At 44.2% G+C, this 71818-nt stretch overlaps 1 protein-coding gene across 2 annotated transcripts; it reads left to right on the top strand.

Moving 5' to 3' along the window:
* The first annotated feature begins 16524 nt into the window (after nt 1–16524).
* On the top strand, nt 16525–48804 carry PMP22 (peripheral myelin protein 22). 2 transcript variants are annotated; one of them, XM_008538455.2, is made up of 5 exons: nt 16525–16774; nt 21076–21187; nt 22329–22425; nt 39388–39528; nt 47519–48804. In XM_008538455.2, the coding sequence occupies exons 2-5, from the start codon at nt 21110–21112 to the stop codon at nt 47680–47682; spliced, it is 480 nt and encodes a 159-aa protein (XP_008536677.1). In that variant the 5' UTR covers nt 16525–16774; nt 21076–21109; the 3' UTR covers nt 47683–48804. The 2 variants fall into 2 exon arrangements, with proteins under 2 accessions (XP_008536677.1, XP_008536676.1); XM_008538454.2 differs by lacking the exon at nt 16525–16774 and adding an exon at nt 19010–19395.
* Nucleotides 48805–71818: the final 23014 nt, after the last annotated feature.

The following is a 71818-nucleotide window of genomic DNA, read 5'->3' as shown; positions in this document are numbered from 1 at the left end:
TGTATTTAAGTTTTCTCCATGTCTTTTTATGGCTTGATAGCTCATTTCTTTTTTGTGCTAAATAATATTCCTCTGTCTGGATATACCATAGTTCATTTATGCATGCAGTGATTTTAATTTTGGTGAGACATGGTATGAACTTGTTGGCTGAGTGCACAGTGTGAAATACATGGGCAGGAGCAAGTCACTTAACTAGTGAGGAGACTGGCTAACTGCCCACTGCCCGAGTCCCAGAGATGCTTGGTTCTCTATGGGGGCCATTAGCACAGACATCTTCGCAATGTGATAAAATCCTATCTCAGTATTATTGTGAAAAACAACCTTGAGACAAAAGCCAGCTGCTGGTGGCAATTATGGAAATGAGGAGAAATTAAAGACCTTTAAGGAAGTAATTGTTCTTATCCAGAAAACAGAGCATTTAGAGAGAACAAGTATACTGTATTGGTGGACCCCAATATGGAAACTCATGAAGTGCTCAGAATGTTTTCCTCATGAATAGGCATGCTTTGTTCCATGTAAAGTGTATAGTGGTAAGGAGAATGTGTCAGGAGAAACTTCAAAAAGGGGGTAATCTTGGAACAGATTCTTAAAAGATAAGTCATGTACTAACCATGCAACTAAGGTCAAGTGTTGAGAAAGACCTAGCCTGTTTGGAAAATTCTGGTCAACAATCAAACAAAGGGACTTCTATTTCTGGCCAAGAAGGAGTGATAGGGACTGGATTTCCCTCTGACCAGAAACAATAAAAAAAAAAAAAGCCAAAATATACAGAAAGTAGACATCAGGCAGCAAAGAACATTGATCCCTGAGAGACAAGAAATAAATAACGAACCTTATGACAGCCCCTGTTTGTAACTCTGAGAGAGTTTCCAGGCCAGGATTAAAGGAGAAACCCAAGAAGAGTCAGAGGAGACAGAACTGAGTTGAGACAGAGCCGATTGTCTGAGGAGACTAAAGCAGCTAAAGTTTGAGGACTAGAAAACTAGAGAGAAGAGAGCTGCAGAGAGAGACAGACAGAGAGAGAGAACCATCAAATAGGAGAGCACTGATCAGCTTATGTGTATGTGTCACTTGAGATCCAGGGAAAGGTCCACTGAAAGAATTAGAAGGTATGATACTCAGTGTTCACCAGGGTTGAGAATAATGCCTGTTCCCACTATCCAAACTGAAAAAAAAATCCATAATTCATGGGGAACTGAGCAGAGTAGTCAGAAGAGCCTTGCCTCAGTAGTGGGCAATAATTAGCCTTTGACTAAACACAGTTCTGGACCTGCCTAATAAATCTTAAAAGCAAAACAATAAAGGATCAAACTGTTTCCAAGTAATTTACCCGCATCCTAGAGCAAAGCTCAAAAATATTTATAGGAAGACAAAAATATCCAGCATCCAACAAAGTAAAAGTTACATTGTCTGGCATCAAACAAATTTACCAGACATTCAAAGAAGTAGGAAAAATGACCCATAATCAGAAGAAAATCAATCAATTGAAACAAACCCAGAACTGACACAGATATTAAAATTAGCAAAGAGGATATTAAAACAGTTACTATAGCTGTATTCCAGATGTTGGAAAAGTTAAATAGAGACAAGGAAGATATTTAAAAGTTAAATTTATAGAAATAGCCACTACAACAGGATGGGATTAATTATGGATTAGACTTTGCAGAAGAAAAGATTGTGAACTAGAAGACATAGCAATAGACTATCCCAAATAAAAAACGCAGAGAATACTTTTAAAAAGGTGAAGAGAATCAGTTAGCTATGGGACAACTTCAAGTTGTATAATATATATATACTTTTCGTCTCTTAAGAAGAGAATGAGATGAAAAGGGGTAAAAGAAAAAATACTTAAAGAACTAATGGCCTAAATTTTTCAAATTTGATGAAGACAGTAAAGTCACAGATCCAGGAAACTTAATGAAACTGAAGTGCAAGAAATGAGAGAAAACTACATTGAGGCATATTATATTCACGCCCCTCAAAATCAGTGATAAAGAGAAAATGTGAAAAACAAACATAAAAAAGACAAGTTACCTTTGGATGTACAAAGAAAAGAATGACTTCAGGGACAGCTTCATGGATCTGCAACCCATGCAATTGCTTAATGCTCTGCTGTTGCCATCTTGAAATTCTCAATAATTTTTGAACAAAGCCTCCTCTGCATTTTTATTTTGCATTAGGCCTCACAAATTATCTTGTGGTCTTGGATGACAGCACATTTTTGATCAGAAACAATGCAAGCAAGAAAACAGTGGAGCAATATCTTTAAAAGACAGAAAGACCAAAAAAAAAAAAAAACAACAACAAAAACCTGTCAGTTATAATTCTTTACACAGCAAAAAATATCTTTCAAAAAAACAAAGGCAAAATGTTTTTCAATTATCCAAAAACTGAAAGAATTTATCACCAGTACACCCACACCATGAGAAATGTTAAAGGAAGTCTTCAGACAGAAGGAAAATGATACCACATGAAAATACGAATGAACAGAAGGAATGAAGAACACTAGAAGCAATAGCTTTCTGGGTAAAAATGTAAGGTTTTGATCATTATATAAATATCTTTGAAATATAATTCCTTGTTTAAGCAAAATAAAAACATGTATCATGGGATTTATAATATAACATATGTAAATGTAGACTGCATATAAACAAGTGCATAATATTCAGGTGGGGATAAATGGAAGCATAAGGATCTTACACTATACATGGAATAGTACAATATCTCTTAAAAGTAAAATGTGAATAAGTTAAAGATGGATACTATAAACTTGAAAGCAATGACTAAAATAACAAAACAATTATAGTTAATAAGCCAACAAAAGAGATAAAAATGAAATCACAAAAAAATACTTAATTACAGGAAGGTAGAAAAAGAGAAAAAAAAAGAAATGGAATACAGATAAGACAAACAGACACCAGATAGTAAGATAATAGACTTAAATCTAACTATGTTAATATTCACATTAAATGTAAATGGTCTAAAATAGCAATTAAAAGGCACAGAATGTTAGGTTGGATAAAAAAGCAAGACCCAACTATGTGCTGACTACAAGAAACCCATTGTATGGATAAATACACAAATAGGTTGAAAGCAAAGAGGTGAAAAAGCTATAATATACTAAAACTAATTTTTAAAAAGCTGGAGAGATTAAGTTAATATCAGATGAAATAGACTTCAGAACAAAGAGATAAAAATTCATTTTATAATAATAAAATAATAAATTTATAAAATAATAAATAATAAAATATATAATATGATATATTATATATAAATATATATGTAATAAAAATAAATATATAATAATAAATAATAAAAATAATCCATTGAGAGGACCTAACAATCCTAAATGTTTATACACATAGTAACAGAGCTCCAAAATAAATTAAGCAAAAACTAATGGAACTGAAAAAGGCATAGCCACGTCCACAATTATAGTTGGATATTACAAACCCTTTTCTCACTATTTGATAGAAAAAAGTAGACAGCAAATCAAGAAGACTATAGAAGAGTTGAACCACACTATCAGCCAAATTAGCTAAATAACATTTGTAGAACTCTGCATCTAGAAACAGCAAAATATATAACATTTTCAAGTGCACATGGCACATTAACCAAAATAGGCCATGTTAGGGCCACAAAACAAATTTCAATAAATTTGAAATGGCTAGTATCATACAAAGTATGTCCTCTTACTACAATTGAATTACACAAAAGTCAATAAGCTATGAAAAATCCTCAAATATTTGTAAAAAAATAATATACTTCTAAATAACTCATAGATCCAAAAATAAATTAAAAGGGAAGTTAGAAAGTATTTGGAACTGAATGAAAATGAACAGTACTGATCTGGACAGTACTGAGTTAGAGGATTCTTTTGCAATTGTAGAAGACAGTAAATGGCTTTCCAATCTTTTGATTGATATTAAGTAGTTATTGAAGGTTTCTTCTATCCTGAGAGTAAGAGGAATTTTAAATCAAATTTTTAATTCAAGGGAAAAAAAAGACCCTTAATAAACCAGTTTCAGATTGTTCAATATAGGTATTCTAGTTTACAAAGTAATAATGGCAAGAAACGTTATAAACATTCATAAGCCAGTTGCTTGCCCTTGAAACATCTCTACCCATAGAATTGGTTTTAAGTGGTAGTTTCATTTCCAGCCAGCTCACAAAAGCCTGTTTCAGCTACATGGGGAAATTTCAATGACATCTGTGTTAAGTAGGTTTTGTGGCCTGATTTGAAGACACAGTCACCATTTTATACTTTGTTTTCCTGGGGGAGATGTTGGGAGACATGTAGAGAGAAGAAACCGTATTTGTTCAAAAAGTCCCTTCACCAGCTGCCAGGTGTGTGTTGAAATGGAAATGAAGAGGTGCTGGATACAGGTCTGGCCTCTGGGTACAGCTGGGCATCCCTTGTGTTTCAGCCAAGGTTGTCTTTTGGCCAGTAGATGAAGGGCTTGTCTTAGGGCTTGTGGGATTTTTCCTCCCTGGGGAGGCCTGTCCAAGCCTCCTGGCTGCTTCAGATGGTGTCAGTCCTGAGCAGGAGCTGGAGTATAATTATGGACCCAGAGGCTCTCCAATTCCATACAGTTCCTTTTAACCAGGGTAATGTAATGAGTGAGGGGAATGGTGTATGGTGATGAGTGGCATATAAATGTCAGTGTCTGGAAAAATATGGTCTGTGGATATTTGACAAAATAAAGAACACATCCATATGTGGTAGAGCCAATTCTCACCAAATTCCATGTGCTGGCCCACATTTCCATGGCTCCTTTGCAGCTAAATTGGATCTGTCTGATAGTTTTGGTCAGTGGACTCTGAAGACACATGTCAAGCTGGGTGGTAAGAGCCACTGTGCCTCTTTCAACCTCTCCTTCCTTCCCACAGTGACCTTGGATGACACATTTACATGATGGATCACGAGAAGGAGGAATCCTGGATCTCTGGGTCACCGCTTGGAGTAGAGCCCTCACCAACTCTCACTGGCCTTAGAATGAATAAGAAACAACCTTTTGTTGGGTTGTGTCACCGAGATTTGGGGCTTTATTTGCTGTTTCATGAGAGCCCATCCTATGTTGACGAATATACTATTTCATTGTGAGCTACTACTTAGCTCCAAACGATTGCTGTTATACAGTAATGTAGGTTGGATGTTGCCAAATATCCCAGTTTTCCAAGAGAAGCTAGAAATAGCAATTTTCATGTGACTCCAGGTTTGAAATGCTGGCAACAAATTCAATTTGAAAATACCATGGCCCTGTGCTGTGTAGACCAAACATGTCAGTGGGCTGATTCAGCCTACTAGCTGCCAATTTCTAATGTCTGAGGTCCCTCTAGTCTAAGTATTTTACAAACTTAACGTCCTATTATCTTTGTAGTTTTCGACATAAAGGCAACAATTATGTGGAACACTGGTGTGGAAATAAATGTCTCAGAAGCTTTAAGCCAAAGTGTTATGAGGCTGTAGCCAAAGAAGGGGAATCTGAAGTGAAGGTATTTCTCTATCTTTTCCATCTTCTCTCCTCTCCTCTTCTCCCCCTCCCCTTCCTCTCCTCTCCTCTTCTCTCCTCCCCTCCCCTCCTCTCCCTTCCTCTCCCCTCCTTTCCTTTCCTGTGGAGATGTGCAGGGCACCGCAGGAATGCACAGGATGGATTCCTAACCAGTCCTTTTAGGGAGTTTGGGAACTTTCCAAAAAATAATAAGCTGGGGACTGGAGAACAAGCACAGTCAGAGAGGTAAAGAGTAGATGGAGGCCACGAGAGAATTCCAGGCAGTGGGAAGGGGCTGAGCAGAAATCTGAAGGCAGGATAGAACCCGGATGTTGGAGAAGCTAGGCAGTGACCCACCTGTTACCCAGAAAGGAAAACATATTGGGGAGCATTTCAAGCACCATCAATGCTACATTTTGTTACAGGAGAAGAAGATTTTAATCAGCCAAGAAACAGGCTATAAACAGGTTTTTGTTTTGTTCTGCTTTGTTTTTTTATTGTAGGACTTCTCAGATCCTTTAGAATTCTTCTATATGCTCATGTCCATAAGAAATCCCCCAATGGACTTTTTTTCCCCAAGAACTATTGAGTGTGTTCCATGGAGCCCTTGGTGGGTCAGGCTGCATTGGTAAAGACACTCAGCTGCTGCACAGAGAAAAAGCTGGGAGGAGAAAGTGAACTCTGAAGTTAGAAAGATCTAGGCTTTTCCACTTTGATACTATGAGCAAATGGTTTAATTTTTCTAAGCATTGTTTTCTTCACTGGTTAAAAGAAAACAATAAAAAATGACAGTCCCAAAAATTGTAGTTGTCGACTGTGGCCACCCTGGAGATTGGGGATTGACTGGGAAGAGGCCTGAAGGAACTTTGTGGGTTGATAAGAATGTTCTGTCTTTACAGGTGAAAGCAATCATCGGATTTCATCAGTGGTACACTGGAGATGTGCACATTTTACTGTATGTAAATTTTATCTTAAAACAGTTAAACATATATTGAGCTTTAGTTAATGATTTCCATGCCAAAATATTTGAATGAGATGTCCTGATATTTGCAACTTACTTTTAAATGAATAAAAACTAAGATGGGTTGGTAGATGGACAGATATGTGATAAAGCAGATACTGCAGAAGAGGTTAGCAATTGTGAAATCTAGGTGGTAGGTATTTGGGTGTTCACTGTGCAGTTCTTTGAACTTTTCTGTATTTTTTTTCATAATAAAATGTTGGGGAAAAATAATAGTACCTATTTCTCAGGTCACAAGTTCAGTACTTAACACAATCTTCAGGACATAGTAAGTTGGTGATGATAGTTATCATTCATGGTAATTAGATAGTGACAGAATGGAGGCAGGGAGAGCATTTGGCTTTTGCAGTAATTCAAATGAAACCGCAGCCTGGAACAGAGCAGTTGCAGTGAGAATGGAGGTAGCAGAAACATTTCGGGGGTAGAGCTGCTAACTCTTGGTGACCAGTAGGGTGACTGGAGTTGAGAGAAGGGGCAGAGTCTGGGATGACGCTCCAGGTTCTGATTTTGACATTGGATTGACGGTGGCACCATTGAGAGGTGACCATCCTCTCCAGATGAAGCAAAAGAGGCTTTAGAATGTCCTGGGCCCCAACAGAATCTTATTGACAAGGAGCTGCGGCAGCCCTGCCTCTTTGACAGGTCGGATGCTGTTCTTCTCATTCTCACGCCTTCTGTAGAACAATGCAAATATGTCAACCTTTGTTCTGGCCTGTGAGGGGAAAATCTTAATGTTGCAAGACCCTCCCTCAGCAAGATACTTTAAGGGACACTCCTTAAAGCACCCCGTAGATTTTTCTGGAAATGATACCTTTCATGCTCCTGGTGTCTGCAGGTTGTTAAAAAAAGTGATGGCTCAGTGGATGGGAATGGCTGCTCAGAGCATGGGGTGCACGGTTCCGCTGGCTGGAGCACCATTCTGTTCCTGTAGACCCTGGAGTAGACTCTCCCACAGCGGGGCTGGCACCAGCATTCAGGGCAGGGCTGACCCTCAGATCAGCGTTGCCATCAAGACCGTGGCTCACGGATATCTGTACAATGCTTCCTAGTGCAATTGCTTCTCCTGGGCAATGAGGCGCTAAATGTTGAGAGTTATGGTTTTCATTATTCAGCGCCCTTCCCAAGTAAGGGTTCTGTTCTTCATAAAAGTTTTCCTGTTATTTGATTTTCCATAGGCTTTGCATTGGAAATTGAAGAAATGCCATTTGGTTTAGTGTTCAAAGAAAAATTTTAATAGTCAAGCTCATGCCACAGATGAAAGTTCATGGTTCTAGGCCAGGGGCTGCATGCACTGTAGGGTCAGCCTCAGCCCTCTCTACAGCTATGCTACTCAAACTGTGATCCACGCATGGGACCAATGCCAGCTCACAAACTGTTACAGGGCTACTGTGATGTAAGTAGAGAAATTGAGGGTAAGAATTTAAAATTTTTATAGCAATTTTACGTTGCATGACATCCAAGTGCATGATCAGTGGACATGTCCATCTTGCATGTTTCCAAGTAGGATCATGTAACTGATTATGATGGATTAGAAATAAAGAACAAACAAAAATGGCACTTCTCCACAGCAAGTTTGAGAAGTGCTGCTCTGCGCTGCATCCTAGAGCACCCCACAGATACACAGACTCTTTACAGGTCCACGGGCTTCTGCGTAGAACCACAAGACCCTCAGAAAATAACTGACAGTCTCCACAGAGTCAAGCGATTCCCACAGAACCTCAGGGATCTCCACCATCTCTCTGGCCTTACCACTCTCCTTCCTCAGAGATGCAGCTGAGCCAACTACTAAAGTCAGTTTTCTAGGCCCCAGAGCACCAAGAGTGAGTGGAAGTCAGTTTGCCAGGGGAATTGCCTCTGCCCTGTTGGCAAAGAGTCCTACTTCTAAATATAACATGTTTGGTACCTAATTCCAACTCTAGGATTCCTAGGTATCAGTTAGCTTTATGCTGTGTAAAAAATCCCCCCAAAATTTCGTGGCTTCCAACAACACATTGTTGGTGTTCATGGTCCAAAGGGCTGGCTGGGCTTCATTTGGCATCCCTTCTGTCTGGTCCAGGATCCGTTGTTTTTCCCTGGGTGGCTCACGTGTCCAGGGTCTTTGCTGGGTTGTCTGGGATGGTTGGGATTGCTCTCCATGTGGTCTCTCAAAATCCAGCAGGCTTCTTGGGCTTGTTCAGATGATGGGAGAATAACCCCCAGCAGTAAGAGGGCACACTCTAAAGAGCAAGTGCTTGTTAAGCCTCTGCTTGTGTCATACTGCTAATGTCCCGTTGGCCAAAGCAGGCCACGTGGCCAGGTCCAGATTCAAAGAGTGGAGGAATAGATCGCACCTTTTCGTGGCGGGAATGGAAAAGCTACGTTGCAAAAAGGCATGTTTGTAGGGATGGGAAGATTTTATGACTGTTTTTACTTCTAATGAAGATTGAAGAGGCAGTGATGTTGTTTCCTCCTGACCCGTAGTAGGTGCTCAATAAATAGCTGTTGAATGAATATTGCTTTAAGAGGCCTTCAGTTTTCCCTCTCCTTACATACTTAAGGCTAAGATGTTCAAAATATACTTCTCCCAGAGTCTGCTTCTGACTGTGGATGGCCCTGGATGGCCCTGGATGCCAAAAACACTTAGTCATCTTTTGTTTACTCTGTCATCATGGAAGAAGCCAGCGAAGTCCAGTGACCTTAGCAAGAGGAACTGTATGGCTTTTGTTTCCTTTATAGAAGCAAACACTGGTGGAGACAGGGAGCTGATGCGTCAGTGTGCAGCTGTTAAGACTACACCAGCCAGTTTCGACTCTACCCAGGTATTCACACATCACATTGTGTATGAGGAGTGAGGGTTAAGGATCAGCCACTGAAATTGTTGGATGAAGAATGGCTCCATCAGTCACCTGAGCGGGAGCACACCCAGTTGTGTGCTGTCTGAGTGAAGGGCTCTCGTGGACTGCCACCAGGCCCATGTACAGATTTATGTACCAGGTCATTATTTTCCATAGCTCCATAGCTGAGTAGTCCACACATTCAGCCTCACAACAGGTCTTTTCTCTCTCAGCTTGATAGTGTGAAGATTCTTTTTCAGGAGGTCTTCCAGTTGGGAGCCCATCACTGGCAATCCGTGTCACCCACTTTCACCCTGGATCCTCTGGAAGAAGTTCTTCAGCTGGGTTATTTGAGGAAGCTGGAATGGCCTGTGTGACAATACCACCAGAATGCTTCTGTTTCTCTGGAAGATTTCCTGCCCTTCTTTGCATGCATGAATCCTAAGGTTATCACTGTGTTTCTGTGCCAGCCCTATCATTCCTCTGTGTCTCACCTCTCTCTATATATGTGAGGGTTTGTTAGAGGGTCTTAGGGCTGATCTAGGAAAAAAGATATGACCACAAGAGGCAGTGACACACAACAAACTTTATTGGGTGGTGATGGAACATGGTTGCATGAGAGGCAAGGTCCTTCACAGCAGGAGACTGACCAGAGGCCACAGCGGGCACATGGGCCACCATCCAGAGGAGTAGGAAAGGGAACTCCTGGGGAAGTGGGGACTTATGTGTCTTCAAAGGGCACTTACGTGTCTAGGTGATGTTGCTCAGCTCCACGGTGTGGAGTCTCTGAGTCAGAGAACTCTGAAGGGCCATAGCAGCTTGGGGTCTTATAACCACGAGGCTCTACCTCATCCTTGGCCGGCAGATGTGGGGTAAGGTTTCCTGGGGCATGCAAAGCAGACAGATTCTACATAGCTAAAAATCTGCTTGTTTGGGCTATTTTTAAAATAATTGGATGTGAAAAACTTTGAGTTAAATGCCAGCGAGCTTTTGAGGTAACAGCTCTCAGCTTTCAGTAAAGAAATAAACAACATAGGGGCCAATACACAGAGGCCACCTTTGGATCATTCATATAATGCTATAACTGGGTTCTTGGGTGTTCTTCAAAAGACCATGATGAGGCCACCCCTAGAGCCCCTGAGTTGAAACACTGTGGTCCCCCTAAAAGGAGAATAAATATACAGCAAAGGAGAACTTGAGTGGCTATTGGGAACGACCTCCACCCAATTCCTAACTCAGGATCACAGCAACAAATCTCTTTGCTGGCTTCTATGGGTGTTTTCTCTTCCCTGACTGGGGAAAGTTAGCTGGCCTGGAGTCCTTAGCGATGCCTCCTGCCTTTAATCTGCCTTTTCATTTCCTGAAATGTCTATAGTCAGTTCGAAGAAATGCCATTTCTTCCATTTGTCTCCTTTGATAGATATTAGAATGTCAGAGCTGGAGTGGACATGTAGCCCAAGGTTTCCAATGTAAGTGCCATGGAACCTAAGTCTTGGAGAGAATCTGGGAACAAAAGTTCCACGGTCCAGTAAATTTAGAAAATACTTCATAATCTAGTCCCCAAGACACAGTTTGGTATTCAACGATCCAAGATTATATAGGAGTGAGCATGCGATGTAAACCGTCTTCTGGGACGGCCCTTGAAAAATGCCTTGCTAGGAAGGAAGACTCAAAATGATCCTGAGGTCTCCCAGTGGTGGAGGCACTCACAAGGCAGTGAAATTCAGATGTTACTGGTATGTTTGTTTCATTATGGTTTCACACCATGATGGGGATGGAAGAGGCGTGAGAGAAAGAAAGAGAGAGAGCCTGAGAAGTGAGACAATGCTGTAAGGGCTTTCCCCCTTGGTCAAATGGACCATAATTTTCAGTGCATTTTTCTCATCTGAGCCATATCCGACCATGCTTTTGCTGTCGGTTGTAGGGATTCTCAGATTCAAAGTCACATACTTAAACCCTGGAGGGTCCCTCAAGATCAATAAAGGTCCAAGCCACTTTTTTTCTTCTTCTGAGTCTTCTGATGTATTTAAATAAGTAGAAAATAAGGTTACCAAGTTCTTGGTCCATATAAATGCTTACATTTTACCATTGAATTGTAAGATGCACAATGTATTTCATTGTGAGTTGCACAACTTAATTCAATTCCGCCATTCTACCTCTGTGCCTGGGTATGTGACCCCATTTGGAGACAGCACAAAAGATGAGGGAATGTCTGGCCCGTGGCCCTCCTGAGCCCTCCCTGGGGTAGGTTCAGTGCCCATTTTCTCCACATAAGCCAGAAAGTCAGAGATTCATCATGATGGAGGCACGAGACTAAGATGTGTGATTATGAATCATAACTAACCCTGTGATATGTTTGGTTTCATGCAAATTTATTTTTCCCATTTTATGGTAGAACTTGGAAATGTAGTGTCGAAAGAATTCTGTTGTACTGAATTTTCCATGCTTCACAGTCTTGCAGGTTTTGCTTTTGTTTTTGTCACTGTGGAATGTGGGGTGTGTCTAAGACTATGCATTTCGTAGAGTTTAGTGGTCTTGGCTCCAGATTGTCAAAGGTTACATTTTGGCTCCACCATTTGCCAGCTGTTTCTAGAATTTTATTTCTAGAGTTTTAATTCTATTTCTAGAATTTTAATTTCTGAGTCAGATTTCTAAGGTCGTTGTCACATGAGGCCCAGGCTTCCCACTGAAGTCGCCTGGACTGGATATTTCCTAGTCTTTAACAATGAAGAGTAAAAATATTTGAAGCCTTGCCCAGTTCTGCCTTGAACCTCTCAAAAGGATCTGACCTTTCTCTGTGAACTTCCCTGGCTTTAGCTGAGGTTTCACACTTGATAAGTGGTTCAGGGACTCCAGATGAAGAAAACATCTGCTCTCAAGTTCATTTTAAGTGCAACCGCTGTTCCTCCAGCTCAGAGGTGCTCACAGACCGGCGCACCACGGGGGACGAAGATTGTTCGCCCAGATTCTCTTCCAGAACTGCTCGTGTGTGTACGCCTTGTTCTTCTCGAGGAAGATTAATGCCCCATGGTTTGGCGTGACCTCGTCTGCCTGAATCAAGCATTGCCTTGGCTTATGGTGGCTTTTCCTGTCCTCCTCCTTCAAAAAGGACAACTCTGACCTCAAGCGTAGGCTGCCTTTCTCTGCATTGCCACACCTTGTCTGCAGGGCCGAGAAAATCTGTCCATTCCTCTCCTGTTCCATCATTGCTGTGTGGCAAAATCGATTGCCTTCCCCACCACACTGAGCCTCTCCCTGGCTGGAGCAGAAACATGTCCGTTAGGAGTAAGAGTCTTAGAAGAGTTTCAGAGTTTTCAATCCAAGTACAAATCAGTTCTTTCAGACCCTTTCTTGCTTAAACTGTTCCCGAATCCTTTCTCTGCCAGCTCATAAGATGTCAGAGAAAAGACCGCTTTCTCCCCTCCACTTGCATCTGTGGAATCTGGCTTTCCTAAGCAACAATGCATTTGGGAACAGAGAAATCTTTGTACTCTATATCATTCCAATAGCACAACATAATCATTCTGTGCTTGGTTTCTCCCACAGGTGAAGGAGCTAAAGAAGCAATTTATCCCAAGATAAATTTGTAAATCTTAAAGATGTAACTTAGGGAATGGCCCCGTGCCAACTTGAGTTTGTGTGTCTTTAGGCTGCTTTCTACCTGCTTCTGGGTTGCTCACAGAGAACGTCTTCTGGGGACTCGGAGATGACGTAATTTCAAACATGTCCATTTATAGAAGGATCTGCTCATGGAAGTCAAACTGGCTCCTTCTGTTCCTTCTTTTCTCCCTTCTCTTCCCCTTCCCTCTCTTTCTCTCCTCCCTCCCTTCCTTCCTTCCCCTTTAATAATAAGCTGCTCAGAAGAGTCTAGATGAGTCTGGATGAGACAGCAACCTGACTTTTGAGGGCCCTTTCAGACCAGCTGTGTCTGGGCCTCGCCAAGAACGCCCACACAGGCTGCTGGCTGTGAGGAAACAGGAAAGGCTTCGTGTGTAGTATAAAGACTCGCCAGATACTGACCGAGTGCCTGGTGAGACAGACGCTCCGACAGCTTCATCCACTGGACAAATGCCCAAGTGAGACTCCCCTCCGTTTTCTCTTGGCGAGTCCGCATAATGGAAAAATCACAGGTTCAGAAATCAGAGGAAGTGCTTTCAAGTTCCAGGCCTGGCATTGACTCGCTGGTCCCCGGAGGAAACACTGTAAATTCTCCAAGCCTCAGTTTCTTCACGCAGAAAATGGTCATAATGATTCCCTGTCAAATAAGATACTACATGGGACAGGATTTTGGTAACTATAAGTGAAGAAAAAAAGGGCCGCCTCCTACTTCCAGAGTCTGCTTAGATTCCACTCCCTGAGGACGACAGTGACGGTCTTATGAAATCGAGCTGTCAGCTATGTGCAGGATCCACCCAGCGCTGGACTGCATGGGTGTGTGACACCAGGGCCCCATCGGCAGGATAGGGCAGGACGCTTGAAAGGGAGACTCACAATGGTGCAATCGGTGGAGGGTTTAGGACATTTTCTTGCTTTATTAATGGAAAAAGAAACATGTAAACAGTGTAAATAGGTATAATGTGTCAGTATCATTGGTGAAAAAAGGAAATTAGATTATAATAGGGTCCTTGGAAGCACCATGGAAGAGGTATAGATGTGCCATGAATGCCGGGCACAATGAGGAGCACGGGAGCGTGCAAAATAGCCCAGGGAATGGAGGGCGGGTTCTGCAGCCAGAACGCCGGTTGGAATCTGGTCTCTGTCATTTCTTTACAGGGTGTCTTGAGAAAGTTACTCAATGTCTTGCTGTGCCTCAGTCTCCCCCTCATATCAAAGAGGATGATAGCATTCCTATTTCATAAAGTTGTTGTAAGGATTAAATGGTCTGATTTGTGTAAAATGTTCAGAATGGTGTCTGGCACACAGTAGCAATCAAGTAAATATGAGATATCATTGCTATTATGATTTTTATCAACGACTTAGGGATGATTTATTGCTAAGAAGCTGAGGCGGTATGGTGCAGCAGACCAGCCCGGGTGCTAGAATCAGTCAGTCTGTTGTGACTTAACTGTTTCCTCAGAAGTTTGCCTAATTCTCATTTTCTCGATCTATAAAGTGTGGGAAATAATAATAATAATAATAAATGTGATTTGGTGAATATTGCATCCATTAATATGGCAAGTGGCCCAGTGGATATTCCCCATGTATCTGAGGACACGTTGCTTAACACAGATGCCCGGGATGGGGTCCCATTTGGCTGAGAAGAGGGCCATCAGAATGGGGAGAGAGGACCAGGACGGCATTATCCTCTCTTGAATTAGTGGGGAGGCAGAGAGCCTGGCCCAGGCGGGTGGAGACAAGTGAGTTGGTACGTGGAGGATGGGGCCAGTGAAGTGCAGCAGTGACAGCTCTGGTGCCTTGAAGCCTTGAGGATGATGTCAACCAGGTCACAGCCAAAGCTAGCAGGTCCTCAGGGCTTGGTTGCAGGAGACGGGGGGAATCGAAGGCAATCCAGCGGCAGGAGAGCAGGTCCCGGAACGTGGATCTCGTGAAGGGTGGAGGGCTGATCGGATCGTCCCTATCCAGCCAGAAGCAAAATCCATGACCCTCAGCTCCTCACCACCCACCCTGCTTCTTCTGAGCAGAAATGATCTTCTCAGATGTCTCCAGGCTTAGTCCCGGCCTGAGGGGCAGCAGCCTCTGTCATGCAGCCTTCAGAGTCTGATTATGAGGAGCACCCAGGAAGGGCGCTGTCTGGGGAGGCTGGAAAACCATGCTCACAGCCTCCTGCCGTGTCAGGAGAGGACTGACGGATGCCCCCGTCTCTCTCTCTCTCACACACACACACAGACACACGCACACCCCAAATATACACATACACGCCCCTGTGTTGTCTGGCAAGACTGTGAACCATAACTTGTGTAACACTGCAGTCCACTCCGGGCCTTAACTCGCTTCGGGCTCGACAACAAAAGACAACTGGAAGGAAACCAGAGACCACCTGGCACCATGTGACAATCTAGCTGGACACGGGAACATCCAGGGGAGCGTTAAAAAGTACCCACACCTGAGACCCAGCCTGGACCACCGAGTCAGCTGCTCTGGGCACAGGCCTGGGCAAGGCGGTTTGCAAAGCTCTCAGGTGATTCTGCGGAGCACAACCGCTGCTGGGGAAATAAAACTGGCATCCACAAAGGGAGAAGGCCAACTCGTTTCACTGAGACTGGAAATGCTGGCTGGGAGCAGAGCAAACAGGGGAGGAGGCCAATTGGACCCCTCCTGACTGTGGAGCCCAAAAAGACATAAAGTGTGGCCAAGAGGGACTCGTCCAAACTCTACGGGGTGCTCCAGATTGGGGACCCCTGACATAAGAGGTAGGGAAATTGCCAGAATTTCAGGAAACTCATTCAGTGAAACCAAGTCCCCTTGTCTTGGAAATTCCACCCGGGAGAACTTGCTAGAAGCAGAGGACTCTTTCTGAGAGCTTGCAGGGGTATAAGCTGCAAAGAGCCTGAAGAACACGGTGCCTCCCTTTGTCTCCCTCCCCGTAACATTTCCATGGCTCTTCCAGCCTATCCTGCCGGACAGGTTAGAAAGTTTCCAATAGAAGTTTACATGAATTTATGTGAAGATCAACATCTAATAATGACTCGATTTAAGGGCACGTGAAAGACAGCCGGAAGAACCCATTTCCTCAAGTTTCGTTCTAATAAGCTGCCAGCGTGGCAAGGTGGAGTGGGGTCTAGACAGACAGGGCAGGTAGCAGGGGCCCTTTCCAGCTGGGGGTTAGAGCAAAGTGGACTTGACGTGGTGACTTGGAGACATTTGGTTCCCTGGGCGGTGCTGTGAGAGATTAACTGTGCAATGTTTGAGCTCTTTCTAATGATGTTGATTAAAAAGGAACCCTATCTGCACACATATAACACTATGCACACGGACCCTTCACAACATAGATTTCATCCTTGCAGAATTCCCTGGAGGTGAGGGGAGGGCACTGAGAACCCGGGGGCCTCTCGCTGTTACACGGGCTGGCTCTGGCAGTGAGAACAGCCTTGGCACCACAGGTTTCAGGCATACCTAAAGCTCCTGTCGCCGTTGATTCCAGGTTCTCCATGCCCTGCAGGGTCTCTTGGGATGTGTTCTGCAGAGTACACAAAGCTGGGCGCTGTCTCTTTAAATAGTAGAGGCTGAGAAGCTCTCAGGCCACCATGACATATCCCAGCATTGGACCAGCCCCTGAATAAACTGGAAAGACGCCTGGTCTGGCTTCAGTTACAGGGAGCACCACCAGGGAGCATCTCGGGGAGCCTGGTTGGAAGCTGTGGGGCTTAGAGTCTGCCAGCCAGCCGCTGGTCTCTCCGCTGCCCTGTGGGGAGGGCTTTGCCTTCGCATCCCTTGCTTTTGACTGCAAAGAAAGCTGCGCGGAGGAAGGGGTTACACTGTTTGGCCCGGTGAGTTTCCTTGGCAAACTGTGCCTCTGGGTGGTGTGTGCTTATGCTGCACGGAGAGCAGCCCGGTCCCCCACCCCTGCAAACCGCAAATGGAAAGGATTGCAGAGGAGACTGTGCATTTGTGTTGGAACTGGCTCGAGAGTCAGAGGATTTTTTAAATCCTTGGTTAAAAGCTGGACATGTACTCTGGCTGGGGTGGCAAGAAGAACCACCTGAGAGCATCTAGAAACTCCAGTACATCCAGATTTGAAGGGAGAAAGGGGTCCAGGTGCTCTTCCCTGATGGGAAACCGCTCTGTGCCCACAGCTGGCACGGGACCTCAGACTGGAAGCAGGTTGGGGAGCAGCTTCCACCTGTAGCGGGCCCTGGCCGGCCCTGGGTGTGGCCAAGCCTGCTCAGCACTGCCCTGGGCAGCATTTCGTCTTCCACCACTGGGAGCCCAGCCAGACAGTGAAAGATGGATGGGTTCCCATGTCCCGCAGCTCACGGTGTGCTGGGTCCTGGTTATTGATTACAATATGGGGTTCAGAGGAAAGGAAGAAAGGAGCTGTGCCTTACAATATGCACGCTTTTCTAGATGTATAGACTTCAGTAAAAAGTTTACTCGGAAGAAAAAAAGGAAGAGAAAGAAAATCCTGAGTTAAATATGCTAATATTTGTAAAGTGCTTAGAATAGTCCCGGGTACATGGTGAGCACATAAATGTTGGTTACATAAATAAAAGTCTGGATGGCATAAAGCAAGGCAATAATTCCTAGGGCAAACTTGACCTATAAAATGACCCCTGGAGGAGAGAAAATCCTTCCGTTTCTTCAGTTTGTTATTCTGCTCACACATGTGCTCCCAGCCTATGGGAGTTATGAGCTATTCTAGTTCAGGATGGTCAGGCTTGTCCGGAACGGCTGTTGTGAGGGGTAAATGCGACATAATAATAATAAAGACAAGAACTTATTGGGCACTGGCCCCTTAATATGTTCCAGACCCCTAGCTAACTGCTTCACACCCTTTTCTCCTTTGATCATCACCATAACCCTTTAAAATAGGCATTATTTCCTATTTGCTGATGAGAAAACCCAAGCTCAGCAAACTCTGGCAAATTCAAATTCACAGCCCTGAGCAAGCAGGTAATCAGGTTTGTCTGAGCCCAGAGCCGGGATGCCTAACCATCGGACCACACCACCCCTCAGGGACATGTGTAAAGTCCTGCTGAAGTGACCGCCAGACGACGGACATTGAATAAGAGTTTTACAAGTATTCTTTTTCAATTTGATAATATAAGAATTTTGAAAAGACCATTGTTTGAAGAATTTTTCAAATAATTTATTTTTACTTAAAAATAAGAATAAGAATATACAATTAGCTACAATAAGCAGCTATTTCAAATAAAAACTAAAATAGTATGGAATTGTTTGACATTTAGAGTGAGGAGGCTTTATGACAGAGTACACTAGCCAGTAGAGGGGTGTGTGCGTGTGTGTGTGTGTGTGCACGGCTGCGTTAGTCCTTAGCAGGCAAAGGCCTCTAACACCCACAGACGGGTTCCCTGTTCTCGCATCAAGCCTGGCCTGCCCAGCGCACCGGCGCCACGCCCGGAAGGGTCAGCCTCTATCTCTGTAATGCGGACCCACCAGGTTCAGGAGGCTGCGAATCAGCTGATTTCCCTGGCTGCTCTTCCTCCACCTCAAATGGCCAATTCCCCACCCTGTGACCGGGGATGCCCGCCGAGGCTGGGAGCCAAGCCAGGGAAACTTCGCCTGGAGCATACCCGGTTGTGGTCTGGTTTTACCCAGGCTGCGAGGAGCCCGACCCCAGGGCCCGCAGTTTCATAGTTGGCAGACTCTCCCTCCTCCCTCTAACTCTCACCCAAGCAGGGCCCGCTCGATCGGTCCCCTGAGAGCCTAGGAACCCGGTACAATGCCGGGGAGCAGACACTGATAGGGTGGGCGGGCGGGCGTGGTGCAGGTGTGCCCAGCTAAGACGCCAGGGCAGGCCAGGTGCGCCAGGACCCGACAGCAGAGGGACGTCCTCCAGCGCTGACGTGCCAGCTCCTCCCTCCCCGCAGGAGAGGAGTCCAGCCTCGGGCCCCGCGTGGGCGCTGTCCGCGTGCGCGCGCCCCAAGCCCGGCGCTGGGCCCCGGCGGGGGCGACCTCTAGCGGGCTCTCCCCGCGCGGGCGGAGGGGGCGGAGGGGGCGGAGGGGGCGGAGGGGGGCGGTTTATTGGTCAATACTTGGTTTCCACGAACTCGGCGGAGCCGGGGAAGCGGAGGTGAGAAAGCTCAGCTGCCTCCCAGTTTCGAGTAAAAGTCGCAGGGTTTTGATCAACTTTCTCCTGAGGCATATTTAAGGCAGTGTAACTGTCACTGCCCTCCCTCCCTCCTGCCCTCTCTCCTCCCCGAGTCCCGCCCTTCAGCACACGCCGACCCAGGGACACACCCTACTGCAGCGACGCAGACAGGGCGTTGTTCCCGTTAAAGGGGAACGCCGGGAGCCTCCCTCTGGCCCCTTGCTTCGCGCGCGCAGCCCCGCAGCGCAGCTGACTTTGGGGACGCCAGCAGCCGAGCGCACGCACCGAGTTTGCGCCTGAGGCCGTTCTGAGGATCGGCGACAGCTATCCCTTTGGGCTGTAAGTGCTTTGGTAGAGAAAGTAGAGGAGATGGAGGAGAAACGTGGGCATCTTCCGTCGATGGTGCCAGAAAGCGCGGAGCAGGCGCGGGCTTTGGACTGGCCAGGTCTCCGAGCTTTCTGTCCCGAGCGCGGCAGACAGACTACAGTCTGTCTCGTATCGTTCCTACTAGGCCTGTAGGATTACAGTGCCGAGTGCCTTGTGCTCTGTAAACCGTAAGGGGCGCGGGTGATGGGGTCCGGATATGGGGCAGGGGCGGAGCAGTTTTCGCCTCTTGGAGAGGCGCCTACTCGGGGACTCACTGGCAAAGCGGACCCTGAGGTGGACATCTAGGGGTACTGGACCCTGAGGTGGACGTCCGGGGGTCCTGGACGCCTGTGGTTTCCCCATTTCTAGTCATATACCCGATCTTCCCTCTCTGGTACCTCTCCGGCGCTGGGAGCCACTGGATTTAATTTAAACCTTCTGGGATACATCAGAAAACTGTGCTTATTTCTTCCCGAACATTCCAGGGTTCCTTTGAATGTATTGCTTATGGAGCGGAAGGGAAGGGTCTGGGATTGGGTACTTTTAAAATCGAGTTACAGAAACATTGTCTCCCTGGCTCGAGACTGTCCTGAAATGGTCCCCAGGACGCAGCTGGTCCTTCACAGCCCTGCACATCCTCTGACAGGTTACCCCTGTCTTCAGCTCCGCACTCTGTAGAACGAAGGGCTAGGACCGCACAACTTCGGATAGAAGATGTCCTGCCCCCTCCGACCAACTGCAGTTCTCCTGAGACTCAACCCTTTACCCTCCGCCTCTCCTTCCCACCGGACATCTGCTCCTCTCCATCCAGAGTCCTGGGCCTGTGTCCCGCAGCGCCGAGGCTGGACAGGGTCGTCCCGCGGCGACCGTGCGTGGGGCTAGCCCGGAGCGGCACGGCCCAGCCCGCGAGGCTGCCCGGGGAAGCGCGCGGCGGGCGGGAAGCGCAGGGTCCGGGCGACTCTCCCAGGCCTTTCTTTCCTCCCCACACTTCCCGGCCGGCTCTGCGCCGTCTCTCCGGAGCCGCCGTGTCTCTGCCAGGCCCGGCTGGGGCCAGGACGGCTCCCTTGCGCTGGCAGAACTGGGTGGAAACTTGGAGACTAACGGAACGCGGAGCGCACTGGGGTCTGGGAAACCAGCTGGCCGCCGCGCGCTCCCGCACAGCACGCCGCTGGTGTCCCCAGGCCTCTCGCAGGAATCTGGGCGCCTACCCCTCTCCCCGATCTCCACCCCACAGGGGAACGTGCGCTTTCCTCTTTCTGTCCCCTTCCCCAAGTTGGGCTGTCCCCGGCAGGCGCCCGGGGTAGGTGGAGGCTGCTGTGGTCTCTGGTCGTTATTCTGGAAAAACCTCTTCTCCTGGGGTGACTTAGACGTGCGTACCACTTGTTTTGTTCCAAAAGCAAAAGATGTTCTGTCGCAGGCGGGCCCCGCTGAGCGCTGGGCGGGGATCCTACGGTCGGCGGCTGCCCTCTCTCGGCCGGCCGCCGGGCGGCTTGGAGGCGCCCCAACCCGGGCGGCGGGCGGCGGGCGGCCGGCGGGGGGCGGGCGCAGTGCCAGGCCCGCGCGTTCTGCTGGCGCGGGGACCCTCCGCGCGCTCCTCCCTCCCTCGCCGCTTCGATCGGCCTCACGTCCGGCTTCGGCTCTCTCTCCTGGCAGGCAGAAACTCCGCTGAGCAGAACTTGCCGCTACAATGCTCCTCCTGTTGCTGGGTATCATTGTCCTCCACGTCGCCGTGCTGGTGCTGCTGTTCGTCGCCACGATCGTCAGCGTGAGTGTCCGAAGGGCGGCGGGCGGGCTGGGCGCCCAGTGCTGACCCAGTGCTGGGCCTCCGGGGCAGCGATTCCAGCTGTGCTCCCTCTAGTTCAGGACTGTGTGACAGTTGCAGACAAGGAGAAGGCTCAGACATCCCCGGGCGTTTTGCAGTTTCTGGCAATCTGCCCCTTTTCGGTTGTTTTGAGAAAACCAGAGCACACTCAGGGATAGGAAGCAAGCAAGTGCTGGACTAGGAGGGCTGTGCAGACCTCTCTGCAAGCCCCATAACTTCGGTGCAGATCCAGGGTCCCTCGCCTTCATTTGATAGGTTTGTTTAGCATTTTTTCTTGATGCTGGTTCTTGAGAAAGAAAGTGGAGTATTTATGAAGGTTTGTTTTTCTCCAAATGTCATAATTCAGATGGGTGGCTTAGCTGGTAAACACCCTTTAGGACTTGCCATCGGAAAGTTAAACTCGGCTTTTCTAGAAAAGAGTTCCCAGTCCCAGGTCTGCTTTATGATGTGCAAACAGGACCTCTTTAGTAGAGCATCCACACTGTGAGCAGGTCATCAGGATAACTCGTGTTACAGAACCATCAACCGTCAAGAACCTTAGATTTGAAACTCTTTTCTTAAAGATGAGCACAGACTCAGGCAGCCAGTGACTGTGGCTTTCGCCTCTTAATATAAGGCAAGTCCTGGCCTTGATCTTCTTGTCTGATTCAAAGGTCGAGAAGTAATTATGTCAGAGTGTAGGCTCAGAGAGGTGGTGGCTTGGGGAATGTCACCGAAGGAGATCTGGGCAGAAGAAATGACTTGAATGCAGGTGTCCTGGGTTGAGTCCATGGCCCCTTCTGCTGTAGTACACACCTCTGCATGTAATAGCTTCTGTTGTGTGTGGTCCTTTCCCGTTTACAAAGTGCTTTTCACTTGCAAAACACTGGCCCTCCTGAATACTGAGCCCGATGTCTGAGCCAGACCGCCACCTCGGTCTTCTGTCCAGCGTGCCTGGGCCTCTGGCTGTGCAACGTCAGGCAGGGCGGGGGCAGGCCAGGGAGATGGGTCGAGGAGGCTGCTCCTTGCCTTCCCTTGCTCTTCTCCTCCCCCCTTCCTTCACTCCTCGCTACCTCCCCTGATTTTGTTGTCTGGTTCTTTCTAGCAATGGATCGTGGGCAATGGACATGCGACCGACCTCTGGCAGAACTGTAGCACTACCTCAGGCAACGTCCAACACTGTTTGTCATCGTCAGCAAACGGTGAGACCGGCTTTTTGCTCTGCAAGCCCCTCCTTTCTATCTGTGACACTGTTCTCAGTCCAGACCTGAAGCACTTGTTCTTGGAAGACACCAACTTGAAGGTTGTTGCTGGGGTGGGGAAGAATGTGACAGGGGGCGGTGAATCCAAGACAAAGGAGAGAGTCAGTGGTTTCCCTGGCTTAGCTGAGATCCTGGGAACCGTTGCACGTTCTCTCTACCTAGAGAAATGTCCTGGCTTCCTCTTCATCACTGGGTGGAAGGCTTCTCGGGAATGAAGAAATGTGGACACAGATAAACAGTAAAGGTGGCATGATGGTGAAATCTTAGGCAGACCCCATTGGGACTTTTGATCCGACTGGTGTCTTTGGTTTGGTGACTGTCTCTCTCCAGAAATGTCCTGCCTCTTCCTGTTGCAGTGACAGTGGGGCTGTCCCAAGGATGGTTGGGCCAGTTTTTGGTTCCCAGTTACAAGGCTGCCTTTCCAGGTCTTGGGCCTCAGTGGTGCCACTTAATATCAAAACCTTTGGGGGCTGGCCTCGTGGCATAGTGGTTAAGTTCATCTGCTCCACTTCCACGGCCCAGGGTTCATGGTTCACATCGCAGGCCCGGACCTATATACCACTCATCAAGCCATGCTGTAGCGGCATCCCACATACAAAATAGAAGAAGACTGGCAAAGATGTTAGCTCAGGGCCAATCTTCCTCACAAAAAAGAAAACAAACAAACAAAAGCAACAAAAAACCTTTGAGTGTTTGCTTGTTCAAGACGGGGACTTGAAGCTATTTGCAAAACCCTAAACTGAGTGTGGGAGGGTCCTTCATCCAGAAGTTTGTATTTCTCCTCTGTCCTCAGCATCTTTGCTTATGAGACATGGGAAAGCAGGTCTACTTGAATTCAAGTTAAGGGGTTAATTGGCAGCAGAGGTGACCACTAGATACGTCAGGTACCCAGAGGGGAGGAGTGCCAGCTGGGGGCCCTGTGTCTGTGGGTGCGGAGAGGCAGAGATCGATAGCATGCATTCTTTTTGGTGGTTGGTGGTATTTAGTGGTAACGTGGACCCTGGAAGGGGCCACAATGCTTGGTGTTGAGGACACAGTGGCTCTGGCTCGGCATGGTCTCCTGTTCCAAAGGATGTGCCCTTGGCCTGGAGAAGGAGGGGGCTATAGATATGGTACATACCCTGGGGGTAAAAGACCAATACAGTACAGATTTCAGTGTTGCTGCAGCTACTCAGAGATCCAGTATTTCTGTTGAAGATGCTACACCTGATGAGAGAAACCAGTTTAGATCCAGCTCCACAGAGCAGGCAGTGAAGTGGCCTAAGTTCTGGCCTTGCTCAGTCCAGTTTCTCTGCCGCACTTTGCTCCCATGGGCCCTGCACCCAGTAGCACCCAAGCTGTCACTGAAGCCTTACAAACTGAACAGCTCGGACCTCAGTATAAAGAGAAGCTGCTAGAATAGTCATTTTTGGCACGTCTTGGGAGGATAGGCAAGGAGCGGAGAAGCCTGCTTTACTCTTCCACCTTCCTGGGGGGAAAGGAGGGGAGGCCCCAGTCTTTAAACCGAGCAGTCCTTAATCTTTCCTCTGTGTGTGTGAAGGATACTGAATGAAAACCGTCCTAGAGGTTGCATGGTGAGTTGGCAACCAAGTAACTGAAATATTCATGAGTGCCTGAGAATGAGGAGATGACACTGCTTGTCCCCAAAGCCACAGCATCCGGTGTCTCCCCTTCAGGCTCCGGCTGAGGTTCCCTGAAGGCTAGGATGGGCGTCTCCTCGCTCGCCACTGACACCTGGTGGTCACAAGTGGTGACTCAGCCCCAAAGGGCAGGCTTTCCCTGAGACCAGGCAGCCGCACAGGCGCCCTTCCCAAGAGGCATTTGGCCATGCGGGGTTGGCACAGAATCCTGGACTCTTAGGCCCGGAAGGGGGCAATTTGGCAGGCGCATTGAAGCCCAGCTGGGTCTCAACAGAGACTGAGGCGACAGAGGAGCAGCTCTCGAGATTGTGCTGGAGCCTTCAGCAGGCAGGAGAGCAACTTTGCCTCCTGGCCTGTTGTTGACTCACTTTCCACACCACGCTAGCAGCAGATCTCCAAGAGGCGCTTGTGTTGTTTACATCAGGAAGCTTCTTGTTTCTCAACTGGCTCTGTGTGCCAAGCTCATCTTCTTGGGTTCATTTACAATAATTATGGGATCTTGAGCGTGGCTTCCAAATCCACATGGTGGCTTTCTGTGGGCTGGATCCCTGAGTGTTGTCCCTCTGCATCTGTCTTCTCGGTGCCCACGGGAAGGGCATTTTGAGGAAATCTGGATATGCTTTTAGCAAGCTGCGTTAATTTGGATGTGGGCTTATTCTAAGTTAGCAGTTTCCATTTAAGCGTCCCCAGGTGTCCTTATCTCTGCTGATATCTTCTGACAGATTGGCTGTGTTACACCTGCAGATCCGAGGGGGGTCAATCCTCAGGGCCCCCCATACCTTTTCGATTGGGTTTAACAATTTCTGTGACAAACAATGTGTTGAAAAAATACATCATTTTTAACAATTAGACTGCTTTATAGATGAACGCTATGAGTTGGAAATGATTTACCTTGGTCTGAATTTGCTCTTAGAATGGTTGCAACATACTTTTTATTTAAGTAATCCAAAGTAATTCCTTGTGGGTATCAATTTGTGAAGAATACACTGTGCGTGTGCTTTGTGAAAATGCGTTGGTTTGCATGACCCGCTATTTTTCTGAAGGGGCTCGTTTTTGTGTGTGTGGGGCCGGGGCACAGCACCTCTCCAGGCCTGGCCAGTCGCTCTCTTTTCCGTATGAACCGTGCCCTGTGCCGCGTCAACGGCAGGGTAGTCCCAAGTCAATGTTACACAGTTTGAAGGAGGCGGATCAGACCTTCCCCCGAAGCTGCCTCTTGATATTAGGAGCAGTTTTAGATTTCTTGCCAGCTGCTCTCAACTCTGCCTGCCTTCCCATTTTCTGAATTTCTTAACACACTTTCTGGCCCCGTCCTGATCCTGGCTGCAGGTGGAGGAGGAAGAAGTGTGGCGGGGGTATATTCTGGAACGCGGCCCGGGCTCAGGGAATACAAGGACCTGGAAGCTGTGGACCTTGCCCTTGATGGCCCTGAGCCACTTTGAGGAGTCAGGGATGAATCACTGTGAGGGCAGCGGAGGCCGATGTCCAAGGACTGGGGGCAGGCAGGCAGGGCCAGAGTTCAGGGGAGGAAGAAGAAGGCAAGTCTCGTGTGGGAGGTGGAATTTGATCCATCCTCTGAAGGATGGGCAGGATTTAAATAAACACAGGCAAGGAGGAGGATGTTCCTTGTCAAGGCAGTGACGTGACCTAAAGCAAGAGGAAAGCAGTGCAGGGGCCGGGTAGACCAGTGGGCTAGGGTGCAAGTTAGGATTCGGATTGACTGCCTATAACAAAACATCTTCAAATGGCAGTGGTTTTTTAAAATAAGATAGTTTATTTCTCTCTCTTTTAAAGGAAGTCTGGAAGTAGGCAGCCCGAGATAGGTGTGGCAGTTCCATGACACTGTCAGAGAATCAGGCACTTTCTAGCTCGTTTCTTTGCCATCTGTTGGGTTTGGCCCTCATTCTCACAAATCAAAAGGCTGCTAGAGCTCCAGCCATCTCATCCATGCTTCAAGCAATTGAATGGAGAAAGGAGAAGGAGAAGAATGTGTCCCTCTCCCTTTTAATGAAACAACTCCAGATAGACCACACACTTCTGTTTCTATCTTTTATTGGAACTTAGTCACACAGCCACATCTAGTTATAATGAGGCTGAGAATGCAGTCATTCAGCCTCGCGGGAAGCAGGCATTCTCAGTTCATAGACCTTTAATAGCACGCACCTCGCAGAAAGCCTGGCTTGAAGTGCTTCTCTCCTCGGCTTTGACCATAGCCAGTTGTACTCTTTTACGATAGCTCTGCTGGGCCCTAGGCTACTTCAGAGCAAGGCCCAAGTGTTTTCTGAATCTTCAAATATTCCATCTCTACTGTATCCTGGGCTCCATCAGCAGTGCCACATTCTTGCAGTGACCCGTTATGGGAAACTGTAGAACCCTTAGACTTCTTTCTCTCCCACCTCCCCAGTCAGTAACGAAATCTACTGTTTCATGATGTCTCTTGAATCTCTGTTTCTTCCAGTCCAGACCTCTCTTCCGAACTCCAGACCCAAATACCCAGCTTCCTACTAGATAGTTCCACTGGGGTGTCTTAGAGGCACCGCCAAGCCACTTGGTCTTCATCCTCCTCCACTTCGTCTGTTCCTTTGACAGTTTCTAGAATTTTAGTGAACTCTGCCTCCCCGGCCAGCGAGCTTCCGGTTTCCCTCTCCCTCCGTTCCCAGAAGCATCAGAAGTCCCACAGGCCCCTCTCAGTCCTTGTCTGTTGCCACGCCTGCAGTCACTTGTCAGAGCCGCGGCAGCAGCCTTCCAGCTCCTGGCCTTTCTTGCTTCTTTGTAACTCATTTTTCACATTGAATCCAGCATGATATTTAAAAAAATACAAACCTAGTTATATTACTCCCAATTTAAAATCTTTCAGAGGCACCTTGTTGGTCTCAATCTTCAGATGAAAATCTTTACTAAGGTCCCTAGGAATCTACCTGAATGATCTGTTTCCCCATTGTCTCATTTCCCATCTCTCCTCCCCTTCATTCTGGAAGTTCAGCCTTTTCTTAGTTCCTTGATCGTGAACTTCCACCTCTTGCTGTGCCTTCTCCCTTCCTCTGTTCTTTCATTCAGAGCTATTCGTTGAATACCTGCTATGTACCAGACATCATTGTAGGCACCAGAGTGAGCAACAGCTTACATTTTCCTGGGTGAATCAGTCAACAAACATGGATACTTTGGGGCTGTGATAGGAACTACTAAGAGAGTAAAACAGGGTGATGTGCAATGAGGGATTGGGGTGGGGAGGGGAGGCCTCTTGGAGGAGTACCCCTTGAGGATGACCAGGAGTCAGCCAAAGGAACATGGCGGCAGGTGCCAGGCAGAGGGACCATTTGGTACAAGATTGCTGTGGAGGGAAGGAACCTGGCAGAGTTGAGGAGCAGAGCGCAGTCCAGAATAGGGGGAACAGAGAGAGCAAGGGGTAGGATAGCAAGCCATCCCATAGGTCCTTCTAGACTCTGGTACAGAGTTTGGTGCGTATGGAGGCCTCTCTCATTTTTACAATTGCATTTAGATCTATTCTATCTTATATGTGTTTCTAAACTGTCTATTTTCTTCCACGTTGGAATAGCAGTCCAGGGCATTTATAAGACAGAACATATCAGAAATCTTACAAAGTAGAAATGCACCGATTTATTTCCAGTATTATCCTGGGTCGCGGGGTTCTCAGCACTTCCGTGGTTTTCTTTTCCTCCGCTGCCCTCCTCATTTTCCTCATTGAGATCTTTTACCTTCACAATCAGGAAATAACTGTGTTAGGAAATTAGCATTGAGTAACAAATAGGTTCTCTCTGCCTTGATTAAGAAAGTGGGGTCTCAGGGCCTGAGGGCAGGGCCTGTGGGGTAGCGTGCACATGGCAGCCAGCCATCCAGAGACAGATGAGGCCAGGTCCTGGAGCCTTGCCTTTCAGGCTAATAAGATCTGAGCAGCTCTGGCTGGCACCTGGGGGTGGGCGTGTGCCACGCCTCCTCTTCCCCAAGTCCTACAGGCACCTAACTCCCGGAGGCCCTCATAGCATGGGGGAGTTTAAAATCTCCTGACCAGAGAAGGTTCAGCAAAACATTGGCCTTGCATTGAGTGAACTAATGCTTTTTGTTTTGAATTCTCCAAATTATCCAAGCCAAGATCAGAAGCCAAGAAACGGGGCACTCATCGCCTTGCCTTTCTAAACAATAACAACAACAAACTCGTGGCAATCAGTAGGTTTTGGGCAGCATTAGACCAATATTTTGGATTAAAAATTAGAAAAAAATAAATCTTGCCAGTCTCAGGAGCCCCTGATTCCATGCACGGCGGTCTCCTGTTGTCTCCGTCTTCTGTGATTCCGGAGTATCTTGTTTATCCATTTGGTGGCATTGTCATTTCAGCAAGGGCATCAGACCACTTCCTCGTCTGTGGCTCAACTTTTGGTCAGATTTCAGAAAACACAGGAGGCCCTCTGCATTTATGGGTTCATGTTTTGCAATTTGAAATCTCTGCGGCTCCCCGGGCCAACCCACAAAATCTGCCCAAGTAATGGCTCTTGATTTGACAGGCGCTTGTGGGATGCCGAGGCAGGCGAGGAGAGGCAGGGGATGGGATGTGGTGTCATAATGTTGGTGTTTCAACCCTCAACGTCTCTCATCAGATGCCAGCATCCAGGAGTTAATTTGGAATGCTTTTTGGACCATATGGCCCTTGAAGCTTACAGTCTCTGCTTTTTAAAAGATTTCGGTTGCATTCCCAGGATGCTGGGGGAATCTGGTAACAGTTGAGAAAGCATCCGTTGTATTTCAGGAGCAGGGATTGGCCAGGATGCAGCCTGAGGTTGTAGATGTTGGCTTTCGGTGCCTGAGAGAAGGATGTCTGGCACAAAGCCTTCTAAGTGTGCAGTGGCCGGCACACACATAGACTTCCAACGTCGGCAGGGACCTGGGAGGTCATCAAGTCCGTCCCTCCTCCCTGTCCCACCCAGCTTCACACCACTCTGCAATATGTCCGCCGTGTGCTCATCCTACCAGTGATGGGGAACTCATTCCCTTTCAAGAGAGCCCCTTTCATTTTTGAAGAGTTAACAATGTGGTGCATTCATTTATTCTTCAAATATGTTGACCACGTCCTATGTACCACACACTGTTGCAGAAACTGAGCACACAGAGATGAACCAGAAAGACCAGGCGTCTGCTCTTGTGGAGCTCACAGTTCCTTGGGGGAGCCAGAGAATACACAATAAATCAACAGTTGTCGAAACTGCCCTGCAGGAGACAAATAGAGTGATGAACTAGAAAGCCGCCGCTGGGGAGGAAGCAGCTGGTCACAGAAGGCCTCTTCCTTCCATAGTCATGTGGATTGAGACTTAAAAGACAGGGAGGGGCCAGTCATGTGAAGAACCACAGGAAGAAAATTCCAGGAGGTGATGGAAAGGGCCAAGCCCTGAGGCACGAAAGACTTTGGTGTGCTCCCCAGTGACGGGGGCCAGTGCGGCTGAGTGAGCCAGCTGGAGGAAAGGGTGTGGGGTGAGGCGAGGAGAGAGGTGGGGGCTGGATCGCTGAGGCCTCACTGGCCGTGGTGCTGAGGGGGACAACTGGGGCATCCTTGAAGGCATTTAAGCAGAAGAGTGGCGTGATTTGGTTTGTGATTTGGAAGCTCATTCTGGTTGTTATGTGGAGAATGTATTTCAGGCAGGGGCAAGGGTGGGGCTGGGGACCAGTGAGGAGGCTACGGCAGTGGTCCAGGCTGGGCGTGATGATGATGGTGATGATGATGATGGTGACGGTGATGATGATGGTAAGAATATCAGCGGCTCATGTAGCTGCCCAGTACTCTTCTAAGAGCACTGCATTCAGTCCGCACAAGAACTGTAGGAGGTGGGTCAGGTGGCTTGGGTAGGGAGACGGGGTGGAGAAGGGGACAATGCTGATGGATTGGATGTGGGGGGGTTAGGACAGGATTGTTGGGGATAACTTCCAGGTTTTTGGGCTTGAGTAACTAGGTGTACAATGGGGTCTTAGACTGAGATAGGGGAGACAGGGAGGAAGAGGCTGTTTTGGGGGAGGAATAGAAATTAGGATTTGTGTTTTGGCCATCGGAGACAGCAGCAGAGCGCTTAGATTTGGAAATCTGTAGCTCGGGGAGAGGTCTGCACTGGAAATTCAAATGGGGGATCCTGAGTCTATACAGGAGAGTATCTGATGTCGTGGTGCTGAATAACATTACTTGGGGAGTATATGAGAGGACAGGGTGGAAAGAAGGGAACAGGGTCCAGAATCCAGTCTTGGGATCGTCAGGTGTTAATGGGGGACAGGAAGGAGTTAGCAGAAGTGATTGGGAAGGAGTGGCCTGTGATGTGGGAGGCGTGCCAGGAAATGTTGTCATGAAGAAATGAGCTTGTTAGAGCCAAGTCTGTCCCCTCTTTTGTGCAGTCATTTCTGGTTGTCCTCATTCATGCCCGATGTGCTAGACTTGGGTTTCACCAGGTGGAGACTTCCTCAAGGAGTTTAAACCTCCGTAGCATTCCTGGATGGACTCTTGAAATATTTGGAGACTACACTTTATCTTTCCGGTCTTCCCTCCTCTGGGTGATGCTTCCTTCTTTCAGTGGCTTCTCTGGTGCCGCCGAGATTCCTCTGAAATGCCAGCTGTGTAAGGTACTGCCTCCAGATATCAGGCGTGGGCCTCTTCTTGCTCCTCTGAAGCTGGCACAGTGGTTTGGCTTGGGAGGTTGATGAGCAGAGAACAAGGGAAGCTCTTTCCATTTGCCCTACCCTTATCCTTCCTCTCTTTCTATCTTTGGTGGATTCAACACCGAAAGAAAGCAGTAGGATCCTTTACGTCACTAGATGTCAAACGTATGACTGAATTTCTCAGCACCCTAGTGTGTTGCAGTGGAAAGCCCAGAAGACTGGGCCTCAGGAGCCCTTGCTTTTCTGCACCGGTGCTGCCTCTGACACACTGGGGACCTGGGCAGGTGCCCTGCTTGTCTAATGGATTGAGCGTTGAGGAGGGCGTGGAGTGGGGGCCCACCATGTCATGTGAGTCCCGGGACCACTTCATATTCAGGATAGAATTGTGACACGGGGCATCCTGAGTGGAGGAAGCCTTTGAGCTGGTCCTTGGAAACTGGGTAGATCTTCAGTGGGCAGGGGAGGCGAGAAGGGCACTGTGCTTGGGGAAGGGTGGGTGGTTTACTGTGGCTGGTGGGCTGGGGTCTGTATTGATCCTAGCTCTTAATTTCCATGATGCTTGGCCTTTTTTTTTTTTTTTTCCATACTTTAGGACTAAAAAGGAGAGGGGGCCTCTGATTATTTTTATATGGAGAATGCCTTTTAAGCCCAAAGATCTTGAAAACAACCCAGTCAATCCCTTATCCCCCCTGTACATTCTCCACTAGTGCAGCTCATGATCAGGCAATTAAAAATGCCTCTCTCCTCTCCATTGTCATTTCTACGGCCAAACCCAGCATTTCTAAGTGGTCTGTTAAAAACAAAAACAAAAAGAAAAACAAAAAGTTCTCTGATAAATTAATTTGAAAAACACTAAAATTTAAAAGTTAAGCTGTCTTTTTTTTTTCATGGCAAATGTTCTTGTAGCCTTTACTATTTCACGGTATATCGTAATGCCCAAGGATGAAGGTCAATATACTTGACCCTGGAACCCACTCCATCTGTTTGTTTGTTAATCAACTGGTAGAGTCAGTCTTCTGACAATAATCCTTTGGGAAGCACAGCCCAAGCTGGTCCTCCTGTTACTAGAGTTTTCCAACCAGTGAATAAAGGAAGCCTCAAACAGCTTAATATTTTCAGGTAACCTCAGGTGCGTCGATGGCTGCATTATATTCAGATAAACTAGTTCCTGTGCCCGCCACAGAGCCTCATAATTAGGAGCGCAGTCCATTGAGTGATGGCATCAGGTTTAGCTGGCACACCTTGACACGAAGGTTCTTCCTACCTCCTGATCCGTTTGCGTTCACTAGTTGCCAGCCATAGGTTTTGCTCTTGTTAAAATGCCCCCCATGACTGTGCTCTGAAAGGGCCTCCCCTGTGGCCTTCCTCATTTTTGAGAGCTCCGGGCCAACGTCTGTGGGCAGGAACCGCATTCGGACTTGCATTCTGCACGGGTCATGGGCAAAGGCGGCCTGAGACCTGAGCCCCATTTGCAAGCTACCAGCTGGTCTGGATGGGGAGAAAGGTGAAGCCCTGCACATGCTCCAGCTGGTGGGCGATGCGTAAACCAAAGGCCACATTGTTTAGGCTGGAGCACTCTTGGCAAGTCAGCTATTTCTGGAATGACATTTATACGGAGACGTAGGGAAAATGGCAGTTTGTGTGATGGCAGTGGGTTGGGAGGTTTGAGGGTGGGGAGCAGGCCTTGTTGGTCATGTGCCTTTTGAAAACAGCCCAGCATTATGCAAACGGGTGGCACTATCTCCTCCACTTGTGATTCATCCCCTGATGGCCTCTTTCCTCCTGGCTTTTTTCCCTAATGGCCTCCCCAATTTATGCTCTGACTTTCATGCAACCATCCTTCCTTGCATTTTCAAGAAAATTTGTTCTCTTAATTGAGTCAGAAAGCTTTTATGAATTGCCCAGAGTGGGACTCGAGGTGGGGCCGGGGATGAGAGAGGCGGCTGGCTCCATGCTGGTAATGAAGGATGCAGAAAGACGCAGATGAACTGGTACATTTAAAGTGCTTCATCCTTTCTGAGCCCTTAACTCACGAGATTGTCGGCCCCGGGCTAAGAATACAGCTGAGGGGGCAGATGTATTTCCTTCATTGCTTAGCTGCTGTGGCAGCTGGAATCTGACCTTGAAGGGAGCTTTGATCATTGTGCAACTCAAGCTTCCCCTTAGCTGCTGGGGGAGCTGGGTCTGCTTGCAGCCACGGCCCACGTCAGAAAGCTGTCAGCAGCCCTTTTACTTGACTCCCTCATTAGATCAGGAGGACTGCAAAGAGTTTTAGGGCTTTTAGTTCCTGTGCTCAGCACCAAGGTTGGAGATCAAACACTGCCATTGGGAATTCCGCAAATACTTATCAGGCACTGAATGAGGCCTGGAGAATGACAGCGGCGCTCATCAGGGGCTCTGCTAATGATGGCGAATTTGCAGGTTGAGAAGAAGAGTATAATTGCACTAGGGCTTGGGTAGAAGTTCAGGTTTGCCACCTGGAATGTTGGTTCCGTCATTAGGTTCCGTCTGTATACAACAAGTCTGTAATGGGCATCTTTTTCCCTTGCATCTCCGGTCTCTCAACTCTAATAATTATTTTCTGTACATCTGACTTGTTTGGCTTTAGCAAAGGTTGGCAAACGGTAGCCTGCTGGCCAAATCTGGCCCATTGCTTGATGGCTAAATAAGGTTGGATTGGATGAAAGGGCCACACCCATTCATTTACACAGTGACTAAGCCTGATTTGTGCTAAGATGGCAAAGTTGAGTAGTTGCCACGGAGACCGTATGACCTGCAAAGCCTAAAATATTTACAGTCTGACTCTTCCCAGGTAATTCGCTGACCCTTGTGCTAAAGATTAGATACAAGCTGATCCCAAAGTTGCATCAAAGTACTTTTTGGAGTTCTGGTTGGTGCCCTAATAATATGGCTGATGTGAACACCGTGGGCCCCATTGTACCATTTCTTGGAGTGACCCGGATGGAGATGCCCCAGGAACCATACCCTGGAACAGTCTGTCAGTGCTGATTTTCCCCGACCCTCAACATCAGCCTTTGAAATAGGATTATTTGCATCCTCCTTTAACAGAGCTTTTATATCCATTCTTTTGTTTGAGCATTACAACAACCCTATGAGATAGCTAGGACCTCGTGTTAGAGAAGAGGAGTTCAAGGCCAAAAGCACGTTAAGTGGCAAGTTAAGCAGGTGGTCAGCAGAGCTAGTCTAGAGAGCCGTCCCTGGGCTGCTGTAACCCATGCACATGACTGCCTGCTGGGGGAGTCAGGCTTCGCGAATCTTCACAACGGATCAAATGCCTGCCACGCCCGAGGGTGTGCTATGCGCTCTCCATTACTGCCCGCCATTAGTCTAGTCCCATTCAGAGAATGACTCTGGCTCTGGGGCAATGTCCTATGAATTCCGGAATCTCCTCAGGGCATTGTGGGCTTCCCTTCAAACAACACCGACAGAGATTTTGAATCTTCAGCCAGCCTTTTGGGGCTGGAATGGAGGCTGCTTCCTCTTGGCTCAACTCTGTTTTCCCCTGGCTGTGCATGTGTACCTTCTGACTCAATGGCATTTGAGGAAAGGATAAGTCCCATTACTCTCTGCATGTGGAAGCTCAGTGCTGCCCAGGAGTCCAGCGGCTCTTATTATTGACTGCCGTGTCTTCTTTACCTTGTAACCTTTTAACTTGGTTTTAATTATTCAAATATTACAGGAAAAGATTCTCCTTATTACAAATAAATCAAATGATATAGATCAAGTGGAAGGCCCTCTTGACCAAACTGACCTTCATTCCAGCTCTGGTTCCCGGGGTAACCATTGATATCAGCTTGGCACATCTTTGGCTCTTTTTTCAATAACACACACACATGCATGCTTATGTGTGTATATATCTAGCTATATAGTTTTTTGGTATATATTCACAGAATGACATCATGTTGTGTGTACACCTTATTCTTTTCATTATCTTTGAGATCTTTGAAAGGTCATTCATTTTCTAACTCATGATTTTTTAATTGTTGCAAAATATTCCATTGTGGGGATATACCCTAATTTATTTTCACTCATGGGAATGATGCTACAATGAATACCCTTATTCATTTCTCTTTGAGTATATGTTTGAGTATTTATCCAGGATATGGTAAGTGAGATTGTAGCCATTGTGTTATTTACATATATATTTAATATAAATGTATTCTGCCAAATTGCTGGTCACAAGAGGATTAGTATATTATCGTTCCTGTGAAGAGCGCGTAGAGGTGTCTGTCACACATGGACTCTGTTGATATCAACTTTTTGATTTTTGCCGATTTGGTGGGTAAACATTGGTGTCACATTCCTTGTGGATTTTGCTTTAATTTTCCTGGTTACTAGTGAGGTTGAGCACCTTTAGGTATGTTTATTGGCCATGCATATTTCTCGTTTGTGAATCACATGCCTTTTTAATTCTACACATAGCTCTTCGATGCATCTGGAATTGAATTTTGTGAATGATGTGAACTACAGATCTCATTTCATTTTTTGACAAATGGATAGCCAACACCACTTACTATCTGTTCTCTTCTTTCCCTACTGTTTACGTTACTCTCTGTTTATTACATACTAAATTCACAGTATATTTCCAAAGTCTTAACTCTATCCCATTGTTTTATTTTTCTCTCATAGCTAATACTACATTGTTTGAATTGCTAAAACTTTATATTATAAATATGATATAAGCTTTGTATATCTATATGTTTGACATCTGGTAGGTGATGTCCTGCCTCACTGGTTTTGTTTCTTGTTGTGTTTGGTTCAAAATTTTTCTTGGCTATTATTGCTCGTTGTCTTTTAAATAAATTTTTCAAGAATTTTGTCCGGTTTCAGTTGGGATATTAATTAGGATAGCATTGAATTTGTAGATTACTTTGGAGAAAAGTGGCATCTTTCTTTGAGCATTTCTATCCAGGAACATAGTATGTTTCTGTTTCTTTAGCATTTCTTTCTTTCTTTTTTTTTTTGGTGAGGAAGATTAACCCTGAGCTAACAACTGTGCCAGTCTTCCTCTACTTTGTATGTGAGACACTGCCACAGCATGGTTTGATGAGTAGTGTGTATGTCCGTGCCTGGGATCTGAACCCACAAACTCTGGGCTGCTGAAGGGGAGGGTGGAAACTTAACCACTACGCTACCAGGCCAGCCCCATCTGTTTTAGCACCTCTTTTATGTGCTTTAATAAAATTTGTCTACTTTATTGATCCCCCCCACCAAAGGACCAGATTCTTTAATTGACTGTATTTTTGTCTCATTTTTTCTATTTCGCTAATCTCTGCTTTTATCAGTATTGTCAATTAATTTTAGATTGATTTAATTCTTTCTTTTCTAACTTATTGAGTTGAAAGTTTAGTTCATTTCTTTTCACTGCTTTTCTCATAAATGCTGTAAGGGTGTGTATTTCCCTCTGAGGGCTGCCTGGGTACCACCTGCAGGTTGGCCATGTGGTAATCTCAATATCCTTCTTGCTGCAGAAATGTTTACTTCTCATCTCGATTTCTTTGTCCAAGGGATTGCCTAAATACTATTTTTAAATTTCCAAATTTATTTTGGCTAGTTTGCTTTTAATTTCTACTTTCTGTTTGCCTTTAGTTGTGATTATATCATGTCTGCTTTCTTTGAGATTTTCTTGCTGCCTACTACATAGTTTGTAAAACTGTCCCATGTGTGTTTGAATCTGATTTATAATATTTCTTCTTTGGATACAAATTTTTGATATATCTATTAATTGAATTGGTTAATCCTGTTATAGAAATAATCTATGTCCTACTGTATTTTTGATTTACTGGATTTATCTGTTCTGAGAGATACACTAAAGTCTTCCACTAAGATTGTGGCTTTATCAATTTCTTCTCATATTTCAATTATTTTTTGCCTTATGCTTTTTCCAGGCCATATTATTATATGCATAAAGTTTTATGACTGTTATTTCTTCATGGTAAACTGTATCTTTCTTTGCTACCAAATATCCCTGTTTGACCGCTTTCATCCTTTTCAATTTAAATTCTGTTTTGTCTGATGCTATTATTATTACACCTGCTTTCTTTCTGATAATTGCCTGGCGCCTCCTCTTAAAATCTTTTGATTTTTGACTGTTTGTTTTAGGTGTATCTCTTGTATCAGACTATAGGTGAGAATTATATAAGTCAAGATGAAATTCTGCATCTTATAATGAGTGACTTGAACACATTCACATATATTGTGATTGATTATATAGTAAGTAATTGGACTTACTATCTTCATGTAAGTGTTTTATTTATTGTACTTGTGGTTGAAAAACTTCTTCAACTTTGTATCACCCAGAGCTAACCAGAGGGCTTGGCTCAAAACAGTAGGTGTTCAACAAATGCTCACTGAATAAAAATTCCCTTGATCCCCTAATTCTGATCTGATATGAGAAAGAGCTAATGGCAAAATAACTCAGTTGTTATGGGGTTGGTACTAAATTTCAAATTATAGGTAAAAGAAGTTTCTCGAAGGATTTAGTTACTCTATTAAATCTAAGAGGCTTTTCCAATTCATGTAGATTTAATATGTAAGATTTGAGTTTCCTGTAAATATGAGGTCTGATACAAGTTCCTGTTGTTAATGAAAGTGCAGGTAAAGGCTAAGGTAAAGATCTTGGAATTGGAGAAGGAAATCTAGGACGTCATGTGCACCAGGCTTGCTCCTTATGAGGGGGCACATTGAAGGACATTTCCCAGCAAAACTGAATCATTGTTTGTTTTAGTTCTGGATTTGGGTCTCAGATTTCTTTCAATTAGCTAACTTCACCTACCAGAGTGCTGGATAATTGGTTTATTTTTTAAAAATAATATTATGGCAACATTAGTTTGCAGACTGCTCCTCCAGAAAAATGACCATGTCTGATAACGTCAAGCAGATTTAATTAGGGATATATAAAAATGAAGTCAAGATGGCTCACAACTCATCAGACATTATTTTGTTACCTTAATTGACAAAGAAATTGAGAAATAAAAGAAGCACGTGTTCCGTCATAGTGGAAAGAATACTAGACTGGAGTCAAAGGCCTCCCAGATTTGGCTGAGCCAATTGGGCTCTTCGAAACATCCCCAGAGATCTCTTTCATACAAAGGAGTGGGATTAATGGATCTCTCGCGTTTCTTCCAGTTCTAAAATGCTTCCAGTCGGTGCCTGGAAAAGTCTTACGTGAAACAGTAGTAACAGTTACTCTCACCAGCACCCTTAAAATTCTGCCATGAGCTATTTGTAACTCGAACCAGGTTCATCTTATTCAGTTATTGATTACAAACCATCCAGGATTCATACCTTTGAATACGTGTTAAGCGTTGACGTGTTTTTCTAAGCCATCATCAGCCAGTTACTGAGCTGAGGGGGTAAAAGCCTGTGGCTCTTCCAGTCGCTTTTTCTTGTTTAGAGCGGCGCCGGCCCCAGCGATTCTTTGGCACTTGGAAGAAAGGACGCAGTGACAGGCGGGCAAGGCCCGCTGCGGCTCTCGAGGTGGACACGTAGTGCTCTGAGTGCTGAACCCAGTGTTTCCTCTTCTGCTTCCTTCCTGAAGTGACATTATTTTGCAATCAATGGTGAACTGCAGAATTCTCTTTCTTGCCTGCATTTCAGTTGGAAGCTTCGAGGTTTGATCTAAGGCTAGGGGGTCAACAAAGATGCAGAAGTGTAATCCATGGTCCTATCTGATGGTCTGATTGAGCACAGACTGCTCTGTGCTGAGGCTAATGACGAGGATCAAGATTGACCAAGACATGATACAGTTTGGCCGAGCAAATGGATTTTAATAGCCAGATAAAGCATGCTGTTCTCCATCAGCATTTTCTTCTAATTTTCTACAAAATTAGTTTTGGCTCCAATGCCATTTTCTTCTTCCTAGCCATCCCCATGATCTCTATATCTCCTTGGGGATGCTGATATTTTGAACAGTGGTTTTAAACTATTCTCGGAATGTAAGGGTTCCAATAAGCCCTTCAAAAACCCCTGAGGACAAGAAAAGAGAGGCAGTGGGAGGGTCTTGGACCTTCTTTAACACACACACATATATGTAAATAACACATTTGGCAAAAACACTGGAAGGGAATTCAATTTCTTTCTTTCTTCTTTTTTTTTTTTTTTGCTGAGGAAGATTAGCTCTGAGCTAACATCTGTGCCAGTCTTCTGCCACTTTATATGTGGGTCGCCACCACAGCATGGCTGGCAAGTGGTGTAGGTCCGTGCCTGAATTCCGAACCTGCAAACCCAGGCCACAGAAGCAGAGAAGGCAGAACTTACCCACTACACCTGGGGGCTGGCCCCTGGAATTTGATATATTTTAACTTGAGTTTAACTCCTGGTGGTGGCACCAGATATTTTCTTACAGTCTTTTCTTACAGTGTCCACAGTTAAACATATATTATACATTTTTTCTCCAAGAGAAGCCGTGAAATAAAGAATGACTTTTAAGAGTGCAAAAGCGAATTGTCTGAGTTCTGCTCATCAAGGAGGGCTCCCGCTGCCTGGGAGCGCTGTGGCTCTCAGGGCTTAGGGTGCGCCAGGCCCCACACTCCTCGTGGCAGAGCCCTTCCCTGGCCATGGTGGCTTTTCCTAACCTGGTGTCTCCTCCCCCCAGAATGGCTGCAGTCTGTCCAGGCCACCATGATCCTGTCCATCATCTTCAGCGTCCTGTCCCTGTTCCTGTTCTTCTGCCAGCTCTTCACCCTCACCAAGGGGGGTCGGTTTTATATCACTGGAATCTTCCAGATCCTTGCTGGTAAGTTGGACATAATAAAGTAGAAGCTGGGCCTATCTGAGGTTATGAAATGGTCAATAAGTAGAAAGATGTGGCCCTAGAATGACTGATGTTCATGAGTCTGCTCATCGGATGGTTTTTGTAAAGTACAGGGGTGTGTGTGTGTGTGTACATATACCTTAGAATCTGGGAAATCTCCGCTTCTCCATGGAATGAGGTGTATAGGAAACGAGACTTAGGGGCTCTGAAAGGAAGGTCCCTAACCGAGTTAGACCTATCGCCAGGAATTAAGCTGCAAGGGGGGCACATGATCAGAGGCAAATGCTGAGGGTATCAGTAGAGCAAGGGCCAGTCTTAGGGCGGATTTCTGTAGATTACAGTCTGCCCAAGGAGCCAGCCCTGCTTCAGCATGGAGATGACCCTGCTGTACTGCTGAGAGCTGCCATGGTTGCTCTCAGGTATGTGTCTTCTACCTCTAAGCGGTGATGAAGCCGCGCTGACAAATTCTTGCTCTCCTTTACTCCAGCTCCTAGAGCCCACTGGCTTTGATTTACTATTGTCATCCTCAGGTGTCTTCATTTTGGCACCTCTGCATAATGTGCCATCATTTCCAAACATGAGAACATGAGTGGTCTCCATCTCCCCACTAAACTGCTTTCAAGTTCCCCCATGGGACAGATTACCTGTATGCAAAATGTGCAGACTCCTAGAAGCTTCTATTACAGAGGGTGGCATCTTCCAACTTGTGTCTCTAGACTCTGGCCATCGTCTCATGTCATTGACTCTTGTCCTTCTGTCCATTGACTGCCTGTGGACTGAGGCAGCAGGGCATTGGAGAGAAATAAGAGGCAGATGTGGTGGCGGATTCTACAGTCCAAGTGAATAAATCACAAGCTCCATAGGTACCAGAGAACACCTGGGCACTGTGAAATGTTCTGGATTCGGACCCTCAGAGTAGGCAAAGGGAGTAGCGTCTCTTGTTTGAGTTAGTTGTCAGAATGTCCCCAGTACTGAGTCACCATCCTGTGCTCAGGAGCAGTCATTGGAGGGTTGAAACAGCCCATATGTCCTGGATGGATGGATGGATGTGCAGAAATAATGGCTTACACAGGGCTATGTGGCAAGACAGTCTGAAGTTGAATGTTGATGACCTTTTCTAGAAGCCAGAGAGTTGCCCTTTCCTGGAAAAAGGAAGTAAGCTAGAGAGCCACTTCTCATTAAATATTTAAATATAACATTTCAATATGCACAGTTTGGGGATTTCAAAACCAAATAGTGCTTTCCTGTTGCACAGGTTTTATTACAGCAAGCCAGGCTCCCGGAGCGCTGCCAGCTTTGTTAAACTGCTAATAATGCAGTGAGATTTCTAGGTACGTTAGAAGCAGAGTTATCATTCACTCTGTTTCCAGCAGTAATATAGAAAACTAGAATGTATTCTTGGATTTCTTTTATGGCTTACTGTTTATAGTTCCATATCAATGATAATCAAATCCATTGTATCGATGAATGTATCCTCAAGATAAAGTAATACAGACTTAGCAACCAGAAGTTTCATAAAATACTTATATTTGATCTATACGAACTTGTTATTTTACTGATAAATTAACTGAAATTGGGAAAGCGTAAATGAACACCCAGCTCATGCACGGACCACTGACTGCCTCCACTCCCTCTCATACCATGTGGAGTGAATATGGATAGGTACTTCCTTCTAGTTAGAGATAGCAAAGCTTTTAAGGGACACAAAATCCAAGGCAGAAACTCTGCTTTTTATCTGATCTTTCTTTGAACCTGATTTCCAGCGGAAGATCAATGCAAATTTGCACCATTTATTATTCTCATGGGCTTAAACATCTGAGATGAATAGGAGTCTACACCATCAGAACTAGCCAGACTGAAACCATTGGACTGAGAGGAGCTAAGTGCCTGTTGACAGCCTTCTTGGAGCAGAGAGCACCTGCGTCTCCCTTCTTCCCGTGACAGATTTCAGCTTTAAATTCTCTAAATGTCTCCAAATGTCTTTTTAGCAATATCATTTTCAGTCAAAACCCAAAGTCCAGAGATAAGAGCCATTAAGTCACGCATGTTGTCACTGCACCTTGTGTGTGACAGTATTTCAGTTTAGCCAAAAACCCTTAGGCGCTGAGATTTTCTAATCTTCCACAGCTTGTTTACTAATCCGTGCTCGCTTCACTGTTTTGACTCTCGTTCGAACTCAGTACAAGCCTTTTAGAAAAAGAACTCTGCTATGAAAACCTCTGAATTTAAAAGCACATGATTTGTTCTTCCCTTACCCCCTTCAAATATAGCTTCTTATCTCTCATGAGACCTCACTTTTGGTTATCAGTTTGTCAGTTTAGCGGTCCATATTTGAACAGGAAGTTCTCCTGAGTTAGAAATGTTAAGCGAAAATAGCAGATGTCATTTATAAGTCCTAAGAATTTTCTGTGCTGCTTAACTCCAGTCAAAATGATGTGAAAGAGAGTCTTTTTAGGAACCTCAGGTTTCTGGAATGTTGCGTTTGAACTTGCTGTAGGTTTTTCTACTAAAGTTGAGAACTAAAATGGTTAGGGACTTCACTCAGAGATTTCTTGACTCTTAATGCCTGACGATTCTAAACCCCTCTGTCATGTGTGTTTCCCACCTCACAGCCTATTAAGCAGCCAGGAAGTAGAGAGAAAATTAGGGGAGCGTTGTTGGAGAGGAGAGCTGATGACAGCCTTGAAAAGTGACAGCTTAACATCAAGGAGAAATGAGAAAAGCTAAAACAATCAAACGAAAAACAAAAACAGAAAGGAAAGGACAGAGGGAGGGAGGAAAGGAGGAAGGAGGAAGAAAGTGGCCCCACGGTCATGGGAGGTAAAGTCTAGGAGAGAGCCTGCAGACGCATCTTTGAACACAGAGGCATTTTAAGCGGAAGCCACCAGAATTTGCTGAGTCTCCCAAGTGGCTGTTGCAGGCTGGATTATCTCTGCACAGCTTCCCTTTGGAGGGCCCAGCTGTGGTCTTTATAGATCACGCACACGAGTGTGCAGGAAAGGCAGGCGGAAGGTATTTGGGGCTCTTGGGGCTGACTGTGGATTCAGGACCTGTCTGCCTTGCTCTAGATTACAGCTCTGCGTGTGGTTACAGGTCTACCTGGTCTGCTGCATCATCCCTTCTCCATTTCATAATAAGCCACAAGTCTCACATTTAAGAGCTATCTTTCCTTGATTACATACTTCTCAGGTTGGCTGCTTCCTGAAGACGTATTGAGAGGCGCCTACGTCTAGTTCAGTGCTTTTCAATCTTACCGACCCATCAGAATCACTGTTTTATGAAGGGGTGCTTTTTTAAAAATGCCAGTGCTCAGGCGTCATCCCTAGAGAGTCCCATTTAAAAGCTCTTGGGTGGGGCCACTCCCTGGGTGACTCTGAGATTCATCCAGGGGTGGGAACCACTGGTGTAGCCGTTAAACTGCTCCTAATCCCATGTAAATTCCTCTAGGATATTTCCCCACCAACAGCTCATCCCATTCATGAGCCATTGATTCTTCTAAACTCCCTTCTTAGAGAAGGGCCGTCCTGATTCTGCATGTGGATTTTGGAGTCATTCTTATTTTCAGAACCCTGTAGCCATCTCTTCCCAGGGAGTAGATATCCTTGCCCTAGCTCTGCTGGGTTGGGTTGCACTAGATGGGAAAACATCAAGAAATTCTCATAGATACAGACCTGAAAGAAACATTCGCATGTGTTGGTTTATTTCACTACATACACCCAGCAGCGAACTCTGTGCATGCCACACAGAAGGCCCTGAGTACCTACTTGTTGGATGACTGGATGATTGTGTTCCCTTGGCAGAATCAAACTCGGGTCACATGCGTAGCTACTATTTATTGTGGTTAAAACGAACAGCAAGGATGGTAGAAGGAGAGGCCGGAGTGACTTTGACTTTTTCTGTTTCTCGTGTTTGTTTTGTTTTACATGGATCTATATGGATATAGGGCATTTAGAATAAAAGAATCAGGGGGATGAATAAAAGCCCAGTGCCCTCCCTGTTCTGAGTGCTTCAAAGATAGCTTCAGTCAGATTCCACAATTAGAAACCCTCGCTGTGAGTGAGTCGTTCCCGATGTTACACTGGCCGTGCCCAGATCAGAACCCAGTAGTGCAGTGGTGACTTTCTGGGCAGCACAGGTCACATGGATGCTGAAAATGGAAACTGGGCCAGTAGTTCTGAGAAGGCTCCGTGTAGGTCACACATAGAGCCCAACGCTTTCAGGGCACCGGACCTTCCAGCCTCTTCCTGCCCCACCTCATTCCTGGAAGAATGAGCTGGGGTGAGACACAGGCTCTCACCCAGCAGACCAACACCACAGAGGCCCCTCCCACTGACTGTCTCAGAGGTCTCATCCAATGTTCACTTTGTAGTCAAGTTCACTCTGGCTTCCACTCCAGGCTCTCAAATGAACTGCTTTTGCGAAGGTCATTGATGTACTCTTTCAAGCCTTTTGCTGAATTCCTCCACTCATTTCAATACTGTTGACTATTCACTCCAGGAAACTGTTTATTCCCTTGGCTTCCAAGACATCACCGTTTTCCCGGATAGAGTTAACCCACCAGGGCAGTCCTGCCAGAGTCCCCTCTCCCTCACTCCATATCCAGTCCACTACAGCGTCCTGACACTGGGTAGCATCCTCTACATTGTGCCCATTTCTTTTCTTTTATGCACTAAAACCATTGCGGCTGTGCAAAAGCCAACTCATGCACCTTCCTGCCCCCACCTTGTCCTCACCCCTAAATCCATTTCTCGCACTCCTGCTGGAGTGGTCTTTCTAAAGCACACATCTGATCATGTTTCTCCTCTGCTGAAGACATTCTTCTCACCACACTTCCTCATCATGCCACTTAAGGCCCCCTCTCTCCTGGCCTCAGTGAGCTCTCAGTTCCTCTTACACTCCCCTCCCCCGTTACGGGAGACTCTCATCATGACTTGCTGGGGGTTTCACCAAGCTCTCTCAGGCTTCCTTGCCTTTCTCATGTTCTTTCTTCTACCTGGGAGACCCTCCCCACCTGTCTTTACCTGGCTACCTCTTACACATCCTTTAGACCCAGGTCAAGCACAATCTCCCCCTTCAGGCTTCTCCAGGCCCCAGTTTGGATTCAGCGCCCACCTGTGCTCTGAGGTCATTGGGTGTGTTTCACTTTCCCCTTCTTGAAATCACATCGTATTATATTGGAAGTCTCTCCTGACATGTGTGTTTCTGGATGACCCTCATCCTTGATGGCAGGGGCCGTGTCTCATTTGTCTTGGTATACTCAGTATCCAGAACAGTGCCTGCACACAGCAGGCACTCACTACATGTTTACTGAACCAAACAGAATGGAGATAAGGAAGTATTGAGAACTCCCTCCATGTCTTCCTTTGCCTTTGGCCTCTTGGTTGCTCCCTTCCAAAGAATCTGGCTCCAATCGCTCACCTGTGGTTATTGTCACTACTAAAGAGGGCTCAAGGGCTCCTCTTCAAAAGGGCCTGAGGGAGAAATTCAGGGCGTTGTTGCAGACTCAGCCATCCTGAGGCAGGTAGAAACTCTTGTCAACTCTTGAATGGCCAGCACCTTTATGTTGTCCGGAAAGGGTCAGTGTCCTTCCACTTAAAGCTGGCCTCCACTCCCAGACTCAGGCCCCTCCCAGGGCATCCCCATCTGCCGCAGCACACACTGCTCGTCTGTGGGGAAGCGGAAGGGCTGCCTGTGTGTCAGTAGCCTCGCTTACCTTCCCTGTGAGGGACCTTTGTAAATGCAGCTCCACCTGCTGGCTGTGGAGAAAGTGAGTCACAGTCCACTTCTTGGGAGGCGTGCTCACCTTTTAGGGGCTATTGGATGGCATTACCTACTCTATATTCCAGGGCACATCTATTGCGTTCTATACAGACAGCCTTGTAATGATATATTCTCTAAAACATCAGTCTTCTGACAACGGTAATTATAAAGTGTGTATCCTCTCCTTGGCTTTGTAAGTGTCTAAGCTTCTTGCTTATTGAAGTGAAGCTTAAATTCATTTACTTCTGAGATTCTACTGGGGCAAATGTTGTTTAAATTAAACCATCCAGTTAGTCACCTCACTTGGGTAGCCTGCCTTTCTCCCTTCCTCTTGGTCATAGATGGAATGTTCTCTTTGCCAGTGAAATCTGGCACAGCTGGTCTACACGGCGACCATGGCATCTTTCCTGCCGGTGCTGGTGAGACATCGCCCCATTTGGAAGCCTTGCCACCACCATGAGCCTTGCCGTGGGCCCTTTACTGTTCTCTTTATACCCCACTCTCTCCCTTGCGTGAGCTTCTTTTTTATCCTGCCCTCTTTAGGTAGGTCCAATACAGTGAAAGAGACAACTTCAATATTTCTTAAAGACAAGAATTAACGCTTTGGAGAGGTGAGCCGCGGAGCTGTGGGGGAAGATACAGGAGGGTCACAGATCTCAGAGCGAATAAAATGTGTTCCCAGCAGATCGACACTGCTGTATTCCTCAAACGACAATTCGCCAGCTCTGGTTTCCCCTCTGACACAGAGGTCTTCACTGTCTCCTGAACTTTCTGTAGGTAGTAGGTCCTGGATCCGATCCCACTGTAATCCCAAGACTATTGTGTGGCTTTCTCAACAGCGGCCAGTCAAGTGGGAGTTCTCTCCTCTGATTTGCAGACGGACAATCTTATCAGGGTGGCAAATGTGACGGATTCCTACTTCTGCACTTTGTTCAAACAAAGTTGCAGTGTCCAGTGAAATAGCAGCCTGAATAGCAGCGAGGTTAGCTGTAGGTGGTCCGGGGCGCTGGGAGCTTTGGAACCACAGGAATCCCACATGGCCTGTTGGATTTATAATAGAGTCACTCAGAGCCTCTCAATGACCCTGTTTTCAGGAGGGAACAGAGCAGGCTTTGTGCCGCCCCAGGCTGGGCTGCCAGCATCACTGGACCCTCCCCTGCAGGGGATGCTGACAGCCATCGTGGGCATGGGCCGTCACGCTTGAACTTGCCTGCTTCATGAGGCCCAGGGTGTTGGGTTTTTTCTCCATCCCACACCGGAGGGCTGCATTGTGGGCAAGGAAGGGGTGGCCTGACCCACCTGTGTAGTCGATACCCTTTCACCCCTCTTTGGGCTTCAAACTCAGCCTTGGGGGCACCAAGAACTGTTGGAAGGGCCCAGGTACAGTGGAGCTTGCCCCCATAGTCGCCTTCCTCTGCAGCTTTGCTTCCGCTCATGTCCTGTCCTTCTGTCTCCGCCGCACCTTCTTTTCCCTCTGTGTTCATTCCTGTGCTGCCCGGCAGTGCCCACAGGCATTGCTTGCTCCATTTCTCATGTAGCAGTCCTGCCAGGAGGTCTGGCGTGGAGCTCTGCCCCTGCGTTCTACACGGAACCTGGTGCTTTTGCCAGGGCCCTACTCTGATAGTGGCAAAGTATCGTTTCACTTGCACTGGTTTCAGATAACGCCGCCACCCATTTGTAGAGTGGTTCGCAGGTTTCCAGCGGCTCCCACACCCAGCCATCCTTGGAAAGAGACAGATGCCTTTATCTTGCAACTCGAATTCTCACTGGCTACCTGGTGTTGACAGGGAATTGGTGACACTTAAAGGAAAAGAAATGGGGCAGAGACGTTGACGAGGGACCTCGGAGATGATGGCCTGGGTCACGTAGATTAGAAGCAGAGAGCAGATGGCTCCCCGTGTTCCTATTGGATCTGGCAGCAGATTCCTTCCAGAGTTAGACAAGCTCTTGTGGTACAGTGTTGTCTGCCCTCTCTGCAGCCCACTTCCTTCTCCATAAGAAAGAGAGATCAGTGACTTGTTGTGTGTGTGTGTGAGAGAGAGAGAGACAGAGAGAGAGACAGAGAGAGAGATAGAGAGAGAGAGAGTGGGGTCAAGAGCAGGGAGTGGTGTGGGCAGGTGCCCGGGGTCCTGTGGAAGGTGCATTGGGGATAGTGCAGAGAGGACCCCCACCATGACTTCTCCATCACCCAACTTGTCCTCCCCTTCCGCAGGTCTGTGCGTGATGAGTGCAGCGTCCATCTACACGGTGAGGCACCCAGAATGGCATCTTGACTCTGCATACTCCTATGGCTTCGCCTACATCCTGGCCTGGGTGGCCTTCCCCTTGGCTCTCCTCAGCGGCGTTGTCTACGTGATCTTGCGGAAACGCGAATGAGGCGCCCAGACAGGCTGTCTGAGGCTCTGAGCAGCCCGGGGAAGGGAGGAAGGAAACCAGAAAACAGAAAAAAAAAAATGCTAGTCAAAAAACCCAAACTCAAACCAAACCAAACCGAAAGCAGTTGAGGGGGGTTAGTGTTGATTGAAGATGTATATAATATCTATGGTTTATAAAACCTATTTATAACACTTTTTACATATATGTACATAGTATTGTTTGCTTTATATGTTGACCATCAGCCTTGTGTTGAACCTTAAAGAAGTAGCTAAGGAACTTCACATCCTAACGTATAATCAAGCTCAGTATTTTTGTTTTTTTGGTTTTGCCCAGAAATAAAATAACTCCATCTCGCCCCTTCCCTTTCATCTGAAAGGAGATACCTCCCTCCCACTCCACCTCATGTAGACAACCAAAGTGTGGGTAGAAACCCCGAACAGCCCAAAGCTCTCTTACTGTGGGTCACCCCGTGCGTCACACAGAGACACACACTGCCCGCACCTCTGTGTGAATCCTTACGCACACTCGGCCAAAACCCCCGAACTGGAGCCCTCAGCAAAAACGTGGCTTGTGGCTTTGGAATACTTGCCCTCGAGGGTGGGTGTCCCGGTCACTTGTCTAGATGAGAAATCGGTGACAACGAACCTATGAAATGGTGCTATGTATCTACCATTCCTTATTATCACTAATCATCTAAACGACTCACTGGAAATTCAATTAACAATTTTACAACATAAAGTAGAATGGAGACCTGAATAATTCTGTGTAATATAAATGGTTTATAACTGCTTTTGTACCTGGCTAGGCTGCTATTATTACTATAATAAATAAATAATAAACACAGCCTGTATCACCCCACATTTCTCTCACGGTCGGAGCATCGGGACAAGCCTCTAGACCCCCTGGGACTGAGTTCCCAGGGCTCAGCTGGTCTGGACTGTTCTCTGCCTCCAAGGACTGTCTGGCAATGACTTGTATTGGCCACCAACTGTAGATGTATATACGGTGCCCTTCTGATGCTAAGACTCCAGACCTTTTTTTTTTCTCTCGCTTTGCTTTTTCTGATTTTATACCAGAACTGTGTGGACTAAGATGCATTAAAATAAACATCAGAGTAACTCACTCATCTCTCCTGGGTTTTTGTGGGGACCTGGGGGTGAGTGCGAGGGACACGTCAGAGTGGAGGGACTAAAAATCAGAGCTTTTGTACAGGCTACAGGGAGCATGTTGTGCCTTCCAGAAGAGCTAATTGGAGAGGGCCAGGAAGTGTCGCTGAAATGGAAGCTGCAAGTGGACTAGAGTGTTCATGTTCTCAACCCTCTCTCTTGTGCTCTGTTCTCTGATGACCCGCCTGGGTCCACGGAGGCGTGTGATGCTGTCACCTAAAAAGGGGAATCTTAGCATAAGTAGCACAGATCCCTAACCTTTAGAAGGAGGGGAGGCATGATATGGTGGAAAGCCCACAAGATGGTGACCTGAGGCCAGACTTTCAGGAAAAACATGAGTTGGCATCAGCTGAGTGCCTAACACTGTCCTGAGGGAGGGAAGGGCCGACCGTGTCCTCCAGTTCCGGGTTTCTAGGCTGTGTCTCGCTCATACTCATTTTTACCCATTGACCTTTTACTGTGCATCTGTGGTACATCAAGCTAGTGATGCGCTCAGTATTCTTCAATATTTACTGAGCCCCTCTGTTGAACTGAGCACCAGAGATCAAGAAAAAAAAAGAATGTAATTCTCAGTCTCAACAGGTCACATTTTAGTGAGAGGCACAAGCAAATAACAACTACATTGTAATGAAGAGGGTAACAAATGAGGCAGCTTGGATTCGAATTTGTCCTCTGCCCGCACCAGCTGTGTGAGGCTGGACACGTTACTTAAACTCTAAGATTCTGTTTCCTCATCTGTAAGATGAGGACGCCAATGCCAAGTTTATAGGATTGCAGAGAATAAAAGGAGACGATATGTGTAAAACACTTGGCATAGTGACTGGTAGGTAGAAAGCAATCTGTAGATTAGGGTTCGTCACAAATGTTGCAATAAAGAGGTATTAGGAAATATTGATTGTTCTGGGGAACTTTCGATACCAGGCTGCACCTTAGAATCTTCCAGAGACTTGGATTCCTTGTGTCTGTGGTGGGACCCACCGTGCCTCGAACCGTTTAAAGAACCCTGCTGGTGATCACAGCACGCAACCAGGAGCACAACCTCTGAGCTGGCCCAGTCTCCTCAGATTCTGATGTGCTAATGCATCACCTGTAAAGTGCAGATTCTGGCTCAGGCAGTCTGGGGTGGGGATGAAGGTTCTGCATTTCCAGTAGTGCCTGAGTGGTGCTGATGCTGCTGGCCCACAGGCCACACCTGGAGTAGCAACGGCCTAGAATGAAGCCACTTCAGGCCCCTCACACTCTTGTGTCTTCGAACATCTGTGATGGAAGGGCTTCTCGCCTCTGAGGTTTTCACTAGTGACCAACTCACTCTGCGTCTGACTCGGATGGATGGGCTAAGGTGGCCCAGATGCCCGTGAGATGCACGTGAGACACAGGTAATTGAAAAAACTAGGAATTTCACTTCACAAGCTTGTACTTTGAAAATGTCTACTTTTATTTCGTAAACTCTCTTTTATAACATTTAACTAAAAATTGAAAATTAACACGGACCAGAACGAAGAATAAAATAAAATAATGACCCATGTTTTGAGCACCAGACGCCATTATGTATTATGTGGCTCTCAAGTTTTTTCAGCCGCTAAACAAACCACCGGACCCATGCTCAGTGTTTGTCTGGCACAGAATCTGGCCCTAGCTTGGTTCTCCAGCTTTGCTCTCTCCTTCATCACCGGTATTGAATTAAGTGTGAAAATGAAAGAGATGGGAGATCAACTTCCAGGATGCAGGAAACCGAAAAAAAAAAAAGGGGCCACTTAAATGCTCTGAAAATAGTCTTAAAAAAAAAGCAAATGAATACATATCTATTGAAGAACATCTACGGAATTTTGGTAGGAAAGGTAAAAAGTCTGGTATTTGAACCAAGACTTTTCAGTGACCTCATCTCAGTGAGGCAGAGATTCCACGTCAACTCCTGTAGCCAAGAACACTGGGCCCCTCCACACTAGATCGAGAAAAGAAGGCCCCTCTGCCCCAGACCAAGAAGACAGGGCCCCTCTCCCCCAGACCGAGAACACAGGGCCCCTCTCCCCCAGACCAAGAACACAGGGCCCTCTCCCCTAGACCAAGAACACAGGGCCCTCACCCCCAGACCGAGAACACAGGGCCCCTCTCCCCCAGACCAATAACACTGGGCCCCTCCACAATAGACTAAGAAAACAAGGCCCCTCTCCCCAGATCAAGAACACAGGCCCCTTTCCCCAAGACCAAAAACACTGGGGCCCTCCACACTAGACCAAGAAAACAAGGCCCCACTCCACCAGACCAAGAACACAAGGCCCTCTCCGCAGACTAAGAACACAGGGCCCCTCTCCCTCAGAACAACATGCAGGGCCCCTCTCCCGCAGACCAAGAACACAGGGCCCCTCTCCCCGAGACAAACAACACAGGGCCCTTCTCCCCAGACCAAGAACACAGGGCCTGTCTCCCTCAGACAAACAACACTGGGCCCCACCACACTGGACAAAGAAAACAAAAACCCTCTCCCTCAAACCAAGAACACAGGGCCCCTCTCCCCTAGACCAACAATACAGGGCCCCTCTCCCCCAGAGCAAGAACAGTGGGCCCCTCTCCCCCAGACCAAGAACACTGGGCCCTCTCCCTCAGACCAAGAACACAGGGCCCCTCTCCCTCAGACCAACATACAGGGCCCCTCTCCCCCAGACAAACAACACAGGGCCCTTCTCCGCAGACCAAGAACACTGGGCCCCTCTCCCCCAGACCAAGAACACAGGGCCCCTCTCCCCCAGACCACGAACACAGGGCCTGTCTTCCTCAGACCGAGAAAACAAGGCCCCTCTTCCCCAGAGCAAGAACACAGGGCCCCTCTCCCTCAGACCAAGAACACAGGCCCCTCTCCCCCAGAACAAGAACACAGAGCCCCTCTCCCTCAGACCAAGAACACAGGCCCCTCTCCCCCAGAACAAGAACACAGGCCCTCTCCCCCAGAACAAGAACACAGGCCCCTCTCCCTCAGACCAGCAATACAGGGCCCCTCTCCCCCAGCTCCAAGGACAAGACCTTTCCTCCTGGGAGGAGCACGATGTCAGAATTTCTCAGCTCCCTGTTGCTGAGGGTAAGTTTGGGTGAGTGTGGTCCACGGGTGGGGGCTCCCTTCTGCCCAGCCCCCGCTCATGGAACAGAGGCTCTGCCTTGGGTGCAGTGTGCTGAGAATACTGGGGCCCTGCTCTCTCCTGCCCTCGCTCATGAGGTGGTGGTTCCACATCATGAGAGGCAAGCCAAGCAGACCTCAGGCTGCTGCCTGTCCCCCTCACCACCAGTGCTCAGCTTCTAGAGTGGGAGTATTACTCAGAGAGAAGTTTTCCATGGTCCTGCCTCCACCTCCAGAGTCCTGCCTCAGATATTTTTGCCTCAGTGGAGAAAGAGGACATAAAACAATTGCTTCCTAATCTCTTCCCAAGGAATGGACTTAATTTACAAAGAGAATGAAGAAATTTAAGCCTAAAGGTGCTCTCAAGAATAGTGGAGTTTCTGGAGAAAGGCAACTGGGAGGAGGCTCAAGATACAGGCTAAACCGTAGGCTGGCTAGTTTTCAAGAGAGAACGAGGGGATTCTAAAACTAGGAGGAACCCTCCTGGGGTCAGAACAGAAGTCAAACACTGATTTCAGAAACTATTCCTTCAAAGGAGTCAGAATTTGATGGGATTAATTTATAGAGCAATTTATGACCCAGGTCATTGTTGAAAACAGTAGAGAAATTAGCAGAAATTTAGTAGAATCTATCCACTGGATGTGGTCAGGGAAGGAGAGAAAGAGAGCCTCACCAAATGCTCTGCCATCCCCAGATGACCATGGGCGTATCCAAAGTGGTGCCTCCCTAGGAACAACATCAGAGAGTGAACACTGTGAGGAGGAAAGGGACTTCACTACATTAATCCAGTCACTCACTAAATAAATGAACAAGCAAATAACAATCACAAGCCCCAGAGTAGACAAATCCATGCTCAGAGTTGTTACAATATATTATCTAAAATGTCCAGTTTCCAACAAAACATTATGAAGCATGCAAAGAAACAGAGAAATAAGACCTATACATCAGGATAAAAGCAGGCAACAAAAACTGTCTATGTGAGAGACCAGATGTCAGATTTATCAGAAAAAAGACTTTCAAGTAGCCATTGTAAACACGTGTATGGACCTAAAAAAGCCATGATTAAAGAAGTAAATGAAGGTATGATGACAGAGCTGCAACAAATAGAGAATATCAATAAAGAGACAGAAATTATGAAAAAGAGCCAAATGGAAATTACATTGTTGAAAAGTACAATAATTGAAATACAAAAATTCACTATAGGTGTGCAACAGTAGACTTAAGTTGGCAGAAGAAAGATAAGTGAACTTGAAAATAGATGAATAGAGGTTATGCAAGCTGAAGAAGAGAGGAAAAGGAATGAACGAAAATCAAGACAGCCTCGGGGCCGGCCTTGTGACATAGTAGTTAAGTTCCACTTTGGTGGCCTGGGGTTAAACCAGTTTGGATCCTGGGTGTGGACCTACACACTGCTCTTCAAGCCATGCTATGGCAGGTGTCCCACATATAAAGTAGAGGAAGATGGGCACAGATGTTAGCTCAGGGCCAGTCTTCCTCAGCAAAAAGAGGAGGCTTGGCAGTGGACATTAGCTCAGGGCTAATCTTCCTCAAAAAAAAAAAATCAAGGGAGCCTCAGAGAAATATGGGGCACTAGTGGGCACACCAACATACATGTAATGGGAATACCAGAAGGAGAGGAGAAAGAGAAACGAATAACAACAAAAAATATTCAAAGAAATGATGGCTGAAAACTTCTCAAATTTATTAAAAACAATAACCTACACATCCAGAAAGCTCAATGAATTCCAAGTAGGATAAACACAGAGATCCACAAACAGAGACATCATGGTAAAATACTGAAAGTCAAAGACAAGGGCAAAATGTTGACAACAGGAAGAAAAATGACCCCTTACTAAAAGGGAACCCAATAAGATTAACAGCTGACTTCATAGCTGAAACAATGGTGGACAGAAGGGAGTGGGATAACATATTCTAAGTGCTCAAAAAAAAAGCCTGTCAACCAAGAATCCTTTATCCAGCAAAGGTATCTTTAGAAAATGAAGGCAAAATAAAGATTTTCCCAGATAAACAAAAACTGAGAGAATTTTTGCTGGCAGACTTGCCTTATAAAAAATACTAAAGAAGTTCTTCAGGCTGAAAGCAAGTGGTCTCAGATGGCACAACAATAGACAGAAAGATCAATGGAATAGGATTGAAAGTCCAGAAATAAACCCACATGTCTATGGCCAACTCATTTTTGACAAGGGTGCTAAGACCATCTAATGGGGGGAAGAATAGTCTTTTCAACAAATGGTGCTGGAACAACTGAATATCCACATGCAAAAGAATGAAGTTGGACCCTTATCTAACAGCATATGCAAAAATTAACACAAAATGGATCAAAGACCTAAAAGTAAGAGCAAAAACTATAAAAACTCTTAGAAGAAAGCTTAGGAGTAAATCTTCATCACCTTGAATTTGGCAAAGGACTATTAGATTTAACACCAAAAATACTTGCAACAAAAGAAGAAATCAATGAATTGGACTTTATCAGAATTAACAACTATTGTGTTTCAAAGGACACCATCAAGAAAGTGAAATGACAACCCACTAAATAGAAGAAAATATTTGCAAATCATGTATCTGATAAGGGACTTGTATCCAGAATATATATAAAGAACTCTTACTCAACAATAAAAAGACAACCCAATTAAAATGTGGGTAAAGGGCTTGAATAGACATTTGTCCAGGGAATATATACAAATGGCCAAAGGCACCTGAAAAAATGCTCAACATTATTAGTTATCAGGGAAATGCAAATCAAAACCACAACAAGATACTAGTTCACACCCACCAGGTTAGCTAGAATAAAAGTCTGATACTAACGCTTGTTGACGAGGATGTAGGGAAATTGGAATCTCCACGTGCTGCTGGTGGGAAAGTAATGATGCAACTGCTTTGGAAAGCATTCTGTCAGTTCCTCAAAGGATTAAACTTAGAGGTACCATACGATCCAGCAATTCCTCTTCTAGGTGTATACCCAAGAGATATGAACAAATATGTCCACGCAGAAAGTTGTATATGGATATTTATAGCAGCATTATTCATAATGGTCAAAAGACGGAAACAACCTAAATGTCCATCAACTGACAAATGGATAAACAAAATCTAGTCTATTCACATGCTAGTATATTATTTGTCCATAAAAAGGAATGATGTACTGCTACATGCTACAACACAGATGAACCTTGAAAACCTCATTTAAATGAAAGAAGCCAGTCACAAAGACTACATATTATATAATTCAATTTCCATGAAAGTCCAGAAAGTCCAGGGACATCTATAGAGACAGAAAGTAGATCGATGGTTGCTTAGAGTGAGGAAGGGCAGGCGGCCATGTAGAGCTGTGATAGCTAATGAGTACAATATTTCCTTCTGAGTTGATGAAAACGTTCTAAAGTGGACTGTGCGGATGGTGGCTCATCTTTTCCCAGATGTGAATATACTAAACACCAATAAATTGTATATTTTCCATGGCTCACTTGTACAGTAGGAGAATTATGTCTTAGTATAGCTTTAGACAAGAAAAGAGACAGCTGCCTTCTCTAGCTGTTCCTAATTCTCTCATTAAGTCTGTTCTTTCTGTTTGAAAAGTAGTACGCCTCTTATTTTTGAGGTTTTGGTGATGCTTTTTAAAGGGACAAGATTCTTATTCCTTCTGAGCAATATAAAGCAAAACAGGATATTGGAGACGAACAGTTAACATATTTCTTCACCAAGAGCATCTTGGGTTTTCCCAGGGGATTGTTTTGATGACATTTATTTTCCATCCTTGAGCTCTTCTGAGAAGTATTTCAATCTTAGGAATTTATAGAAATGGATATTTTATTAGAACCCACCCTCTTAGCAGCTGCTTTTTGCTCTGCGTTCAGTTACTCTTTACAAAATGGCGAATGCACGGAGGGGAGTAGCAGCTCAGGGGGTCAGGCTGGCTGCTCGGCATTTCTCTTCCCTCCAGGACCTCCTACCCTTCAGGTCTTAGGAACTCAACTCTAGTCTTGTCTCCACAGTGCTTTGAGATGCTGACAACTCTGCTTAGCCTTTCTGCCCTGAGCATCTGTTTTCAGGGCAGCTTTTCAATCTCTTGGTCTGCTGTTTATTAATCAGCAAATTTCTTACTGGGAAATTCCGAAGAGTGTTGGGCTCACCCGAGCTGGTTTCCTTGTCTCTAATCTGCTGGCTCCTGAAGTCCTGGTGGCCTTGATAGCTCTCAATGCTTTCCAACAGATTTTTTTTCGGATTGTTTTTGTATTGTTTTGTATTGTTGTGTCCAGATTTTCTAGCCAGAAGAATTGATGTAGCTATTCTAGAAGAAGCCTCTTTCATTTTGAAAACAAAAAGTCAGTGTTTTTAAATAATTTATGTTAAATTTATAAATTTTAATTTGAGGAAAATTGATATCTTCCCATGCCGTTACATAGTATGAATAAACTGTAACTATTCAGCTCTTTGTTTATACTTTAGTAACATTTTTTGGTTTCTTTATATAGCTCCTAGCCTACACTTTTATATTAACTTTATTTCTAGGCATTTACACGCTGTTTGGCTTTTGTGAATTGATTTTATTCCATGGCATTTTATTGTTGGTTATGATGGGTGTGTTGGAAACCTATTGATTTTTCTAAACCAGTTTTATACTTGGTTCCCTTACTGAATTGTCTTATTGTTTTCAGGGTTTCTCCAATTGCTTATCTTGGCTTTTCACGTAGATAATGACTGCATAGGCAAAACCAGAAAAAAAGAGATAATGAGCCCCTTCTTGCTTTCCCGTAGTCATAGTTCTTAATTTGTTTATTGTCTTATTATCTAGAACCTTCAGAACATACCAAAAAATAGCTGTGATATTCATTTTATTTTTTTCTGAATTAAATGGAAATGCTAGTGCTTATAAGTAAGTTATTTAAAATAATTTCTTTCAATAAGTGCATATTTCTTGATTCTCAATAGGAATTTTAACCAAGGATTTATATTAAACGTTACCAAATTTCTTCAGTCCTCATCTAGAAGACTGTTTATTTTTTCTAGCTTTAACTGATTGCGATGGTGAATCCTATCAACAGTTTTCTTAAGACTGAATCATCCATTTGTTAATGGACTAAAAGCCAGCTTTTATGGGGCACTATTTTTTTGACATATTGTTGGATTATTTTTGCTAGTATTTTATTAAGGCTTATTTGGTGTTTAATTTAGAAATTAGATTGATTTTTAAGTTTCTGTGTGCTTCTTTAGTACATTTTAATCTTAGGGTTATGCTAGGGCTCTCACGTGAATGGCGACTGCTTTATATGCGTGTTTAAGGGACTCACATAACATGAGTATTCTTGCTTTTGTGAAGACGTAGAACTCAGCAGCGAAAACTCCGGTTCTTGCACAGTTAGCCTGTCAACTACAGAATAGCACTCTGGTACCTTTCTCAAATTTCTGTTGCATGATTTGTTCCCTATTTAAGCATCAGAACTCAATTTATTTTGATAATTTATATATTTTTAGGAAATTGTGCATTTTCTTCAGATTTTAAAATTTATTTTCGTAAAGTTGTACAGGCTTTTTTAATAATGATTTTATTTTATTTTTTTCCTCCCCAAAGCCCCACTGCATGGTTGTATATCCTAATTGTAAGTCCTTCTAGTTCTTCTGTGTGAGCCGCTTGCATAAACAGCAACTGACAGACGGGTGGTGCGGTTCTGTGACAGGGAAACCAACCCGGGCACCGAAGCGGTGAGCACCGAACTTTAACCACTAGGCCATCAGGCCTGGCTCTCTAATAATTATTTCAAACCCTCTGCATCAGATTTCTTGTTCCTAATTTTGCATATTTGTGTTTTCTTTTTCTTGATTACTCTTGGTAGTGGTTTATGTCTGTAATTTTCTTAAAAAATATTACATTTATCAATTTCAGTTTTCTTCTAATTCACTTGAACTATTATTTTTCTTGCTTTTCCTTTCCTACTTTCATTCAGTTTACTATTTTTTTGCCAATTTGTTCTTTGGTCTCTAATAACTTCTTGCTTTATTAATATTGATACTATGACATTTGTTGCATAGAGAATTATTATGGTTATATCCCTGTCTGAATTATACCCTTTAGAATCTAACATGGCACAATTTGTCCTAACCAATGTTCTTTGTAGTGGATTTTAATTTGTATGAATATAACATACCACCTCATTTTCCTTTATTTTTTCCACATCTTCAATATGCCTTTACTTTGAACATTAAGCATCTTTTTAATGCCCCCTTTTGGCAAGGACTATGTATCCTTTACTATGACCTCTCCTGCAGTGTTTTGGAATACTTATATCTTATTACTTTTATCAGTTATTGCATTTGGAGATTTTTAAAAATTCTTGAACTATATTTATTTAATTTTCAGACTTGTGTGACATAAAAGTGTTGTATATCCTTTTACTCTTTCCTTACTTCTCCTCTTTTTTCCCCCTGTCTTCGTTCCAGTTGCTATTAAAAAATGCCATAAACTGAGTGGCATATAAACAACAGAAACTTATTCCTCACAGTTCTGGAGGCCAACAAGTTCAAGATCAAGGTGCCACCAGTTTGGGAGTCTGCTGAGAGCTTGCTTTCTGGTTCAGAGATGGCGCCTTCTAGCTGTGCCCTCACATGGCAGAAGGGGCAAGGGAGCTTGTGGGGTCTCTCTTATAGGGGCACTAATCTCATTCCTGAGGGCTCCACCCTCATCACCTAATCACCTCCCAAAGGCCTCACTTCCTAATACCATCACCTTAGGGGTTAAGATTTCCACATAGGAATTTTTGAGGGAACACAAATGTTCAGACCACCCTATGCACCTTTTCTCCTTTTTTATTAAGATGAACTGGGTTGTTACAATTTGTATTATTACTTTTTTGACCATGTGTATACTTTGGAAATAAGTTTTAATACTAACAATCTTTTTTGTAATTTTGTAACTGTATCAGCAATTAATTTACTATCATTGTTCTCTCAGCTTTCAAAGCTCACCCAGAGTTTTTAGGCCATGACTTCCCCCTTCTTGAATTCTTCAGTGAGCTTCATTTCTTCGTTTGTTGGAGGACATCTTCATCTAATTTTTCAAGAAAACATGGGTGCAGTGTTTTCCAAATCTGTGAATAACTGAAGATGACCTTCTGTTACCTGAATACGTAAATTGGCTGGATAGAAAATGCTTGGCTCACAGATTTTCTCCTCAAAATGCCAGATAAAATATTGCCTCTTGGTATTCAGTATGGCATCTTAGGAGCCTATGAGCTGCCACATTTTTGTTCTTTTAAATATTAGCTGATTTTTCTTCCCCTGCTGCCTATGGGGTTTAGTATATATCTTTGCACATAGTAGGCATTTAACAGATATTTGTTACATGTATAAGTGAATGGTAAATGTTTCTAACACATGTATCAATGAGTTTTTATTTTCAACACTGTATATAAAAATTTCTGGCCAATGAATAAGAAATCATAGATATCCAATAGAAAAATGGATGAATGTTCAATAGAGGCAATTTGCAAATATAAGAGGTTCAAAACATGAATCTAAAACTACAAAACAGTTTCTTTTTTTTTCCTACTAAATTGGAAAAGACAAGTTAGTATAGGATTATAAATTGTCATAGCCTCTCAGGGGGACAATTTGTTAACATCTATTAAAATTATTGCATATGAAAATATATTTTGACCTACCAATTCTACATTATGAATTTGACTCTAAGAGAATAATCCAGGCCTTGTGCAAAGATATAGCTTCAAAGATATTCATTTCAGACTTGTTTATAATAGGAAAACTTGGAAACAATAATAAAAGACTATTTAATTAAATTATGATGTATCCATACACGGAATACCAACTATTAAAAATGTGTTATAGAAGAATATTTATTAAAATGGAAATATAATCGCAATGCATTGTGAAATGAAAAAAGCTGGTTATAAAACAGTATTTTAATATAATTTTACTCCTTTAAACGTATCACATTTTTATTGGTTATCTACAATACTGTTATAGGTTTATGAGCTCCAACTTTGAACAAAGCCGTATTCTCTGTGAGGGAGAGCATTTCTCTAAACTGGTTTGTATCTAAAATCAAAGTGTTAGCAGAGTCACGGATCTCCAGTTCAATGTGAAAATGAATAAACTCCTTAACTCACATTCAAATACATTATTTAAGTTATTCATGAACACATCGTACCGTCTTCCTTTTAGACCTTGCTCCTGCTTACAGATTTCCCACAGAGTTCACAGAACGTCTCAGTGAATGTCTTGGGATTGAATCCTGATTCCTTACTTTGATGTTCAAGCTTGCTCAGCTGGTTAGACTAAATGAGTGTTGTTGGTGGGGGGGGGGGGGGCGGCGGTGGGTTGTGTGTGTGTGTGTGTGTGTGTGGGAGGGGGCGGGTGAGGATGGAAATGTGGTATGAACTCAGTCTCTAGTAGTACAGAGAAAATGTCAGTTTGTTTTGTTGGCTGTTATATGGGAAGACTCCCTTTCTATACATTTGGCAGTTTCCACGGCATGTGCACTTCTGTACAAGTGACTGCTGGGAATTGCAAGACAATTCACCATTGATCGACCTATTGATTTGACAGAATTGATAATGCCTTTTAGATTCTATTATTCACAATCTGATCTGTGGATTCCAAAATTTAATTCTGCATGTTTAGAATTTCAAATGGATATTGTTTGGAATTTATATTGCTTCATTTTTTTTAAATTTCCAAATGGAGCTAAGAAGAAGGCAATATGAGATTTTAAAATGCCCAGGCTTTATCTCTGCACCGCAGATTTAGAACATAAAATCTTCGACATGCTGATTCATACTGGCCAGGCATGTAGGCTTAAGAGTTGGGGAGATATGGTGATCCCCTTAAAGCACCTATACCATTAGTGAGGACCTAAATCTCTGAGAAATTTACGCTAAGTCCACATCTCAGATGGATTGCAGCCAAGAAACATTTCCTAATTGCTCATCAGGGTGTTGAGTAAAAAATCATTCCCTTTACTCCTTGCTCTCCTTTGGGTTCCATTGGGTATTTCCCAGGATAATTTTATTGCTCTGCCAAATGAAGAATAACAACAACAATAATAAAAGCATTCTCTAGGAGCATTTTCCTAAGATTTATAGCAGTTTTCTATATTCACTCTATTCATACTAAAGCATACTCTTTTACTTTGCTAAATCAGTGACTTAGCTCCGAAAGTATTGGGAAGGCTTTCCTTACCTATGTAGACGGGTAATGTTAGTCTAGAGAGTTTAAATTATGGGTACTTTCCTTGTTCCACTTCCAGATAGGTAATTCAAGAAGGAGTCAATTACAATTTATGGGTTTCAAAATAGATTTCCAGCAGAGGGAGCCCCTGCTTGGGTAATAGAATGGAGGGACCATTTTCTTCCTTGTTTGTCTTACTTTAGTTAAAGCTTATAAACTAAAAGGTTTGAGTAGAATTCATTTTCACATTTTTTTATACCTCTAGCTATATTTGTACACTAACCACAAAATTGCTTTTTTGGCACAAATGAACCAAATTATGGTTTCTATATCTAGACCCCAGGGGCAGGAATCTCCCAGAGTTCAGGACCCTGGTTTTGGTGCCTCATAATTGACCGTGAAGCATCTGAGAGTGTTTGGAAGCTCTTCCATCTGTCCTGGGGGCTTGTTGGTCCCACCGCACTTATGTTGCAGTTAAAAGAGACATACTTATTAACAGGCTAAGAGGCTTTGAATGGGTGTCTGCCGTGCACCTTGGAATCACTTCCACCCAAGCCTTCGTAATCATCATGCTGGTTCAGATGAAACCTTGCATGAGCAAAGTGAAGAGCATCGATCCTTGGCAAAGTTTGGCACTAAATCCTCACCCCGGGGCCCATTCAGTCCGCTCAGGAGTGGAGCATTCTGAGATCTGTCTGGGGAACGAGATGAAAGCGGCTTCCGAGTGATTTCTTTGAGTTAGAGGAAGAAGAATGCCTAATCTTCATAAATCAATCCCACGGTTGTCTCCATAATGTCAAACAATCGTATATTCTTGGTTCTTTCATTCTTGAATTGACCCATTTTAGGAATTGGTCTAAGTTGCCATTAAAAGCCATGTGGACTCAGAAGGCAGCCCCATATACGGTGGAGGTAAGAACCTGGGGTTCAGAATCCGGCATCCTACTTTCTAATCCCAGCTCTTTCACTTACTAAGTGTGTGACTTGGACACGTTGCCCAACCTCTCCAAGATAATAACAGCATTTACCACGCAGAGTTGAGTATCAAGTGACATAAGGCTGGCAAATAATAAGTGCCTAATATCTATTAGGTTTTATTGTTATTACTGTTTTTATTAGGCCCAGTTTGTCTTTGCCCTAAATTCTTTCATTCAAGTCCTCTAATTCTCTTCCTCATTCCTATCACCTCGCTGACGTGTGCAGGACACATAATTAGGCATCATTGCTATACTTAATTCACTATAGAAAACTTTTCGTCCATTCCATATCCTGTACATCTTTCCATCATCTGGTATCAATGGAATTGAGGAGCATTCATACTATTCTCTTCCCCAAACTCTGGGGGGTGTGTTGGTGGGGTGGGAGGGGACATGGTTGGGAGAGGAATGATGGAGGGTGGACGCAAAATCTCATTTTAGGTCTTGAAGAAAATGTCTTAGAAAACAAAGCCCAAAAAGATGGACCCATGACCAAGGCAACGAGGCAGCTCCAACGACGATTTTTCCCATTTCAAAGCGCTGGGAACGTTTTTTTTAATTAGTGAAAGAAGAGAGGGAGAGATCACCTATAAGTATGCATACAACAATGTAATCTTATAAATACTTGTCTAATACAAGCTAAAGAAATCAGCACAAATCTCAGTATCGAGTTTCTGATTTTAATCCATGTGTTCTGGGCTGAATGAATTACCTTAAACTGGTCTCTATTTAGCGGATTTCTCCAGAGTCGCTCTCACTTCTGACTCTACAAAAGAAAAGTTTGCTGATGGAAAATCTCAGTTGTTTTTTTTTTTTAATTGACATTGCTGTTTTCTCCCATAATCTCTTACACAATCTGCCCTTTGGGTGAGAGGAAGTTCCAGATGTCTGCAGTGGAGAGAATAAAACAGGGTTTGCAAGAGGAAGAGTTGCTGAGTTATGGGATATTTTTGCTGACACCCTCCTGGGTTGAGAGGTGGGAAGGCCACGCTGTGATGACCAGGTGGCCCTCACGAAGCACAGGAGGTACACTTCAGAGCGCACTGGGGGAGCTTGAGACCGCAAAAATAAAAGACTTTCCAGGGAGCTTTAGAGACTTCCAACGGCGCAGGAGAGTGGGTCCAAAGGACTAGCACCAATTGAACCAATCCAATTGTTCCCAACGCACCACTTGCGATCTCTTTCTAAAAATGAAGTGTCGAGACATTGACAGAAGACATGACTGCCTCCCTTTTTCCTGCTGTATTGTCCTAGGTGGGTTGCCAGTATTTGAAGGATTGAATTGACCTTTGTTTTTTGTGTAAATACTTACCACAGGGAAACTTTAGAGTATGTTTAAGGGATCTAGGGCCACACGCCTCCTTACAGTAACCACCAGCCACGTGTGGCTATTAAAAACACATATCACATGTGGCTAGTGTGGTGAGGAACTAAATTTTTAACTTTATTTAGTTATTATTAATTTACATTGACTTTAAGTACTGTGTTTTTGTGTATTTATTATATGTCAAAATTATAATATTTTAAAATATTGGGTAAAATAAAATATATTTTTGAAATTAATTTCATCTGTTTCATTGTACATTCTTGAAAATATTTGAAAATATATTCGTTGAATGTATCTATAGCTCATTTCTTTTAATTGTGGAGAAGTATTCCATTGTATGACTAACACACTTTGTTTACCATTCTCTTGTTAATGGACATTAAGGTTGTTTCCATTTGGGGCTAGTACAAATCAAGTTGACATGAACATTTGTGTAAAAGTCTTCAAATGAACATATATTGCCTTTTCTTTTGAATAAATATCTAGGAATAAAATGACCGGATCCTATAGTCAGTGTAAGTTTAACTTTTTAAGAAACTGCCGTACTGTCTTGCAAAGTGGGTGTGTCATTTTGTGTCTCCACCAGCAGTGTATGAGCATTCCACTTCCTCTACACACTTGTCCTCATTTGGTCAGTCTTCAATTTTAGCCATTCTAATTAGCATCTGTTAGTATCTCATTATGGTTTTAATTTCCTCCCTGAATGACTTATGATGTTGAGCATCTTTTAATATGCTTATTTTCAACCAGTATATTTTTGGTGAACTATCAGTTCAAATGTTTTTTCACTTTTTGATTGAGTTATTTCTTTTCTTATTATGGAATTTCAGTATATTTCTTTATACATTCTGGATATAAGCCCTTTGTTAGATGTAGGGTTTGTAAATATTTTCTCCCAGTCTCTGGCTTGCCTTTCCATTATCCTAATAATGTCTTTTAAAGAGCAGAATTCTTTAATTTTGGTGAAGCCCAGTTTATCAATTTTTTAATTTATGGGCTATGATTTTGGTGTTTGCATCTAAGAAATGTTTGCCAAGCCCAAAGTCATAATCATTTTCTCTCATATTTTTTCTAGAGTTCTATAGTCCTTGGTTTTCTGTATAGGTCTATAATTCATTTTGAGCTAACTTTTGTATAAGTGTGAGGTGTGGATCAAAGTTCTTTTTCTTTCTTTCTTTCATTTGTTTTTTTTGCATGTGGATATCCAGTTGTCCCAGGACCATTTGTTGAAAAGAATCTTTTCTTCACTAAATTTCCTTAGGGCCAAGAGTCAGTTGTCCGTATACGTGTGGGTGTCGTTCTGGACACTTTGTTCTTTGTCTTTGATTTATTTGTCCATATTGATGCTAAAACATATTGTCTTGATTACTGTAGCTTTATAACAGGTCTTGAAATCAGTTAGTCTTACCACCCAACTTTGTTCTTTTGTCCATGCTATGTCTTTTGTATTTCCACAAAACCTTTAGAATCAGCTTGCCCATTTCTATAGAAATCTTGCTGGGGTTTTGATCAAATACTTGCTGGGTATTTGATTTGAATACATAGATAAATTTGAGGATAATTGTTGTCTTAACAAAATTGGGTCTCTTGATTCATGAACAGGTGTATCTCTCCATTTATTTAATCTTTTTTTCTCTCAGTGGTGTTTTGTAGCTTTATGTATCTTTTATCAGTTATTCCTAAGTATTTCATATTTTCGATGGTATTGTAAGTGGTACTGGTTTTTAGTTTCAATTTCCAAGTATTTGTTACTAGTATATAAAAACATGGTTAAGTTTTGGTATGTTGAACTTGTATTTTTCTACCTTGCTGAACTCGTTAGTTTGTTCTAGTAGTTTCCATCAGGTTTTCTGTGTAGACAATCATGTCATCTGTGAATTAATACTGTTTTACTTCTTCATTTCTAATTTTGGGACCTTTTGTTTTTTTTCTGGTCTTATCGCACTGGCTAGAACCTCCAGTACAATGTTGAATGGAAGCAGTAAGAGCACCTGTGCTTGGCTTGTTCTTGATCGTAGGAAGAAAGCATTCAGTCTTTCACTGTTAAGTATGATGCCAGCTGTGTATCTTTCATAGATGTCCTTCATTGGGCTGAAGAAACTTCCTTCTATTCCCAATTTGCTGAGGGTTTTATTTGTTTTGTCTGTAAAGCCAGTATCAATGTTATTTTATCCAATGCTCTTTTGGCAATTATCAAGATCATCTTTTTTTTTTCATTTTTACTTTGTTAATACGAAAGATTACATTGATTAATTTTCAAATATTAAACCAACCCTGAATTCTTGATATAAACCTGACTTGGTCTGATTTATACTGTTGGATGTAATTTGCAAAAATATTATTTGGAGTTTTAGATTAGATTCACGAGTAGTACTGGTGTATAGCTTTCATTTCTTATAATGTCTTTGTCTGGTTTTGGTATCAGAGTAATGCTGGCCTCAGGGGATGAGTTGGGAAGTATACATTACTTTGCAATTTTCTGGAAGATTCTGTGTAGCATTAGTATTGTTTGCTCTTTAAATATGTGATAAATTTCACCACTGAAGACTTCTGGGCCTAGAGTTGTCTTTGTGAAAAAGTTACTAACAACAAATTCATTTTCTTAAAATATTTATAGGGCTATCAAGATTTTCTATTTCTTCTTGAATGAGTTTAGATAGTGAGTGTCTTTCCAGAAATTTGCCCATTTCATCTAAATTATATAATTTATCAAATTTATAAATTTGTTTATAAATTCTCTCATTTGTCTTTTCTTATCTGCAGAATATAATGCAATCTCTTATCCTTCTCATTCCTGATATTGGTTATTTATGTTTTCTCTCTTCTTTTTCTGATCAGTGTATCTAGAGCAGAGGTTGGCAAACTACAGCCTGTGGGCAAGTCATGGGTTTTGCAAATAACTTCTTACTGGAACACAATCTCACTTATTTATTTATGTATTATATATGGCTGCTTTCTCACTACAATGAGAAGTGAAGAGGTGAGAAGTGAAGAAGTCAGAGGTAATTGGTACAGAAACTATATGGTCCATGAGCCTAAAATATTTACCATCTGGTTATTTAAGAAAAAGATTGCTTTTTTTTGGATTAATTGAGTATGTTTTAGGATTCCATTTGTCTCATTCAGAGTTCAACCAGAGAAGCAGACCCAGTAGGAGATACATATACATATGGATAGATTTAAATAGGTAGGTAGATGGATGGATGGATAGACTTATTACAAGGAATTTGCTTAGATGATTGTGGGGGCTGGCTAAGCAAGTCTGAAATACATGAGTTAGACAGTCAAGAAGAGACGATCATGAGCATCCCAGAACCCCACAGGCCAAAGCTGCTGTCTACAGGCAGTCAGAAAGGGAAAATCCAGCAAAGGGAGAGCAATTATAGATTCAACTGTTGTTTGGTGTCTGGCTCAGGGACTGCCCAAGTCTTCTTTTAAAGGGCTTCCACTGATTAATTCAGTTCCACCAGGATAATCTCTTTTACTTAAAGCCAACTGATTAGGGACATTAATTACTTCTGCCAAATTCCTTCACTGCAGCACCTGATTAGTGTTTGATTGAATACTGGGAGAAAGCATGTGTATTCCACAAAATGACTATTATTCTTCCTGTGTCCTTGTAGTTTGGTATAGCCAAGTTGACACATCAAAAACCATCATGAAATTTCATTTCCTTTGTTGGCTTATAAGCTGTAGATCTTTGTTTTGTATTTTAGTGCTTTAGGGTTTATAATATACATCTTCAACATATAATATTTTAACTTCTATTGGCATAATACCCTTCATGTATGGTATAAGAACCTTACAATAGTATGCTTCAATTTCTCTCCTCCCAACTTTTGTGTTATTGTTGTATACATTTCATTTATACATATATTATTAACCTTACTTTACATTGTTACTGTATTTGTCTAAATAATGGTCTTTCATAGTGTTTTTTCCCAGTTTTTTTTATTTTGGTAAAATACACATAATATTTACCATCTTAACTATTTTTAAGCATACAGTTCAGTATTAAACATGTTTGTAATGTGCAGTCATCACTACCATCCATCTCCATAACTCTTTTCATCTTGTAAAACTGAAACTCTATATTTAGTAAACCATAACTCTCATTTTCCCCTCCCCCCAACCCTGGAAACCACCATTCTACTTTCTGTCTCTATAAATTTGACTACTCTAAGTAACTCATATAAGTGGAATCATACAGTGTTTGTCTTTTTTGTGACTGGCTTATTTCGCTTACCATAATGTCCTCAAGGCTCCTCTGTATTGTAGCATGTGTCAGAATTTCCTTCCTTTTTAAGCCTGAATAATATTCCATTATATGTATATGCCACATTTTGCTTATCCATTCATCTACTGATGGACACTTGGGTTGCTTCCACATTTCAGCTATTGTGAATAACTCTGCTATGAACACGGTACACAAATATCTCTTTGAGACTCTGCTTTCAATTCATTTTGGTATCTTTTAGTGTTTTTGAGTGTACATCCATGTATAGGGGGTTTTTTTTGGTGTTTTCTCTTGGTATTAAAATATGCATATATGACTTTTAATGATATCAACATTTTGGCACTTGAATGACGTGGAAACTTTACTTCCATTTAGATCCTTTTACCTTCTCCATTTTTAAATCTTGACCATCAGATGGTGTTATAATTTTTGTTTCAGTCATCAAAAGTGACTTAGAAAACTCATGATGAGAAGAATAGTGTACTATATATACATGTTTCTCTTTTTTGGTTGTTCTTTGCTTTCATCCTAGTGCTCCAAGATTCCTTCTTTTATCACTTCTTCTCTGCTGGCAGAATTCCCTTTAGCCATTCTTTAAGGGTAGGTCTGCTAGCAGCAAATTCCTTTAGTTTTCCCTTGTCTGAGAATGTCTTTATTTCTCCTTCACGGCTAACGGGTAGTTTTGCCAGATATGGAATTTACAGTTGGCAGCACTTTTCCTTCAGTACTTGAAAAACATTGTCACTTCCCTCTGACCTCTATGGTTTCAGATAAGAAGTGAGCTGACGTTCAAATGGTGCTCTCCTACAGGTAACGCATCATTTCTTTCTGGCTGCTTTCAAGATTTTTTGGTCTTTGTTTTCAGAAGTGTGATTATAATGTGTCTTGGCATGAATTTCTTTGGATTTATCCTATTTGTGGTTTCTTAGCTTCTTAAATCTGAGGGCTTATGTCTTTTGCCAAATTTGGGAGATTTTCACACATTATTTCCTCAAATAGTTTTCCAAAATCCTCTCTCTCTCCTCTCCTTTTAGGACTCCAATGATACAAACTTTTAAAAAAAAATTTTTTTAAATTGTTCCACAGGTCCCAGAGGCTCTGTTTATTATTTTTTGGTTTATTTTCTTTATGTTGTTCAGAATGTGTTAATTTTATTGTTCTGTCTTCATGTTAAATGATTCTATCCTCTATCATTCCACTCTACTATTGAGCCCATCAGCAAGCTTTTTTATTTGTGATATTGTACGTTTCAGCTCCATAATTTCTGTTTGTGTCTTTTTTAACACTTCTATTTCTTTGATAAGATTTTCTCTTTTTTTCATTATAAGAGAATTTGTTGAAACATTTTTATGATGCCTGCTTTAAAATCCCTGGTAAATAATTCCAACATCTGATTTCTCTCTATTAATGTTGACTGTCTTTTCTTGTGCAAAGACTTTGTTAGGAAGTCACATTGCTCAGGTTTAGCACACAGGTCCTAGCCTATTTTTGTGGGCTGTTGTTCCAATAACAATCTAGCTTTCACAGGCTTTCTGGGGCTATTTTGGTCTGCTCTGTTTATCTGATGCTGCTGTGAATCTCAGAGTCCCTGCTGGTGCTGCCTGAAAGTACGGAAGGAGCTTCCCTAGACCAGGCCTCCTGGTGCCTCCAAGCAGGAGACTCTGACCTACTGAGGCAGAGGGTGCTTCCTGGGATGGGTGTTAATTTGGTGGAATCCCCTTTGCTTCTGCCCCTGGCCATGTCATGTCTCCTGGTGGGGGAGGGGAGTCTCGGTCTGGCATGGAAGGAGAGCGCTCCTCGAGGGGGTCATTTGTTGTGCAGGTTTCCCCTTGCTGGTGTTGCCAGTTGCACAGTGTCTCTGGATGAGAGAGGAGAGTCTCAGGCCCAGCAGGGAAGAATGGCGCTTCCCTGATTGCTTACTGTTGGGGGCAGGGGGCTTCTGATCAGTTCCCGGGCCAATTCTGCTGGGCTTCCTGGAGTTGCCATGGGGACTCCCTTTGACCTAAGGGGGAAATGAACCTACTTTGGATGTCTTCTTTTGCTAGGTTGGGGATTAAGAAGTTCTGGATGGCCTAATTCTGTTGTGTAAAGGGCTTTGGGGAGAATGGGTTTTACGACAGCCTGCCACTATGTTGTTCCTCCAGTCCTGGGGTTTCAAACCAGTCCGCCTTTCTCTTGCCACCTGTCAGAATTCTCCTTTAGTTGTCTCTTGTGTTATTTCCAGACTTTATAGTTGTACTTAGCAGTGGGAATGAAAAGGGAGAGACAAGTTTACTCTATCTTGTCCAGAACGGCAGTCATCAATGATCTTTTTTTTTAGGAAGATTAGCCCTGAGATAACTACTGCCAATCCTCCTCTTTTTGCTGAGGAAGACTGGCCCTGAGCTAACATCCATGCCCATCTTCCTCTACTTTATACATGGGATGCCTACCAGGGCATGGCTTTTGCCAAGCAGTGCCATGTCCGCACCTGGGATCTGAACCGGTGAACCCCAGGCCGTCGAGAAGCGGAACATGTGAACTTAACTGCTGCGCCATCAGGCCGGCCCCATCAATGATCTTTTAAAGAGATTTTCATAGTAAGAAAATGTCTTATATATCGTAGTCACTATTTCTGGAGCTCTTCATCTCTTTGTAGATCTGTTTTCCGTCTGGCATCCTTTTTTCTGGCTAAGGACTTCCTTTAACATTTCCCGTAGTACCAGTCAGCTGGAGATGAATTCTTTCAGCTTCTCTGTGCCTTCAAATGTTTTCATTTCACCTTGTTTTTGAAAGATGATTATCCTGTGTATAGAACTCTAAGTTAGCAGTTTCTTTCAGTACTTTAAAGATGTCGCTCCATTGTCTTGGCACTTGCATTGTGTCTGACCAGAATTCTGCTGGCAGTATTATCTTTGTCCTCTGGAGGTGACATGTCTCCACCCACCTCCATAGCTGCTTTTTAACATTTTCTCTTTATTACGGGTTTTGAGCAGTTTGATTGTGTTATGTGTTGTAGTTTTGTTTGTGTTTCTTGTGCTGGGATTTGCGGAGATTCTTAGATTTGTGGCTTTATAGTTTTCATCCAAGTTGAAAAAGTTCCCGTGCTGCTTGCTTCGTTAGCAAGAGGTAACATCGTCTATCGATGTCTGCCATCTCTTAAACGCCCAGAATTGGAGAGTTCCTTAGAAAATTAGATAGTACACTTGTTGCTTTCTCCATGTATAAATAATGTTTTATAAAGTAAAGTGTACATGTTTATGTTTATGTTTTAGTAGATTAGTCAAAACGATTAACTCTTTTTCAGGCTTAAAGTGAAATTACCTCCTCTAAGCTTGGTGAAGGAGACAATTTTGTGTCCTGGAGTAAAGAGATTTTCAAATGAGGGGAAAAATGTTGTTACCTGCTCATGCTACACTGATTGCTGTGGAAAGTGGTAGAGGCCCCATGGAGGTCAATTTGACAATATTTATTAAAACGAAAAATGTTATACTCTTGATGCATTCATTCCAAGTTAGGTAAAATTACTTGATATATGCTAGATATAGCCACATATATCAGAACTGATGTGAAATTAAATATGGCAGCAGGATTTGTATCAGTAAAGAAACGAAAGTAACATACATGTACGTCAAAAGAGTACTAGTTGACAAGTTGTGGTCCATCCACACAATAGTGCACTATTCAGCTGTAACAAAGAATGGGAAAACTCTGTGTACTGACATGAAAAGGGAGCTAACATACTATTATATGAAATATAATATGTGAAACGTTATGTGTTTTATGAAACAACACAGTGGAAATCAGTTTAGTAGTCTGTCATTGGCACATCAATCTGTTGTCTGCAAATGCACAGGATGCTTCTGGAAAGATGCATTGGGAGGAGACCCAGATAACTGGGGGGTGAGGAAGGATGCCTACTTTTCACTTTAGCCCTTTGACATTCTGAAAGTTGTACCATGCCCGAATTGCCTGTTCAAAGAAACAGGTAAACCCCAACTTACAGATAAACTATGTGACCCGGATGATTCACTTGAAAATCAACTGTATCTTCTCAAATTTTGCCCTCGGGGGAAAAATGGAGACTAGTTTTTCACTAGTTTTCTGTCTGTAGACTGAAGACAGAGAATGCCATTCCTTTGT

Source organism: Equus przewalskii, chromosome 10 (assembly GCF_037783145.1).
Source record: "Equus przewalskii isolate Varuska chromosome 10, EquPr2, whole genome shotgun sequence".
Classification (NCBI taxonomy): domain Eukaryota; kingdom Metazoa; phylum Chordata; class Mammalia; order Perissodactyla; family Equidae; genus Equus; species Equus przewalskii.
Note: the sequence above shows the minus strand (reverse complement) of the source record. Positions and strands in the feature narration are given on the sequence as shown.

What these genes read in the sequence shown, in the direction of transcription:
- PMP22 (XM_008538455.2), top strand. Translation starts at nt 21,110, where the DNA reads ATGCTCCTCCTGTTGCTGGGTATCATTGTCCTCCACGTCGCCGTGCTG. An exon ending in TCGTCGCCACGATCGTCAGC is followed by an intron (nt 21,188 to 22,328) that starts GTGAGTGTCCGA and finishes GGTTCTTTCTAG; the next exon opens with CAATGGATCGTGGGCAATGG. An exon ending in TTTGTCATCGTCAGCAAACG is followed by an intron (nt 22,426 to 39,387) that starts GTGAGACCGGCT and finishes TCCTCCCCCCAG; the next exon opens with AATGGCTGCAGTCTGTCCAG.